The sequence below is a fragment of the Triticum aestivum genome, chromosome 4B (genome assembly GCF_018294505.1).
Source record: "Triticum aestivum cultivar Chinese Spring chromosome 4B, IWGSC CS RefSeq v2.1, whole genome shotgun sequence".
Lineage (NCBI taxonomy): Eukaryota > Viridiplantae > Streptophyta > Magnoliopsida > Poales > Poaceae > Triticum > Triticum aestivum.
In genome coordinates, this window is record NC_057804.1 from 103869932 (window position 1) to 103942020 (window position 72089).

At 45.7% G+C, this 72089-nt stretch overlaps 1 protein-coding gene and 2 long non-coding RNA genes across 3 annotated transcripts; 2 read left to right on the forward strand and 1 right to left on the reverse strand.

The window, feature by feature from the left end:
* Window positions 1-15400: 15400 nt before the first annotated feature.
* On the forward strand, window positions 15401-16385 carry LOC123094562 (uncharacterized). Its single transcript, XR_006445875.1, has 3 exons — window positions 15401-15542; window positions 15923-15952; window positions 16048-16385. It is a non-coding gene; the product is annotated as an uncharacterized lncRNA (long non-coding RNA).
* Window positions 16386-20944: 4559 nt separating this feature from the next.
* Window positions 20945-42078, forward strand: LOC123091297 (protein ZINC INDUCED FACILITATOR-LIKE 1). Its single transcript, XM_044512773.1, has 17 exons — window positions 20945-21263; window positions 35344-35384; window positions 35570-35630; window positions 35748-35850; window positions 35941-36043; window positions 36110-36163; window positions 36294-36356; window positions 36437-36486; window positions 36564-36639; window positions 39092-39292; window positions 39581-39668; window positions 40671-40756; window positions 40844-40951; window positions 41198-41242; window positions 41326-41414; window positions 41570-41613; window positions 41798-42078. Exons 1-17 carry the CDS (start codon window positions 21065-21067, stop codon window positions 41899-41901), a joined length of 1515 nt encoding a protein of 504 aa, XP_044368708.1. The 5' UTR covers window positions 20945-21064; the 3' UTR covers window positions 41902-42078.
* Window positions 31003-33638, reverse strand: LOC123091298 (uncharacterized). Its single transcript, XR_006443029.1, has 2 exons — window positions 32670-33638; window positions 31003-32563 (listed from the first exon to the last, which is right to left on the reverse strand). It is a non-coding gene; the product is annotated as an uncharacterized lncRNA (long non-coding RNA).
* Window positions 42079-72089: the final 30011 nt, after the last annotated feature.

The window sequence follows — 72089 nt, forward strand, 5'->3', positions numbered from 1 at the left end:
TCAATAGGTTAGTCCCAAAAAATGATATAAAGTTGCCATACAATTTCAAAAAAATCCTATGCTCACGCAAGATCTATCTAGGAGATGCATAACAATTAGAGGGGGAGAGTGTGTCCACGTACCCTCGTAGACCAAAAGCAGAAGTGTTCACTTAACGCAGTTGATGTAGTTGAAGGTCTTCTCAAATCAACCGATCAAGTACCGAACATACGTCACCTCCGAGTTCTGCACATGTTCAGCTCGATGACGTCCCTCGAACTATTGATCCAGTAGAGGCACAAAGGAGTCGATGAGTTCTGATACGTCTCCAACGTATCTATAATTTATAAAGTATTCATGCTATTATTTTATCATTCTTGGATGTTTTACAATCATTTTATAGCAACTTTTTATCATTTTTTGGATCTAACCTATTGACCTAGTGCCCAGTGCCAGTTGCTGTTTTTTGCTTGTTTTTTACAACACAGGAAATCAATATCAAACGGAGTCCAAACACCGTGAAACTCCTTGGAGAATTTTTATGGACTAGAACACCCAGGATGGGCCAAAGCAGTACCTGGGGGGTGCCCCGAGGGGGGCACAACCCACCAGGGCGCGCCTAGGCCCCCAGGCGCGCCCAGGTGGGTTGTTCCCACCTCGGTGGCCTCCCGCACCCTTTCTTCGCCCTATAAAATCCAAAATATTCCAAAACCCTTCGGGTTTGCCCTAGATCGGAAGTTCCGCCGCTGCAAGCCTCTATAGCCACCGAACACCAATCGGGACCCCGTTTCGGCTCCCTGTCGGAGGGGGGGAATCATCACCGGTGGCCATCTTCATCATCTCGGCGGCCACCACGATGAGGAGGGAGTAGTCCACCCTCGGGGCTGATGGTTTGTACCAGTAGCTATGTGTTTAATCTCTCTCTCTTGCGATCTTGAGATGTCACGATCTTGATGTATCACGGGCTTTGTTAACATAGATGGATCATATGATGTTTCTCCCCTCTCTACACTTGTTGTGATGAATTGAGTCTTTACCCTTTGAAGTTTTGTCTTGTCGGATTGAATGTTCAGATCTGAGAACACATGATATATGTCTTGCATATGAATACCTGTGGTGACAATGGGGTATTATTTTGATTCACTTGATATATGTTATGGCACTCAACTTGCAGATTCCCGAGGTGATATTGGGGTAGTCTATGCATATGGGTTGATGCGCGTTTTTATTATCTTTTCTCCGATAGAAACTTTGAGGTCTCCTTGTAGCTCTTTGTGTGGATTGAGTATTATGAATCTGAAATTGTTTGATACATATCTTATAATTAACTCATGGGTACTCGCGATGACATTGATGTATCTAGGTGACATTAGAGTTGGTTTATATGCATCACATGGTGTTATTTTAGTACGAACTCTTGATTAGATCGATCGAAAAGAATAGCTTGCTGTTATTTTAGTACGAACTCTAGGATAGATTGATCGGAAAGAATAGCTTTGAGGTGGTTTCGTACCCTACAAACAATTTCTATCTTTTGTTCTCCGCTAATAGGAACTCGGGAGTGATTCTTTATTACACTTTGAGGGATAATCGTATGATCCAACTATGTTAGCATTGTTGAGAGATTGCACTAGTGAAAGTATGCACCCTAGGCCTCATTTTCCATCATTGCAATATCGTTTGTGCTCTGTTTACTATTTACTACCTTGATGTTTTTTATTGTTCGCACTACAAAAAATCATATCTACTATCCATACTGCACTTTTATCACCATCTCTTCGCCGAACTAGTGCACCTATACAATTGGCCATTTTATTGGGTGTGTTGGGGACACAAGAGATTTCTTGTATTTGATTGCAGAGTTGCTTGAGAGAGACTGTCTTCATCCTACGCCTCCCACGGATTGATAAACCTTAGGTAATCCACTTGAGGGAAAATTGCTATTGTCCTACAAAACTCTGCGCTTGGAGGACCAACACATGTCTACAAGAATAAAGTTGCATAGTAGACATCAAGCTCTTTTCTGGCGCCATTGCCGGGGAGGTGAGTGCTTGAAGGTATATCTTTAGATCTTGCAATCAAATCTTTTAGTTTCTTGTTTATCACTAGTTTTGTTTATAAAAGAAAACTACATAAAATATGGAATTGAGGTTGCATCATATTATTGATCATCTTTATAATATCTTTCTTGAAAATGATGGTTCGAAAAACTGTGCTCAATTGATAGAAGAAGAATTTAATAAAATGATTGGCATGAATGATGAGCATGATGGCAATGTTGTTAGTATGAATTCTTTGAATATCCATGATGTTAATGATATGCAAAGCTACAAGCTTGGGAATGCTATGTTTGATGAAGATAATATTTTCACTCCCCCAAGTTTTGGTGAGCAAGTTTATTATGATGAAAGCATGCTTCCCATCTTTGATGATTATGGTGATGACATGTATGCTATAAAGAATATTGATAACCATGAAACTTGTCATCATGATTTTAATTTTCAATCCCATGATAGTTATTTTGTTGAGTTTGCTCCAAATACTATTCATGAGAATAAATTTTCTTATGTGGAGAGTAATAAAATTTCTATGCTTGTGGATCATGAAAAGAATGCTTTTATGTGATAGTTATATTGTTGAATTCATTCATGATGCTAATGAAAATTATTACGAGGGAGGAACATATGCTTGTAGGAATTGCAATAATATCAAGTTTCCTCTCTATGTGTTGAAAGTTTGCTAAGCATTAGCTATAGCGCCTTATCAGTAGCGCTCCTGCCCGTGCTACTGATAGGCCTAAAACCCGCGCTGCTGCTAGGCTTTTCCCTAGTAGTGTGTAGTGGTCCGCATCTGAGTCCTTTTCTCCTGGCTGCTTCTCTACTTCCTTCATTCTCTCTCCTTCTTTTCTCTTACTTTTCCCATCAAGCAGCTACCTCCTCTGCAAGAGACCGCTTCTTGTATAGAGCACCATACGAACCTGGTTTGCCCCACTCCGAGCCGAGCTGGACCTGCGGGGCAGCACCATGGGGCAGCCAGTTGGCCATGCCCTTACATGGTTTTAGTGATGCAGTTCGGTGCAGCATTGCTTGTGGCTCCTTTTTATTTTGCAGCGAGGTTCTCTAGTGCGTTGGTTGTTGTTCGGTGCACGAGGATTGCAATCTTGACTGGAGAAGTTGAAAAATAGATTGCAGTTAATTATGAAAATAGTTTTGCTCTCATGCAGTGCGGAGCGCATTTGCTTGCAGTGCCGCCGGACGCCCGTGTAGTCCGCCTCCCGCCCCGCGCATGCAGTATACTTTTTCATGGAAAAATTGGGTGATGCAGTTCACTCCATCCATCTTTTGCATTTTTTGGAGGATGTTTTTTGAAGTGTACTCAGTTTGTGTAAAAAGATATACTTTTCATTACCCCTATGTTTGAAGTGCTATTTGTTTCGGGAGTCTCAAAATTCTGTCGACTCCGTCAACACTTGCAGTGAGTTTGGTCCTCGGATGTGGTTTACTTTTAAGAGTGATGCTGTTCACTTGCGCCCAACATGAAAGTGCGATTTTTTATAAACGAAACAACAAGATAGCAATGAGGTTCACTTCGACATATGTCGCGGTTCATTTGCCCTCGTCTCTGCGGTCCACTCTTGTTCATAAAATTTGCTGAAGAAACAACAACAAAAACTCACAAAAAACTCGGGTGAGAAAGTTTACGTTTGATAAAAGAATTCATGAAGTTCACTTGACTGTCTGATGAAGTGTGGTTTTCAATCTGAAGCAGTGTGGTTTTATGTCTGATGCAGTATACACGATGATTTTGTTGTCGCGAAAAAACAGAGTGTCCGCATTTCGTTAAAATTAAAATTGTTCTTAAACCGTAAGGAATCGAAGAGAGTGCTCTACATGAAAAAGCTGCGCCTCATCGATATCTTCCCAACGCCGTATAATTTGAATCATTCCGATTAGCGGTTTGTGAAAATTTCATGAAAAACGGCCGCTGCCTCACGTCGTCAACCGCACAATTTTCAAAATTAACTAAAAACCGTAAGGAATCTCAAAAACATTTCAGCATATGAAAGTTGTGCCTCGTCCGTAGCTTTCCAACGGCGTATCATATGCCTCGTTTCGATAAACGATTAAAAACTGGAGCGAAAACAGTACAAAAAATGCAAAAATTTCAAAAAAAACTGAATTCCGCGATTTAGTAAATTTAAAACTATTCTTAAACCGTAACGGATTAGAGAAAATAATAGATATGAAAAAGATACACCCTGACTATATCTTTCCAACGATGTATCATTTGCTTCATTCCGACGAGCGGTTTAGAAAAAAAACGCAAAAAAAGCTCGCTGCCATTCATCGTGAGCTGCACCATTTTAGAAACTACTCTTAAACTATGATGAATCTCGAAAAGTGTTTAACATGGCGAAGTTACGCCTAATCCATAGCTTCTCAATGGTATATTACACGCGTCGTTCCGATAAAGGTTACAAAATTAGAGCGAAAAAGTGTCGAAAAAACACCGTGTGCGATTTTTTTCGACACGAAGTTCACTAGTCTGTGTATTGCAGTACCTTTGCTACTGAAAATGCAGTGCCCTCGCGTTGAGCATGCAGTACGAAAATGTTATCAGAATAGTTATTCTGCTAATATTAGTAGAATAGACTGGCTATATATATATATATATATATATAGAGAGAGAGAGAGAGTGAGAGAGAGAGAGAGAGAGAAACACAAGAGTACCACATGCTGACATCTTTGTCTTTTAATTCACATATTCACAAGAGTATCACATGATGACCATACAATGTATATACAAGAGTACCATTTTAGTTCACAAATTCACATAGTTAGAAATAACTTTAGCACAAACCACTTGATGAGCCCTTACTCTCCTTATGACGGGCACAAAAGCACACCTACATGACAAAATCAAGAATTAGAACCTATAAAACTATTGGAAAATAGTACAATAGTGATTATGTGAAATGTTTAAAACACCTTTATGATGCTAAATAACCTCCATGCATCTCGCAACATCTAATTCTCCTAATCGATTTTGATGTTTCTTGACACTTGTGATCTTTCTTGAAATTTTGATTCTATTATAAATGCACATCTGCAATTCGTCCCTACTCCTCCTCGAGCATCTCAACTCTGCGCGGTGATGTTGAGCAATGAAAAAAATAGCGCGCTACAAAAAATAGCGTGGCCCTTGAAAATATGTTATTAGCGTGCTATTAGCGAGGCATTGTACATCGATTTATTTAGCTAGACAATTCTCTATATGCTATAGCGTGCTATTAGCGGCGCTATACCGCGCTATTTTTTCAATGTGTTGAAGCCATGGTTGTTTGTGCCGGCAGGCGGAGGGAGTGGCAACTCGTCTTCAGGCGGATCATGGCGTCGCTGCCGTTGCTCTCCGGGCCCCTCGGCATCCACAGTAGTCGGCTACTTCGGCAAGGGAGATATCATCATCTCATCTGATGATGACGAGGATGAGGAGCCACATCAACAGCCCCGCCTCCTCGTGGAGACCGTTGCAGCAGCGGCATCGTCCAGATCAGATGCCGCGTCAAGGAGGAGCCCACGCCCTCCTCCCCGCGCAAGCATAGTGTCAGTGTCCAGATCGGACGCTGCGTCAAGGAGGAGCCCGCCTTGCCACTGCACAACTGGTACACCTGTATCGACAGACCTACACCGCCACCTCGCCGCGTCAAGGACGAGCTACCGCCCTCGATAACCAAGGCGCACGGACACATCCTTCACTACCTCAGAGGCGGCGATGGCGGAGGTACCTCAGGCTTGAGGGACATCATGTCGAAGGAGGAGCATGCGACGAGGCAACAAGCCCGGTATGACCGATGCCGTGTTTGCCAAGTCCGACATGGTGTCAGACTGGGTTCGCAAGGACCCATGCCTCTCTGCAGCGTGTGCCCTTGACCACTCTATCACCACCGCGGAGACGGCCGCCAGGCTTTGGTGCAGCCCTGACGACGAGGAGTGGTCGCTTAGCGACTCCTCCGCCAACGCCGGGAGGGGCAAGGCCGTCGTCAGAGCTCCGCGAGCGCCATCTGCATTGGCCACGGCGGCCCTCCGCATCGCGCAAGAGGAGACGGAGCAGCACCTCCGCGAGCGGCAGGCAACGGTTGGACAAGGCTGCCATGGCCCTCTGGAGCCCTTCCGCCGCTGGAGGGACGACGACGGGGCAAACCGCGACGGTGGTGCGGAAGGGCAGGGTGGCCAGGCGTACGAGGTGGTCGTCTGATACAAATTGTAGGATTTTTTCTTCTAGTTTTTAGTTACTGTCGAAATATTGACCTTTTTTTAATGTATATTATGTTCAAACTTTAATGAAATCGGTTGTCTTTGATGAAATTTCTCCGGTTTGTTCAAATGCGTTTTGAATTGTATGCGGATAACATTGGATAACCGGCTCTCGCATCTGTGTCCGTAGATTGATCCCCTTGTCCGCAGATGGATGCGGTGTTCGGTTTGCGGGTCAGCATTGGCCCTTATTGCGGAGTAAACCTTTTTTTTCATACATCGCAATGCCAAGTGAGCCAACTTTTTTTTAGAACATAGACATCAGGGACGTTCGGCTTTAAATTAATAAAGCCCACAACTTAGGCAGAGTATCACAACCACATGACCAACACACGGCGCCAGACATGAGGCAATTAAGTTAAGGGAACGGACGCGAGACGAGCGAATAAGTGTGGTACAAGGTGTTATCAGCCAAAACAAACGAGCACGCAGGCTCGGGAGGTGCTAGGACCAAAAGGGGCTGCCCATCCCTATGCGGCAGCCAACGGAGCGGACGACGGGGCTCGGGACTCGGAGTAGACGGAGCGCAGACGACAAATAGCTTGGCGGTGAAGATCAGAGTCTTGTTGTCTTCCCAGCGGAGCCCATTGCTACAAGAACACGATGCATTTGAAGATAACGTCAGCGGGATGCGAGGGAAACACACCCTCAATAGTAAACTTGTTACGGATATTCCAAATAGCCCATAGCATAGCCGCCGCACAAGTCCACATGATCCTACGAGACGTGCCTTGAACCAGAGACAAGAAAGACACGAGCTCAGGTCGGGAGCGTGGATCCCAATCCACTCCCGCGGCCTCACGGACCGTGCTCCAGGCAAAACGAGCCAAAGAGCACCGGAAGAAAGCGCGGTCAGCATCTTTCGGGGCCCCGCACAGTGCACAAGGGCCGGAGGCGGGGCCATTGCGTTTAGCAAGGTTAATAGAGGTAGGAAGGCGATCTTGGCAAAGTTGCCAGAGAAAGACCTTGATCTTGAGGGGAATTTTAGCCTTCCAAAGCCCCGTGGCCGCCGACGGGATCTGGCCGCGGGAAAGCTCTCTGTATAGGGAGTTGACAGAGAATTTGCCAGAGCCTGAAAGCCTCCAAGAGATCGTGTCCGCGGAATCCGACAGGCGGACGTCCGCGATCAAAGCCCGAAGGCGATCCCAATCCGCCAACTCCGGCCCCGTTAGTTCGCGTCTGAAATTAATGCAGGGAGGGGAGGCGCTAAGAGTCGAAGCAACCCGTTGGTTGGGCTCGACTGCTATGGAGTAGAGTTGGCGAAACTCCGACCATAAAGGCCGCTGGCCAATCCAAAGATCAAGCCAGAAACGCGTGGAGCGCCCATTGTTAACCCCAAACTTCGCACCCCTGGCAAAGAAGGGTTTGAGGGATTGAATGGAGTTCCAAAAAGGTGACCCTCGAGAAGCCGCGTCAAAGAAATTCCCATGCGGGAAATATTTCGCACGGAGGAGGTCGATCCAAAGGCCAGTCTCTCCCTGAGACATTTTCCAGATCCATTTGCACATTAGTGCGATGTTCATCAGCTTGGAGTTGATGATCCCAAGGCCCCCCTGGGCTTTAGGACGGCAAACGGCCTGCCATTTAACCATATGGTATTTCCGTTTCGGTCCCGCTCCTTCCCAAAAGAAACGGGACCGCGGGGTATCCAACTTAGAGTGCACCCCATCCGCCAGCAAGAACAAGCCCATGGCAAACATGGGAAGGGAAGAGAGGCTGGAGTTGGTTAGGATTAGTCTAGCCCCTGAAGACATAAAACGACCCCTCCACGAACAAACCATGTCCGCAACCTTGAAGGAGAGAGGTTCCCAATCGGCGATAGAACACTTCTTCGCCGCGATGGGGAGACCGAGGTAAGTGAACGGGAACTGGCCAAGTTTGCAGTTAAGCAAGTTGGCGACCCGCTGACTTTCGGTCGCGTCCATCCCTATGGATACCACTTCACTTTTGTGGAAGTTGATTTTAAGTCCCGACATGAGTTCAAAGCACAGAAGTATTGCCTTGACCGAAGCGATACTATGTGTATCGGGCTCAAATAGGAGAAGTGTGTCGTCTGCATATTGCAAGTGTGACACTCCCCCCGGGATCAGATTTTCCACCACTCCCCTGATGTGGCCGGCCAAACGAGCTCTGTCGAGCATGGCGCCTAAGGCGTCCGCCACAAAGTTAAACAACAACGGCGAGGCTGGGTCCCCTTGACGCAGCCCGCGCTTGTTGCGGAAGAAGTTCCCTACTTCTCCGTTCACCGCAATCGCCGTTTGGCCTCCCGAGACCAACTGCATCATGCGATGAACCCAAATCGACGAGAATCCTCGATCCAGGAGGACTTGTCGGAGAAACTCCCAGTTCACACGATCGTACGCCTTCTCAAAATTAAGTTTCAGGAGAATCGCGGGCTGCCGAGCGCGTTTTAGGGAGTGAACTATTTCTTGGAGGACCAACGGCCCCTCCAAGATGTTACGACCACGAATGAAAGCCGACTGGTTCCTACTAATAATGCGATGAGATATCGGAGACAAGCGAGTCAAACAAGCCTTAGCACAAATTTTAAACGGAACATTAATCAAAGCGATGGGGCGGAAAAGCTTAATATGATCCGCGTCCGGGACCTTGGGGATCAGAGAGAGAACCCCAAAGTTCAGGCGAGAGATATCTACCGTACCCCGCATAAAACCATTGCAAACGTCAAAAATAGGACCTTTAAGCACTTGCCAAAACCGCTTAAACATTGCCACCGGCCACCCATCCGGCCAGGGAGCAGTATCGGATTTCATACCCAGCGTCGCCTTGTCAATATCCTCTGGGAAGAAGGCCAATCCCAGGCCCTCATTTTCTTCGTCCGTGACCCGCAACGCAGGGTCCCACACATCTGCCCTAAGCCGGGCCCGAGATCCCTCCCTGGAACCCATAAGTTGGATGTAAAACTCATAAATGTGGCGGACGATATCCTGTTGCCGCAAAAGGAGCCCCTGCTCAGATTGCAATCTCAGGATGGCGCACTTACGACGTCGGCCATTAGCGTAGGCGTGGAAATACTTAGTATTTGCATCGCCCTTGAGCGTCCACTTAATACCACCACGCCTGCGCCAGTACTCCTCCTCGGCTCTAAGGAGGGACTCGACTTGGGCTTCAAGCGTGTAGCGCTGAGCCCAGTCATGCTCCGAGAAGACCTGCACGTCCGCCGCAACGTCCAACTGGCGAGCTCCTCGGTCAGGCGCGATCGTAACAACTTATCCTCACGGCCCTGGTTAGCTCCCCACCCTTTGAGAGCCGCACGCAAACCCGCCCCTGCGGCAATCCAGAACTCCATCGGCCCGCGCGCACGCCCGACCCGGGCGACACAATTCTCCCATTTCGAAAGGAAGATTTGCTCAAAGTCCGGAGACTCAAGCCACGCGGTTTCAAAGAAAAAGCGCGGGCTGTGTTTTAACCTTTCCTCCCCCGGGGAAAGAATGAGGGGGACGTGGTCCGACCCAATCCTTGTTTCAGCATGCAGAGAGCACAAGGGAAACAACACCTCCCACTCCGAGGACATGAAAACCCTGTCCAAGACTGATCGCATCGGCGTTAGCTGTTTGTTGGTCCAGGTGTAGCGTGCCCCCACGCGAGCCACTTCCCTTAGGGCCATGGACGCGATTGCATTATTAAACATGGACACCCTTGTCCAGTTAATAATACCATTATTTTTGTCCGCGTCCGAACGGATCAAGTTGAAGTCCCCGCCCATGAGCAGGGGAAAGTTGCGCGCGCTCAAAGACACCACCTTCGTCTGGAGTTCTCCCAAGAACTCGAGCAAAAGCGAGTGGTCGGCCGGGCCATACACGATGATCACCTCCCATTCTTGGAGGGTGGCACGGTGGCGCACGTGGGCCGATAGGAAGAAACGACCGGCGTCCCATGCCACCACCTCAAAGAAAACTAGGTTGACGCCTAGCAGCAAGCCCCCCGAGTGTCCTACCACAGACACCCAATGCCAAACAAAACGCTCCAACGGGTCAACGGCTAGAAGGTCCCGATGATTGAAATCGGCCTTGATAGTCTCCTGCAAGCCAACCATGTCGATTTCTTCGTTCCTAATGAACTCTTTTAACTGGGTCCGCCTCCCAGCGTGGCCGAAGCCTCGGATGTTCCAGAAAATGAAACACATTAGATGATGCGATTGCGGAGGCGAATACCGCGAGCGGTAACCGCTTTGGCCACGCGCCGTGTCTTAGCAGGACGACGGTTGGAGGAGGACGGCGCAGCCCCTGCTACTACGTCCTCCTGATCGGGCCGCGCGACAGGCATCAGCGAAGTCCCTGCTTCGTCTGCTGCTGGCGCAACGCGGGACAGCACTGCCTGAGCAAGCGCGGCCTGCGCGATCTCCTTAGCACGAATAAGAGACAGCACTTCGTGCGCTTCCCCCTCGTCAGTCATCGCAACTCCACTATCCGCTAAGATACCACCCAAGCACTCATCTGAATATTCTTCAAAGATTGTAAAGCGGGGCATCGGGTTACCTTCGATTTCGAGATTCTTCTAAGCCTGCAGTAGCTGGGCCCGCTGGAGGGTTGGTAGGTTGCCCTTGGCACCCTTCGGACGAGAGCTCACCCTCTCCTGCGTCGCCGGGGACGCCACCACCGCCTTGGACCGCCTGGCCGTGGGGATGGGCACCACCTTGGACACCTCCGCACGAAGAGCATCAGAGGCGGGAGGGGAGATGACCGACGAGGTGCCCCCAGCCGGACCCCCAGGGGAGGCCAGCGCCATCACCATCGGTCGCTACAGGGTAGGCGTGCCCGCACGGACCGAGGGGGGCTCGCCGGCGCCACCGCGGGAGTCTTGCGGCCCGCCGTCTTCTTCTGGAGCTTCGTCCCGCCATCGCCGAGGCCGGGTGCCACCTTGGGAGAGCGCGCCGCGACCCGAGGCTCGCCCACCACCGCAACCACCGGGGAGACCAGCATCGAGCGTCCCTCCGAGTCGCAGGACGCCGAGACCCCCTTGTCGATGTCGAGGCCCATGGTCATGTTGGATCCATATTGGTTGAAGCCCATCTCGTTGCTGCCCACCACCACTTGGCGCTCCTCCTGGTCCTGTGCAGCGCCCGCCGCCGGAGGCGCAGCCTGCACGTCCTTGTCCTTGAGACCAAGCTTGTCCCAAGTCGCCGTGTCTATGGAGTCATCCCCCATACTCATGTCGTGGTCCTTATCTTTGTCTTCCGGGCCCTTGTCAGCATTGGCTGGTGGAGGAGGAGGGGGAGGGGAAGCCGCACCCTACAGAACGCCCGACTCGGCCTCCAGGCGGAAGGTGAAGCCCTCACTGTTGAACCAAACTTGCACACAGCCCTTGAGCTTGGTCGGGGATCGACACGCGAAGCGCATCCGCACCGGCCCGAGGCCCGACAGCGACGCCTGATCCACCTCCATTGGACGCCCGATCATCACCGTGGCGGCCATGAGGCGGTCCACGCGGCGGTGCTTGGGCGGCACACCCCACAGCTTGACCCAAATGTCCGGCATGATCTCGGCCTTGGGCTCCTCCGGGCGCGATTCCTTGATGTCCGCCATGATGTCGTGGAGGGAGAAGTAGAGCTTGCCGCTGCGGGTCGCCATCCGCAGCATGGCCTTGTCGGGGAAGACGACCGAGAACTGATCGACGTCGATGGATGACACCTGCCAATCCCACTCCCCTTCGAAGAGATGAGGGAGATCCGCCTCCAAGATGGGGATTGACAGCTTGCCGGGCTCGGCCGAGATGATTGCCGCGTCCGCCACGAGAGGGGCACGAACCTCCTCACCCTCCGTTTCCACGAAGGGGAGGCAGAAGAAACTCTCGCCAGGGATGGCATTGCCCATGATCTGCAGCGCCAGAGGCCTCCCCCGCGTGGGGCAGTAAGCCGACGCGTGGCCTTCCTCGTGGCAGACGACGCACAGGGGCTTGAAGAGGCACATGTTTTGGTAGTGCCCCACCCTGCCGCACTTGAAGCACTCCGGCCCGTCTGCCTCCTCCATGGGGATCGGAGCGTCAGCCGACCCCTTTGAAGCCGCGGGACCGGCCGCCAGTAGCAACGGCGCCGAGCCTCCCCCTTGTGCTTCGGCTTCTTGGCCAGCGGGTCCCCGCTCCGCTCACCGCCCGGAGGGAGCAGAGACTCCTTCCGCTTGAGCTCTTTCTTCTGTTCGAGCCCGCGACGCCGGTACTCCTCCTTCTTCTTTTTCTTGCGCTCGCGCTCCTCCTGCTGCTTCCGTTCCTGCTCCGCAAGCCACCATGGAGGCGGCGGCCCCCATCCCCCGTACGAGCAAGAGAGGGGAGGGGGAGAGGCAGAGCGGTGCAGACGACGAGCAAGGTGCCCGAAGCGCCGCACCTGAGAAGGGGATGCGGGAAACCCTAGCGACAGATCTAGGGTTCCCTTTGGCACCCACAGCCACCTATAAATAGGAGCTGGCGGCCGCGACTTCTCCTCCGCGCTGGCCCGGGCCGAAACGCAAGCGCACAGCAGGCCACCGGGCCTGTCTGAGCAGGCCCAAACAGAGCGGTGTGCCCCTGCACCCCCTCTCGCACGGGAATGGGCGGGCGCGTCGCTGGGCCCCCCAGCCCCGCTGGCACGGTAACGGGCAGGCCCAACACTGGGCCCCCCAGCCCACCCCCTGGTAGGCTGGGCCAGTCAATCTGGCCCAACAACGCACCAGGCCCGTCCGCCGGCTCCCCGGAAACCCTAGCCAGGTTCCGCGAGTCCCCGTCTCGACAGGCCCCGCCGCCGCCGTCGCCAACCCCTGTCAGCTCCGGCGAGCACACAGGGATCGGAGAGAGCTCCGCCAACACCAGATCACGGCGACCTGCCTCCGGCATGACGCACGAGCGGCCCTCTGGGCCCGCATCCACCCCCTTCGGCGGGCGCCAGATCCGCGACACCAGGCAGCGACTGCCATGCCCGCCTGGAGCAAAAGCACGCCGCCGGCCGGCCACGAAGGAGCCCCCGAGCTCCTCCGCACGGGCGATAAAATCACCCACCGAGCACCCAACACTGGGCCTCGGCGAACCACCATCACCACCATCACTTACCTGACTGCAAACCTCGTCGACGTCGATGTCGAAGTCGGGCCCCTCCAGCGCCCAGAACCTGCTGCCGGAGAAGGACGGGGCGAGGGGCCGCCCCTCGGGCAGCGCGCCCCACCGCGAGCGCCCCGCGGTAGGCCGCACCGCCGTCCAGCCGTCCGCCTCCGCCGCGGCGCCCGCAACATCGCCCTCCGAGTCGCCAGACCGAAACGCCATCGCTTGGAACTGTAGACTACTTGTTTTGAGGCAACGATTTGTTCCAAGTGAGCCAGCTCAATCATGTGCCGATGTGCGTCCAGTCCAGAACTCCAGATCGAACTCCAGATCGAACGTCCCACGTTGTCTGGGACTAGGGGAGCATCTCATGTACCATATCACCTCTTCCCCGTGAACTCTGGCTGCCGTTGGCTTGGCATGTCTTTTTGTTTTTTCCGGTGGTGGCTGTCTATGCCGTTTTTGTTTTACTCTCCGCGTCTCTTCTTTAGTCATTTTCTTTTGTTCTCTAGTCGCCTATGTTGTTCTTGCTGTCTTGAAGGTTTATTTTTCTTTTTCTGCAAAGCTTCAATAAACAACTCGAGAAAAATCGAACTTACTTTAGCGAGTCAGCTTTCACTAAAAGAAACAATTCCACTAGATTTGTTCAGTTTGTGGATGTTGGCATCACGTTGTTTCTTTATCTGACTAGTAGTGGTCTAGTGGAAAGTTGAATCTCTACTACCTAAAAGAACTGTAAGGTTCCGTTTCCCCTCTTACGTCCCTTCCTCAGCCGGTTTCGTCCGCCTTTAACCATCGTCGGTTCAAGTTTTTTTTTCACGCGCAATCGTCCCTGCCGAAAACATCGGGATGCAATCCCATCTATAGCACCGATCCACCCCACCTCACCTCCGTCCTGGGCGGCTCGGCACTGCCTCCTCCCCTCCCAAGCACGATCCCCCAAGCACAGCCGCCGCCACACCCCCGTCAGAGTACACCTCCCATACTCCTCTCTCTCTCTCTCTCTCTCTCTCTCTCTCTCTCTCTCTCTCTCTCTTTCTCTTGGAGCCGTCGTCGCTCCCCATCCACCCGGCCCGGCGTGCATCGGATCGACCTTGTCCCCTCTCCTTGCAACGTGGAAGATGGAAGGGGCGGCCAGTTGGCCACAAATCTGATGGCGGCGTGGTCATCTACCTCCTCCCCTCTCCCCACGTTGGTCCAGCCTGTCTTCTCTACCAGATCTGGCGGCCGCGTCGGCGAAACTGCTGGCAGTGACACGATTCTCGGGTGTGGCGATAGGAAACATCGATCGGTCGTCTTCGAGGCCACCTACCACGGCGATCCCGCAGTCCAGCCTCCCCGCCTCCAAGATGTGGCCTGCACGAGGCCATCTTCTTCTTTCCTCGGTGGCGTCCGTCCAATGAAGAGCTACACCGCCATGGCACCACATGACTTGTGTTGTACCCTCGCCCCGTGGCCCTTCTATGCTGGGAGGAGGCAGCGTTTGTCCGTAGCACCCCATGTCCCACATCATCATTCCTTTCTTACTTAGTGTCATACAAGTGATGCAATCATGATTTGCTGGCCTTTTAACATATCCCTGATGGAGTGAAGTGGAGGGGACAGACGGATTGGAAATACAATGAGGTAATATTTCTGTACAAGATAATTGCTTGAGTTTTTTTCCTCTTCTCTGATCAAGTCGATTGCTGTGTTAGAAGGTATGTAGATGGTTACAGGTGCAACTACATCTGAAGATTTCATTCTTAAACGTCAAATAAAGCAACCAAATATTTTATTTGTTCCCTAATGATCATATTTGGTGTTATTTCTTTAGGATGGTGCATGGAGAACATGCTCTGTTGCCATCTTCATCCGCGAGTTGGCTCCCAAATCTAAAAGGCGCGTCTGACGAAACAGGAGTGTAACAGGGCACGGCTGCTGAACCAGGACAACCACATATGAGTTTTTGATTTCTTATTTGTTCGTCAGTGAGTCTATAGCATAGGATTACACCATACATCATTCTTCCCATCATTTATGTTCTGCAAATGAGATATGCAATTTTTTCTTGGTATCTTCGATAATCACAGTCTGGTTCTTGAAGTGCGAAAATTAAACTGATCTAAGTTATTTTCTTTTTCAGGACGTGGTCACAAATAATGAGTTTGAGACAAACCTTGTGTCATGTGTTATCGCACTCAGATATTGGAGCCTTGGAGAATGTAAAAGAAATGTTAAACGGTTAGATGTGGCCCCTCTAAACTTACTTGAATTGCTCAGCAAAGGTCCGCGATTAATGGTACCCATGTACATTCAGTAGGCCGAGTTGCCGAGTTGGTCTTGCTATATTGTATTCAGGCATAGTCTTGAAATTTCATCAAAAATAAGTTCAAGCATGATATTTAATATCAATTCTGGAAGAATGACCTGACACACCTGAACATAAGAAAATATAAGGTGGCTAAAAAATATATTGAACCAAATGTGCCTGACTGAATTTTATTTGGAAAAAGTACTGAATTTTATTTGGGAGTACAATAAGCAGTTATGTATAATCTTCTGTCTTGCAAACTGGAAATGAAAACTAATTATCATTTTTTGCTTTCTGACTTGCAATGCAGAATGTGAGAGCTTATACCCGCATAAAACAAGTAAGTGTTACAAAGTCTTTCAATGATGGTCTTGTATACCCTCATAATTACTGTCGTTGTAGTCGTCATGTATAAATAGCAAGATTCTTTTTCAGTTTTTTCTTGGGCGTCGATGAGCACAGGAGCTCGGAGGAGGCCACCATGGAGCTGACGTGACCTCGGCAAACAAAACATGTAAAGAATGAGAACGACGAGGCGAGCCAATACTACAGAGGAGCTGGACCATAGGGAGGTCTTAATTTTAAGTAGCAATCTTGGTTGCTAGCATATGTAAGATTTGAAGTATCTATCCACCTTTAAAATAGTAGTGTCTAAATACTAAATAATGATTATAGTGATTTATGACAATCAGGTACCGTTTGGTTTAGCATATAAGTGTCTAGATACTAAATATAAGTATCTATCCACACTTTGGTTTAGCAATCAGGTACCGTTTGTTGCAAAGGAACTATATTTATGAGGGACTTCCTGATGATTTAGTGATTTATGATTCCTACAAGTATATAGGAATATTTCAGCTCCATCATAGGAAAAATAATCTGAAATAGAGTTTCGGTTTGACTATCATGGTGTTTACAGTCCATTATTCATGCTTGCTTTGACACTTGTGTGTTAAATCAATGCTTATGTATCTTATTAATGTTGCTCAAAATATCATGTTTGTAAGATCTCCCGTAGCAACGCACGGGCAATTACCTAGTACAAAAAGTAAGGCAGCTATAGCGACCTCAGATTTTTTTTTTGCAGGAAGACTTCAGAAAATCTCGATGCAACCTTCAATTTTATTATGGATCTTTGTTGTTTTATATATTTGCCCAGTTTTTTAACAAAGATATTTTGTTTAATTAATAAATGAAGTCACGACATTTATAGAAAAAGTCAATTTGCCTTCACTTCTTCAGCATACACACGTGTATTTAACAATCAATTTGCTATTCTTTAGCTGACTAAAATATTTTTGACCCTTAACCGACCCTTGGATCAAGGAGGTAGACTGCGATTACACAAAGCAATGACAGGTTTATGTGGCTACACTAGGGAATTGGGGCACTAGCATGTGGAAAATTACCGGCTGCTGCCTCTGCTAGGGGCCATCGGGGAATTGGGGACTGGCATGTGGACCCTGATTAAGAGGGATAACTCTAGAGGGTGGGCTCACACTACCAAGTACAATGGTTAGGATGAAGTTCGGGGACTATGGTGGCTAAGGCGGTAGGGCTAGCCATAGTTGTGCAGATAAGGCATCCGACTGATGCTTGAAGAGGATGAGTCGACAAGATGATGGAGGCAGTGACACTTAAAAGAAGGAAAAAGGAAAATAGATGAACATTATAAGGTGTGAAATCAATATCATGCGGAAAAAAGAGTGAAACGTTGTTGTAAGCTACATGATACCATTTGACTAACGTCGAAGTTTTTAAAGATCTTACATGCACAAACTTGGATAAGCAAAAGAAAAATCCCAAAGAAAGCATGTTGATCATTATTCTTTTGGTATTTTACTGTAACCACAACCCTCATTATACATTTGTTGTTTTGTTTCTTCTTCCTGGTTGATCAGGTGGGAGGCGATACTTGATTACCCCAAACCTAAATCGATCAATCGTTGTGCAGTGAGTGTTGAAGTGTGACTGCTCATATCGAGTTTTCTTTTATTGCTCCAACTAGCAACTCTCTTTTCCATTTAGAAAATGATACATATAAGAAATGCCTATTCTTGTTAGACATCAATGATACTTTCAACTATTACAATTCCTAGTCCTACCTTGGGTACAATGTTACCATAGATGTGGTACCATAGATGCTACTCCGACACCATTACCGACAATACCTCAAACCCTTCCTTTCCTATGTCAACAAGAATGCAATAAGGTCCCAATCAATGCGTGACGGCCTTGGAGGGGCATGGTGGAGTGACCAGTGGCGGAGACAGGGGGACCAGCAGGGGCCCTGGCCCCTCCTAACAACCAGGATTTCAACCTAATTTTCATATAAACAATACATAATTACTGGTTATTTGCTGCCAAAAACTCATTTTTCTAGGATTTGGCCCTCCCCGACCAGTTTTAGCATCACTTGGCCTCCCTGATAATTTTTTCCTGCCTCCGCCACTGGGAGTGACATCAGTCCATACTTGAACGATGCTACATTGAGGTAATTCCTTTTGCTTGGTGATCTGCTAGCTGGCGTGCACCTCACAAATGGGGTGGACGACCGATTGGTCTGGACTTGTGAGAACGATCACTAATTCACGATGAGCTCAGAATATTACGCGTTCTTTGCTGGCCGCACCACTTGGCCTCTTGCGTGCACTATTTGGCGTTCTTGAGCGCCCATGAACTGCAAAGTGTTTGGCTGGCTAGAGTGGTGTGGGATGCCGCATCCGGCCTCTTGTCCGTTGTGTGGGTGTGAGCCGGGGAGCTTGCGGTATATTCCCCTCGGCTGTGTGGTTGCTCGAGAGGTGTGGTCTGTCATTCTCCGTCATTGGGGTAAGTAGGAGTGGATCCCAATGGTGAATATTGTCTTGGTTGATTAGTGGGCGACCAAAGAGGACGTTGGCTTACTTAAGACACTCGGGTCGCAATCCTTCTGGTTGCATGGTGTGGGTCGATGCACAAAAATGATGTGGTGTTCAATGCAAGGGCCCATCGGGCGATGGACATGTTACACAAGGTCGAGAGTGAAGGAGCTAGTTGGAAGGCGTTTAGGCTTATGTACGTGCCAGGTCTTGTAGATGGGTGGGCATGAAGCGACTAGTTAGTTGTAGTTTTCTTTTCTCATTTTCCTTTCCAGTCAGAAGGCGTTGTAGCTGCTGCGTGGCATTGTATCTGGCGTCCTACCCCTTATTCTATGCTACTAGTGTGTCCAGCTTTGGGTGCATCCTCGAAAAAAAGAATCAACTAGTCATCCTATAGTAAATTTCCTTCGTCTTCACCAATAATGGCCTCTCCGGCCTTTTTCTTGAATGACACCTGCATCCTTTTGGAACCCCTTGCCTCAGCCTTCCCACACCTACACTCCCACTCAACCAACCTTATCATACTGGTCTTGCCAATCATGCATGACAATCTGCTATCTAGCATACGGAATCACGTTACAGTGGTTGCCTCCACCGAATTGGATGTTGTTGTGTCTATGTTGCGGGATTTCCAACATGTTGATGTTGCTATTGATAGGTATCTTACCCATGGGATGCCTTTCTCTTCACGAAACACATACCGCCTACTCTTCGCCAAACCAGGCCTCAACGGCAACACCCATCACATATGGACTTCAAGGGTGGCTATCAAGGTGCAAATGTTTGGTTGGCTTATCTTCAGGGATCGCAACAACACAAAAGGCAAACTTGTTCTATAGGACCATTGTCCTAACACCTTTTGTCCCACCTGTGATGCCCACTTTGAAGATGCGACACATATTTTTTGGGTCCCGATAACTGCCACACGTGTAGTGTATCGGGTAGTTGTGCTACACGCCTCGTGTGGCATGGACAGCAACCAGCCCACACATCTACGTGTGGGTAAAACAACTAATGCCCACACATCTCTTTTTTTTCCTCCTGAACCCTCTCACACGCGTGCGTGTGGGCGAAGTTGATAACGCCCACACGCCCGTATGTCAGGCCTCGTACCCTCCTGGTCCCGCACGCCACGCGTGACACCCACCGCGCGCCCGCAGTTGCCATGGTCCAAACCCTCGTCCATGTTCGTTTAACTGCAGTTGCCATGTCGCTGAACTACGGTTGCCATGTCGGACAACTGCAGTTGCCATGGTTGCTCAACTGCAGTTGCCATGTATGGTCTGATCTAATGTAGTTGCCATGATTTCATAACTTTAGGAGTTGCCACATACTAACACTAGGCAGTTGAGAGAGTTGCCATGTGTTCACAAGCATGCTAGGGCAGTTGCCATGTAAAAAGGAAGAGTTGCCATCTGCTTACGTACACGTTAGGGCAGTTGCCATGTACGTGCACGTTGGGGCAGTTGCCATGTACCATGCAAAAACACATGGCAACTCGGTAAAAGAGAGTTGCCATCTGCTTACGTGCACACTAGGCAGTGGCCGTGTACCCTGCAAAAACACATGGCACTCGGGTAAAAAAAGAGAGTTGCCACCTGCTTATAAAGCACACTAGGGGCAGTTGCCATGTGCGCTGCGAAAACACATGGCAACTAGCAGCTTGGGTGTGGGAGAGAAAACGGGCGTGTGGGCGAGATGGCAAATGCCCACATACTGGCCCTTGTGTGTGCGTGCAAAGTGGCGTGTGGCGCGAACTGCTGAACGCCCACACACCGGCCCCTCCGTGTGGTAAAACGAATGTGTGGGCGACCTCTCTCACACACCACACACGCGAGTTGTCCTACGTGGCATACAAAATCAGCTAATTCGTGCCAAGATTCGTGCAGAAGTTACTGGACGGTGATGAAAACGTGTGGGTGAGTTGACTAATGCCCACACGTGTGGGCGTTAACATTTTCTTATTTTTTCTATGCCTGATTGTTGCGCATGTTTGGACCACTCACGGCCTACACGTGCCCATCGCCATCGACCACATATGGGACATTCCACCTCCTCATGGCCTCCTCAACGACATTTAGCCTCAGTCACACTTACCGTTCTTTGAATACTTTGGACACTCGGAACGCCCCGCATTTTTAGGAACCCGTTCTACACACCCATTGTAATTATGAGGAACATCATTTTTGACTTCATTCTCTAAACTGATCACCTTAGGTTACAACACCAGAAGGTCGATGCTATGTCACGGTGGTAATGCCTCTCTCCAAGCACTACGCAACCTTGTAATCTCGCTATTTGTGGTCCTTTTGAGTAATGCATCAAGTGAGGATTCTCCCCCGTGATTGTTCAAAGATTTTTGAAAATGATGTTGCCCTAGTTATGGAAACATCAATCAACCTTCTTTTCCCAAAGAAAGAAATCCCCTGAAAAACAAACATCATTCAACCTCTTTCCCACCCCATCCACCCCGAGCACGTGCAGTTTATATATACGACGAGAGAACTACTCCCCCGCCGGCCCCTAGCAGAGGCAGCAGCTGGTAATCTTTGCATCTCTACACGGCGCCAGCTCCATCCAAGATCATCGTGAATATGGATGAGCAAGATCACGACGGGCTGCGACATCATGAGGCGGCGGCAGAGTCGTCGGTGCCGTTGCTGGAGAAGAAGGCCCGCGGCGTGTTGTGCGTGGAGGGGTGCCCCGGGTGCGCGATTGACCGGAGGAAGGCGGAGAACCCGGGCATCCCCTACAGCAGCTTCCTGTACGTATGGGTCATCACCCTAAGCACCGGTGAGTGCTACTACTACGACTCCATCGATCAACACCGCTAGTTTAGATCCCTGTCTGCATCTTCATTCATTGATGCAAAGTACCTCTTCTGATTATTTGCTTGATTTGATTCTGAAATATATCTAGCATTCATCCATTAATCTATCGCCGCGCGCCATTAATCTATGGTGCACGCTGCATATACATGAACTGGTAGCACATACTCCTTCTATTCATAAATAATATATCCTTCCTAAATTGTAAGACGTTTTTTATTGGCTATAGAGGAAATATAAGATATTTTAGATATTTCATTAATATGGACTACCTAACAGACTAGAATGAATGAACAAACAACACTAAAATGGGTGGAGGCGTTTTGGCTTCCGGGAGCACACACATGAACAGTAAGACGAAAAAATAATAAATGTTTTCAAAAAATTCCGAGTTTTTGTGTGGATGTTTGTGTTAGGGTTGCAAGCATGCTTGACAATTTTCATTCGGAACAGAGCAGCAGTGTTTCGTCGGTGAAATAAACAAATTTGGGGTGATATTTGCGATAACATTTGGTATTCAATGTTTGTTTGCACAAGCCAAAATACTGAACTTTTTTGCCTTAAAATTTGCAGGTAGCATTTGGATGTGACTAAGAATACATAAAAAATTTGTCTTAATATTTTTGACATTTTAAAAATTATTTTAGCCCGGGAGCACGTGCTTCCCGTAGCCGAATTGAATTTTCGTGTTCTGATGGCTATATATATCTTAGAGCATATCCAACAGGTGTGCAATCGTACGGGGCGCTAAATAAGTTTACAGCGCCGGAAATAGCAAATTTTCGCGCACGAGCGCTGAATCCAGCGGCCGCTGTAAAAAATTACGCATGCGCGTCGCTCCAGCAGAAGCACTAAAATATGGTGTGTGATACACATACGTGCGCAAAAACAAGATAGTTCAATATTGATAGTTGCATAGTTCAGCTACTCGTCGTCGTCGTCCTCCTCCTCCTCCTTCTCCTTCGACGTCGTAATGAAGGCGTCAATATACCAGTCATCGTTGGAGTTCCAGTTCGACGCTTCTCCAAGCTCAATGTTGAAGAGCGCGGCCGCCTTCCGCGTACGCCTGTCCTTGCGATAGGCGGCTCACTCCGCCCTCCTCTTCGCCCTCCTTTGCGCGTAGAATTCGCGCTTGTTGACAACGTCCTCCAGGAAGCGTTGGCGCCACACCATCATGGCCTCCTTGTCCATCTCAGCGATGCCGAGGCAGCGCTCCCGCCTCCGGTTGTTGCAACGGTCCTCGTCGGTGACAAACCGCGGGGGATGCGCGAGCTCCTGCGTCCACTCTCGCGTCGCCACCTCGGGGAAATTCATCTCCCTACGAGTCTGTCGGAGAGGCCACGCCGCCGCGTCGTACGCGCGGGCGAGGCACATCTCGCCGGACCGGATCTCTGCGGAGAAGGCGTCGGAGGGACGCACGCGGACACCGCGCTAGCCCGAACTTCCCCGGCGGCATGGTGGCACGGCGGCGGCGAGGCGAGAAAAGATGCGAGAAATAGCGGGGAGAGAGCGGCAGAGGGTGCGTGGTGAGGCATAGAGCAGTGGGAGGGCGCTGGATTTATAAAGCAGGCCGGACGCCGCGCACCAAACTAGCGCACGCCCGGCTTTTTTTTCACACGCGCTCGATCTTTTTCCGCGTGCCTGAATATCCCGCGCCCGCTAGAGCAGGGGAAACCACTCCGCGCGCGCTAAAACCCACGTTTACCGCGTGCGTGTTTTTTACAGCCATCATTGAAGATGTTCTTACGTATACACAGACCGGGTGTGTACTCATTTTGATTGTATTGCACCATGAGTTGGTAAAAAAAATGACCCTTTGTTGTAAAAGATGCATGCAATAATTGCAGCTAGGTATTCGCTGGAAAATAATTCTATGAGACCAGGTCTCATATAATTCGGGTGAGACCCACCCTGATGGGTGACACATGGTATTCATAAATCACAAAGCATCTACACCACCCCCCATCTGAAATCAGGGAGAGAGAGATTAGATGTTTTGTGATTTGTGAATGCCACATGGCGTCCAACAAAATGGGTCTCACCCGATTTATATGAGACCTGGTCTCATATAATTTTTTTCCGTATTCGCTCGCTAGTCTGTCCAATGGTAAACAAGTAACTAGTCGGTATCATACCATATCACGTACTATGATTTGTTTGTCCTGTGCGAAGAAATGAATCTATCTATACTCTATATCTATATCTATACCAATATAAAAAGATCTGAAGAGGCAGATTTAATTAATCTCGGCCATCAAATCATGTCAATCCAACGACCTAAACCGCTACAATGTCGAGTGCTCAACATGTTTAGCATGCAGTTAATTTCATATCAAATATAGTTTTAATCATAATAACACGGAAATAAATATCCTACTATTTAATGTCCGCATGCACTTAATATACTTCCAAATTAACGTGCATTGCACGTACACGGAAATGACAAAACACGTGTAACGTCACATTCTCGTAATCCCATTGAGTTGTACTTGGTGGTCAACACTTAGCCGTGGTGGCATGTGCATGTGCATGTGCATCAGTCATACCACAAAATTTTAAATATAAATTTGATGTATATGTCGAGGAATAAAAAAAAAATAAGCTTCACTATGTATGAGCTAATTCAGATTTTCGCTGTGAACAGTATTCTTAGGTACTATTAACGACATGATTCATCTCTTTTTCTATCTCTTATAAGATGAACATGCATGGTGTTTCACCTCCCTCAAAGTAGGCACTGTCAGTCACTTAGGACTTTCCTGCTGTCAATATGTCGAATTTTTATTTTAGCCTTTTTTGATCATCATCCTAAATTTGCAGAGACTAAGGTATTGCTTATCATGATTGCACCTGTGTGATGCTACATTCTAAGCTAATAAAATCGCCATTTATAAAAAAAATCAGTGTCAATAAAGTTCTTTACTTTTCTTTTAATCTTTTGGTTACCCAATGGCAGTACAGAATAGCATCTAAACGTGTCATTGGCATCATAAGATATCTTTATTAAGTCTATCGAGAACATATTCTATCACGATGGTGCTTTCATGTCACGGGAGCACTTGAAGAAATCATCCCAACTTCATTATATTTTTGGTAGATGAGCACTACAACGACACAATCACACAACAATCAAATAGAAATTCCCTGGGACCAAAAAGATCGCCGGGCAAAACCCACCTTAACATTTCTTCGCATAGCTGCAAAAGCAGCAGTTTTACAATTTTCCAAACGCACGTGATCAAGCTTCCTGGCGTCCCTGTACCTCATGCTGAACCTTGCCACAAGTTCTTTCACAAGCTCACAAAATACCGGGAAAGAGTTTCGCAATTGGAATCGTGGCTTCTCCTGTGATGTAAAGTTTCTTTTGCGAGTTTCTCTGAGGGAAAATTGCAACTGCATATGGCCCTTTCAGTCATCCTCCAGCTCGGCAAAACCCAAGATATTTGTCCTCTCTCCCATGAGGAGGCTGACATCCACCGTAGACTTAAGCGGCGGGACATCAATCTGGCTGTGTTGGAAAGATCACGAAAGAAGCAATGTGTGAGAATTACCAACCTTAAGGAGGGCGACGCAAACCCTAAGTACTTCCATCTGAGAGTCAATGCTAGGAGACGAAAAAACTTCATTCGCCGTTTGTGTGCTAGCCACGAATGGGCTACCCAACATGAAGACAAGGTGCAAGTTATCCAATAGCACTTCGCCTCCTCTTTTGCGAAGGGGCCAACTATGAAGGGCGATTTTAATTGGGTAGCTTTGCCACTGCCCTCTGTGGACCTTTCTTCCCTTGATGAGCCGTTCAACGAGTTTGAGGCCTCGAAGGGCGACAAGGCCATGCCCAACGACAAGGCCACCGGTTCAGGTGGTTTCTTCGGGGCGTTCTTCAAGTCTTATTGGGTTGTTATAAAAGATGGCATCATGGAATTAATTCATGCTTTCTCCAATTTGCACTTTGCTCTTGCACTGGATCAACTCAGCCAATACTACCCTCTTGCTAAAGAAAGATGGCGCCCAGGCTATCACAGGTTTCCGCCCCATTAAACACATCCATGCTGTTACAAAAAGTCATGGCTAAGATGTTGGCCTCTCGGCTTGCTCCTTTCATGAACGAGCTTACCTCCCAAGCCCAGAGTGCTTTTATTAAGATGAGGAGCATCCATGACATTTTTTTTGTTCACAACTATGCTAGAAGGCTCTAACGCACCAAAACCCCAACCCTATTGTGTAAGCTTGACATCAAGAAAGTCTTCGACTTTGTCAGCTGGGAGTACATGTTTGACCTGCTACAGCAACTCGGTTTGCCTTCACATTTTAGAGATTGGTTGGATGCGCTTTGGTCTTCTGCATCGTCCAAAGTCATCCATAATGAGGTTCAGGTCGCCCAATCGCTTACGGTCGTGGGTGGCGTCAGAGCCTTTTCCGCATCTCCTCTTTGTGCTCGCCATCAACCCCCTGCAACATATCCTAGAGACTACCACCCACAATGGAGACTTGCATCGGCTACACGGGCGTGGTCCATTTTTGCGCACCTCGCTCTATGTCGATGATGTCACCATCTTCTTGGCGCCCATCAAGGAGGATGTTGACATCCTAGAACACATCCTCAAAGAGTTTGGACATGTCACTGGCCTACTCGCAAATGTTCAGAAGACCTTGATTGCCACTATTGGATGCTCCCAGATTGACCTTGATGTTGTGTTGGCTAACTTTCTGATAGGCCGATCATATTTCCCGATGAAATATTTGGGATTGGCTCTCTTCATCCAATGCCTTAGAGCCATGCATTTTCAGACGTTGCTTACCAAAATGCGTGCCAAGCTTATTGTTGGAAGGGGGCCAACATCACTCTAGCCGGTCGGAATACTTACATCAAGTCGGTACTCACCTGCCAAGCTATCCATCACCTCATCCCTCTGCATATAAAGAAAGGAGTTATTATTGGTATCACTATCAGTACGATCATGAGGGCGTTCCTCGGGGTTGGGACTGACAAGGTTAATGGTGGAAATCTGCAAAATCAAGTGGGAAATCGTGTGCTGGCCAACATCCCTGGGTGGGATGGGCATCCTGGACTTGGACAAGTTCTCTCGTGCCCTTAGGTTGTATTGACCATGGTGGGAGTGGAAGGACCCAGGTAGAGCCTGGGTTGGGTTGGGCTCACCTTATGACAACAAAGACATGAACCTGTTTTACAAGGTCCCTTCAATAACCCTTGGTGACGGGAAGACGAACAAGTTCTAGCACTCGCCATTGCTCGGTGGATCAAGCCTAAGGATATTGCGCCCACCATCTTCAACATCTTCCGGTTCACCAAAGGTTGCATCCAAAAAGTTTTGCAAAATGATGATTGGGTTTGCCTCATTTATACAACAAAAGTCACCCTCGTGAAACACACTCTTGATTTTGTGGTTCTTTGGGAGAGGTTGGCCACCATCACCTGCAGAATCACACACCGGACGAGATTGTCTGCATGCTCAATGCCTCCAGGGTCTATGACGCCACCTCGGTCTACCGAGCCAGTTTGATGATCTATCTCATACTACTATGAATCCGTTGGTGTGGAAACATTGGGACCCTCCTAAATGCAAGATGTTTGCATGGCTTGTGCTTCAATATAAAATCTGGAGGACCGATAGATTGCAACGTCGAGGTTGGCCAAATTGTTGAGATTGTCAACTTTCCAAAGTTGAGGGGGAGTTGGCTGCGCACCTCCTCTTCAAATGTCAGTACTCTGTGCGCATTTGGAGGATGATCCAGTCCCCTCTCGGCTTGCAAGGTTTGGACCTCACATCCTGGAGCGTTTTCACTACGATAAAGAAGTGGTACACCTCTTTGTGCCTCTCGAGAGGCAAACAGAACCGAGATATGTCCTCCCTTCTCTTTATCGCGGCGTGAGAAATCTGGAATGAGTGCAATGCTCGTGTATTTCATGGTGTCTCCTCCATGCCTTCCACGGTCTTCGCAAAAATCAAGCATGATGATTCCCTTTGGATTTTGGTCGATGCTAAGCACTTGAGAACTTTGACTCCATGAGAGTAGTCCTGTTTTTTGGCACGTGTGCCCTTGTTTTCTTTGCTATAAAACTCCTTAATTAATATGATGAGGCAAAGTTTTTTACCCTATTTAAAAAAACACATGTGCGATCATGCCAAGATGCGACAGGATGCAACACCAAAACGAGTAATATGAAGAGAAGTAATTCTATTGTGAATAGTCATATATATAAGTTCATAACTTTTGGCAATTAGAGCATCTCCAGTTGTAGTGGCGACTTTGGCCCTCGATATGTTAACGGACATGTCCAGACGGGTTGTTCAGTCGAGTAATAATGTTCCCCCATTTTCCCCCTCCCTTTTGTCCGCCTAGATAACGAACCTACGGGTGGGTGCAATATGGGGAGGGCACTGCGTCAACGCACAAGAAAGGAAGAGGATAGGCCGAGGGCGAGGTAGTGGGGGATGATTTGAGATGATTGGGGTGCTTTTGGTGTGTCGTGCCCGATGTGGCAGACGATTCTGGATGGAGTCAACTCCGCCCCACGTATAGACTAGCTTTGGGGGGCGCTGGACAGTCTAAACAAATGGACTAGGTATGGGAAGCATCGTTGGTGTTTTTTCTGGGTGTCGTCCGACTATCTGCTCGGGGACACGAGGATGGTTGTGGTGTTTGGTTGAAGATGATGTCGTGCTTTCGTGACTTGAGCCCTAAATAGTCTCTTCTTATATACTCCATTTCTTTTCCCTTTCTCAGTCGCCAATAACTTGCATATAAAAGAAGCATGAATTGTACGACACAGACGTGAATAAAGATATCTTTAGTGCATAATGTGGCTCCGCCTGTCTGATCATAATGTGGTTGCGGGGCCGTGTGCAGATCTCATGTTCATGACTGGTTCGATGATGGCATCAGGGATTACCAAAGAAAGAGAATCTAGCGATGGGAAACGAGGGAATAAGATTGTTAGGTACCAACTCGAACTATTCACTCACAATTACACTTTCTCTAGTTCATACAAATCATAGGATTTGGTAAGTAATTCTTGACGAATAAAGGGAAATAAAAGATAAAAGTCGTCACAGTTCAAGTCTGACTCACTGGATGCCTTTTCCCTTTGATCCTCTTCTCCTTAAGTAGTAGCAGATGACATGTTAGCTCGAGTCTTGTAGCTGACCCAGTTGAACCCAATGTATTTCTTATTGGGTCGCACCAGCCAAGCTGGTCCTGTGATGATGCACCCCCTCACGGTGTCTCCCGGTGGCTTCCATAGTAGCGGTTTTGGCTACCATGGGAGCGTGTCTCACTCCGCTGTCATCCGCGTGGCTGCTATGGCAATAGTTTGAGCTGGCGCTGCATTTGGGGTCCTAACATCCCTGGTCCTTGAGAGATGACTTGTCCCCGAGTCAGGAGTTTCGGGTGGTGTTTGAATAGGTTGGTGGTGTCTTCCCAAGTTGCGTCAAAGACTGATGGATCAGACCCGTTGATCAGGATTTGCTTCTGTCGGCCTATTGGGTGCGGCGCCATCTCTTATGAAGGATCTCGACCGACTTCATTGGTTTTGATGTAGGAGTTGAGAGATCCATGCTAGCTGACTGCGGCAGACCATCGATGAATTCCACGGTGACAGCTTTCAAGGCGCTGCCATGGATTGGAATTAGTTCTAGAAGGCCAGCATATTTCACCCGTTCTGGCTTTGCTTGCTGGAAAACCTGACAAGAATGAACTTACTGGCATACTCGTGCTTTCATTTTTAGGCTATGAAAAGAATCACGGATGCGGCGATATGTGACTGGAAAGCCTGAATGACCCCCTATCGTGTTGTCATGGAAAGCACTGAGTATGCACCTCTGAAGAATAGCTGCCCCCGAGCTAGAGGCAGCCGTGAAAATAAAGAAGCCCATCGGAATGGTGAAGCACTTCTTAGGATCAGGGCGAATTGCTAGTTGAGTAATGATTTTGGTCGCCTATGGGTTTGTTGTGTAACTGGTGGATACGTCTTTTAGCCAGACTGGTTGGCAGCCAGATACAACGACCAAATTGGCTTCAGCTGGGGCACGACGCGAGAGAGCATCAGAGGCATTGTTGGAACAACCCTAGCGTAGCAGATTTTGTAGCGCTAGCCAAGTAGTTTGGTAAATGCTTTTAGTTGCCATGGTTTTACACTTACTGATCATCAAGGTGGAGCATGCGTTCTATCACAAACTCCTCTGCATGAAGGTATGGCTGCAACAGTTCAACAACCATGTGGATGGCCATGCACTCTTTTTCGTATGTAGATAGACATCTGTTTTGTGGCCCCAATGGCTAGCAATGGGGTGCCCACCTTGTTGCAGAACAACACCAACTTCATAATCACACGCATGGGAAAATGCTGAGGAGCTTGGATAATTCACACCCATCAGCTTTGTGCACTCTGTGGCAAAGCTCATCTCCAAAGTTCTGTCCTTGCCTCTCGCAGAAAAGATGCATGGGTTGATCTCCAGTGCCCAAAGTGCTTTCCTCCGCTCAAGATGCATCCACAATAGATGCCTTCACATCTGCAACATGGTCAGGGCCATGACTCCAAGAAGAAGCCTCTACTGCTTTTCAAAATGGACATTGCCATCGCTTTTGACTCTATTTCATGGGAGTATCTGCTGGACCTGCTTCAGGCATATGGCTTTAGTCTGAGATGATGAAATTCGATTGGCAATCTGCTTGGCTCAGCATCGTCAATGATTAGTCTGAACGGCATCGACGGCACCAACATTTCTCACCATAGGGGGCTCCATCATGGAGAACCATTGCCGCCCTTACTATTCATTTTGGTAATTGATCCACTGCAGCACATCTTACGCCTCGCCACTGAGCGTGGCCAGCTCAGGCCCCTCTCGGGAAGGGAATCCCAGCTGCATGTCAGCCTCTATGCCGATGATTATTCTCAAACCCTCTGAGGACTGATGTGGACTCTTTGCTGCAGATCATGGCAGATTTTGGGTAGGCCACGGGCTTGTGCATAAACCCCCGCGAAATCCTCGGTCGTGCCCATCCACTACACTACACTGATCTAAACCTCGACGACATCCTGCTGAATTTTGGTGATCAGCACATTGGATTCCTGATCACGTACCTTAGCTTGCCAGTCACTCTGGCCTAGATCTGTAGGGTGCATCTGCAGTTTTTTTTTTGACATAATCAAGGCCAAGCTTGCGGTCTGGAAGGGGAAGCTATTGACACTGGTAGGAAGGAGGGCTCTAGTGAGGTCGGTCCTCTTGGCAATCCCGATTTCTGCTACGACAGCCATCCAGGTGGCAAAAAGTTTCCTTGCTGAAATTGACAAGATCTGCACATGGAGTTTGTGGTGCCAAGACGACCAGCTCACCGGTGGGAAGTGTAAATTCAAGTGGAGTAACATGTGCAAGCCAATGGACAAAGGCGGGCTGGACATCCTAGACACTACCAAGTTCGCCAAAGCGCTGAGACTGCAGTGGCTATGGCAGACGTGGAAATCTCCAGATCAGCCATGGGTGGGCACTGAGCTGCCATGCGATCAGAAGGACATTGATCTCTTCACCACGGCGAAATTAGTAACAATTGGCAATGTGGAAACAACAAAATTCTGGGGAGCGCCATGGCTCTACTCATTCCCCCTACGCATGGTTGCTCCCACCTATTCCAGTAGATTTTGCCGGAAGAGAAGATCAGTCAAGGACGCCCTTGCTAACAACACATGTGTAAAGGACACTTGTCACCGCAACCTTTTTTTAGAGAAAAGACACAACCCGAGCCTAAGAAGGGCTCAAGCATAGCCCGGCTTTGAATTAACAAAGCCATCAACCGGCTAGCATTACAACGGAAACAGACCAAGCAACAAGGAAAGAAAATAAAGCAGGAATGCAACCCTGCAGAGGCCGATACAAGGAGCTAAAGGAAAGCACAAGTGCAACGATAAAATAAAAGGCTACAACTTGAAGATTTAAGTTCTTGAGGGAATCGCGCCACCAGAAGAGATCGCCCTGCACCCAAAGCCAACAAGATTGAAAGCCATCACCAACAGACGGGGGCCAACTCTTCATGCACAGGCTTGAGTGATGCTATGTCGTCGACAAGGAGAAACTGCTCCCCGAGAGCAAGCTCTCCATAGATGTCAGGCCGTCGGAAGGCAAAGGGCGCGACCACTCCAGCAAGCACATCGAACACAAGCAGCAGCCCACAATTGAAGCATGTCGTTGATGCAAGGCAAGGACCAGAGGTGTCCCAAGAAGACACGACACTGATTTGAGCAACACAGCCATCACGACCAGAGGAACCAGAGCTCGCCACGGCCACCAACTCAGCCACCGTCGCGTCCATGTTGCCGAAGAGGGGACCACTATCCCCTCTTGTCCAGGCCGTGGGCGTCGATCCGCCGGGCAGACAGAACCACATGGGGGAGAGCACGATGGCCATAGGAGGGAACCGGTCATCCATGGCGAAGGGTCACCACCGGAAGGAGAAGCCGCCGCCACCGGGAGCTCCCGAAGCTCGCAACAGCCTGCCCGCCTCCCCACAGACCCAAAATGGTGCCTTCAAGAAGGTAACGACGCCGCCATGCCGCCACCACCGCCCAAACCAAAGTTGTGGGCTCACCCGGATGCAGGGGAAGGGGGAGGAGGGAGAGGTGAACCTCAACGCCGCCTTCAGGAAGGAGAGCAGCGCTCGAAGCGCCGCCGAGGAGGTGGCCGTCGCCGCCGCCGGAGGCCAAGGGGTTACCCTGATCCAGAGCACCCACTCCACATCCACGCAGCCAACAACCAGATCGGGTCGAACCTGACATAGAGGAGGCTGTAGCAAGCGACGGGACACCGTCTTCAGATCTGGCGAAGAGGGACGCGGGGGACCCAACACCCGACGCCCCAGACCACTGCCGCCTCGCCACCAACGCAGCCGAGGGGAGGCGGCCCCAACTCCGGCACCGGATGCCCGCCGCTGGGACGGCGCCGCCCACGCCACCAAGGCCGCCGCCTGGAACCCTAGGTCCGTTCCCAGGGAGGAAACGCGACCGAAGACCTTGCCGCCACCCTCATCGGCGTCCGCCCGTGGTTGCCGACGGCTGCCTCCGGCGGCGGCAAGGGGAGAAGCGGAGGAAGGGGGTGGCGGCGAACGGGATCTAGATTGCCCCCGAGTCGCCCCTACGGGGCGACGCGAGGAAGGAGGGGGGGTTGACTTCATGGATGTCACCGCAACCTGTCGCAACCATTCGTTGAAGAATTCCTTGCGCTTTGGAACTTGATTAGAGCATCGCCCCTCACCCTAGCGCCAACAACCAACGACAAGATCACTTGGAAAGTATCGACATTAGGCAACTATATCACGACTTCGGCGTATAGGATGCAATTCATCGGACATACCGACTCACCTTTCCCGGCTATGATTTGGAAGGCGTGGGCGCCACCACGATGCAAATCCTTCGTCTAGCTAATGCTCCACGACAGAATACGGTGTGCTGATCGGCTTCAGCGTGTCGGCTGGGATAATTGCTACTTCTACCCTCTATGCATCCGTAATTTGGAAAGGTCTTTCCACCTATTCTGGGGGTGCATCGTCGCCAAGGAGATTTGGTGCTCTGTCTCAACCTGGAGACGTTGTCAGTCGCTGGCTCCTACCAGTTGGGAAGGCGAAGACAATAGCATGGCGATCTAGAGCAAGATTGGTAGCCAAGGACCAGCTCCAGAAAGAAAGGGCATCTAATCCATGCTCCAGCTCATCGTTTGGGAGTTGTGGACTGAGAGAAACGACATGATCTTCAAGAACAAATACCTTACGGTACACCTGATAGTCAACTCCATCAGGATGACCATGAAGGCATGGAGGACCGTCGGAAAGGCATCCTGCAGCCCATTGGGGACCCCCCCCCCCCCCCCCCCTCCCGTTGAAATATCTCCATTAGCTCTTAGGCCTCCTTTTTCTGCTTCTTTTTCATTTCTTCCCTTGTGGTTCTTGACCACTTCTCTGTACATACAACTCAATTGTCTGAATTTTAATAGGATCGTAGCATGCGTTGGTTCGTCATTGGCCACCTCCGCCTAAAGTAGGGCCAACGAGCATGTAGTGTTGACCAAGATCACCGCCCGAATATCCGATCAGAGACCCTCCACAAAGTGAGTGAGGAAAAAGTATGGGTGAGTACATTCTGAATAAGATATCAGGTGGTTCATTATAGTTTCAAAACGCTCGATGAAATCGGCAATAATAGTGTGTTGTTTAATGGCATAAAATTGGTGAATCAGCATCTAGTGATTATCCCTCCTGAATCTGGTGCAGAGTTAAGATGTGAAGGATTCCCAACCCATGGCCACTATGCGTTTCTGCACAAACGGAAGCCAAATACCAGGAGGGCCAAAAAACACAAAACAGCCATAGGTACCCAGTAGGATTCGTGCAGTGTGAACCTTTGGAAATATTGTTTGTGTAGCGTTCTAGAGCTATGGATCACCACCGGTGAAGACACATTTGGAAATATTGTTCACATACTGTTTTCCAGAGATGTGGATTATTGACCGGTGAAGACGGGGAAGCTCATGGAAGGTGTGGGTTGGCCTATGGTGGGGAGAATAGAGGAAGAGATGGGTAGTGGATGCGTACCTGTGACTAGGAGTGCCATCGGTGACGCTGGGGTCACCAACGGAAGCCTCCGGTAAGATGCGCGTCGCCATGACCCATTTGCCTGTGGAATGCCTCCCACCCGATGAGCGGTAGTGACAGAGTTGTCGTTTCACTCAACGAGGACGGGAGCTCCTGGAGTCGTCGCCTAAAGCGACGTGACCAATGACTCGAGCTTGGTGAAGGGAGTTTCCAGATCTGCCTTTGAGTGGTGCAGATCGACTAGGTGCAAAGTTGGGATACTTGCGCGTCGAGCTGCTTCATGACGTTGGCGGTGTCCGCCTTGGAATCCTAGTGAACCTTGTCGAGGTAGTCCTTCAGAGCCATATCCATGGTGTTGATGAAGATATGGCGGGCATGGACACGTCGTTGGATGTCCAAGATAAATCTGGTGAGGAAAAGAAGGATGGTAGGTGAGCTCTGATACCATGATGCTAAGTACCAACTTGATCTATTCACTCATAGATACACGTTCTTGGGTTCATACAGATCACATGATTTGGTAGGTAGTTATTGAGGAAGAAGAAAGAAAAATAAAAGAGAAAAGTTGCCGCCGTCCGAGCCTGATCCACTGGATGCCTTTTCCCTTCGCTCCTCTTCTCCTTAAGTAGATGATGTGTTAGCCCGAGTTGGACCCAATGTATTTCCTATTGGGTTACACCAGCCGAGCTGGCCTTGTGATGGCATGCCTCCCCTCACGGTTTGTCCCATGACAGAGTTTCTCGCTTCGCTGTCATCCGCGTTGGCTGCCATGACAGCGGTTTGAGCGGGCACTACATTTGGGGCGCTAACAAAGATGCAGTGACACCCGAAAGGTTTCTGCTTGGCGCGGCGTGGTCGATCACCGATGCTCACTAATTCGTCTTGGATTCCTTCCTCCTCCTTGTCCTCTTTCTGGGCAATGTCTGCGCGCGCGGGCGGAAATGCCACGAGTCCAGGTGGTTAACTGAGTGAAGCCCATTTCGTTTTGGCGTTTGCCCATTCAGTTCGATTGGGTTCAGTTCCGGAGGCAACAATTTGGGCAGATAAAGGTGGCACTGGGCGGCCACTGATCTCGGTCCCGGTGTGGTTAGTGAGAGTGGTGAGGATGAATCGGTTGGTTGGGTACTTGTGTGCCCGCAATGGCGGGGGAGGAAGAGGGGAGTTTGCCGTTACTGAAGAAGGGGCGCCAGTAGCACGTGTTGTCAAAATATGTAATAATGAAAAACTGTATAAGCTGTCTTTTACACTACTGAATGGTTCAGTTTCGCTTAACTGTTGTTACACGAATTTTATTGATATCAAGTAGTAGTTCTAAATCAGCATGAACTAAGTCAGTTAATGTTACCGTCTATAGTATCTTCCACCGCAAAAAAAGTTACCATTCACGTGATTGTACTGTTCTTTCTGGACATAATTTCTGGTTCTAATATTTCCTCTGGATTTTCCAGCTTTACCAATATCTTCACTGTTCCCCTACTTGTACTTCATGGTATGTATTATTATCCAACTTTTTTGAGTTAGATATACTTACATGGCCACTATTTAGGAAGAAATAGCACTCTTGATTTTTTTCAATTTGTTCACTTATCTTTTCTTATCGATGCATACGCCCATCTCTGATGTATCTGTTGCTAAATGCTAGTAGTCTTCATTCTATCTCCTACTTCTTTACAGATAAGAGACTTGCATGTTGCAAAAAGAACAGAAGATATTGGGTTCTATGCTGGGTTTGTAGGTGAGTTCTCTTACCAAATTCTTATTATATGATTAATTACTTGAGCGTCATGATTCAACGACTAAAACTGCATGATTACTAGATGTGATATTTTCTGTTTTCATTGGAAAATTTCAGGTGCTTCTTTTATGTTCGGAAGATTTTTGACTGCGACTATTTGGGGAATAGCAGCAGACCGTATTGGGAGGAAGCCAGTTATTCTGTTCAGCGTTTTCTCCGTGTTTGTAACATTTAGCCACTTGTTTATTCCTCGATTTCAACTCCTATTTTATTAGCTGGGTCTCTAACATGATTCTTGTTAACATCTCAGGGTAGTATTTAATACTTTGTTTGGGCTTAGTGTCACCTATTGGATGGCGATAGCTACAAGGTTTCTCATGGGTGCTTTGAATGGCTTACTCGGACCAATAAAGGTATGTCGAATTTCAAACCCTTTTTATGTCAGATTCGTGTTATGAATTTGTGCCTGATTTTTGCAGGCTTATTCTATTGAAGTTTGCCGACCCGAACATGAAGCTCTAGCACTATCACTTGTAAGATAGTCATGTGTACCCATGCACTTATAAGATACTCCCTCTATAACTTAATATAAGACGTTTTTTGACACAATGGAGTATCTACTTTCACTACTTTTGGTTTTGACATCACTTTATTTTAATTTAGGTTAGCACATCATGGGCAATAGGTCTCATCATTGGTCCTGCTCTTGGAGGCTACCTTGCACTGGTATGGAAGAGAAAAATTAACTTCATGGTGTACTTAACTGTCATCCTGTTAGTATACTAACCTAGTTGTTTTTATGGCAGCCTGCAGAAAAGTATCCAAATATCTTTTCGCCTGACTCATTCTTTGGAAGGTATCCTTTTGTGTTGCTAAATTAGATTATCCTAGATAATTGTTCTGCAGATACTTACTTTTGGTGAAACTTGTCAGGTTCCCGTACTTCTTACCATGCTTATGCACATCAGTCTTTGCTGCCGTTGTTCTGATAGGCTGCCTATGGATGCCGGTATGTGATATTTCAATGGTGTTAGCTTCCTTGGTTACGCAGTCAATCTAATTGCCCCTTTGTAATTACATTTTCTATGTTTTCGCCTCTTCATGAGGGATGAGGCCCGTAGGAAACCTTATATTGTCGGCCTGAACACATATGTTCTATATTTATAAATATGTCCTGATGTACCTTCGCATACTTTTCTGGGCAATCTTAGAACCAAATATTTTCAAATGTCTTGTTCAGAGGCCATATATAATATAATTGACCTCCGACATTTTCTGAATGTGGTTCTACAACCAAGTCCGCGACTCTTTTATGTTCTTTCCTTCAGTAACTAGTGTCAGGAGTAAAGAGTACATTGAATCTGACATGATACTGTAGGAAAGATGATGCTCTTTGTAGTTAATGTTGATTATTCCCCTGTTTGTTGTACTCCCTTGGTTCACTTTTATAAGACATTTTAGATAGCTGAAACTGAACTATTTTGGGTGTTGCCTTAAATGTCTAAACGGTCTTACAAAAGTGAACGGAGGGTGTTAGAGTACGTAATGGGCCTAATAGGCCCATTAGTCTTAGGGTTAATTAGAAATAAGGGTCGCTTGCTTAGGGGTCAAGTAAGCCTTGCTTGGGAGTCAAGTAAACCTCTCTATATAAAGAGAGGAGATGTATTAATCTAATCAAGCAAGAATTAAGAAGGAAATCCCTTCCCTCTTGCCCGGCCGTGGGCAGAAAGGCCCCTGGCCGGCCCTCTCGCGCCCTCCTTCTAGCAGCCACATAACAATTTGGTATCAGGTAGCTCAGTTCCGATCATGTCTTCGCCGCCACCCACCCCGTCGCTTTCGCTGCCGATCATCACCACCGCGTCGTGGGCCATCTACACCGCGCCGCTGGTCGCATCCTTCGGCGCCGCCACCGCCCAGATGCCGACACCCTCCACCGCACCACTGGCCGCCGCCTACACCCCGGAGGAGATCACCGGGGTCCTCAACGACCTCTTCACAGCCGTTCAGGGGATCCGGCTGTACCTGGCCAGCCCCTACGGGCCGCCGCCGCCCCTGCCGCCGACCGCCGCCACCAGGCCGCCGACCCTGCCGTGGTACTCGCCGCATCCAGGGGCCTCCGCAGCGTTCGCTGGGACGCTGCAGCCCCAGCTGCAGCTGCCGCCGCCGCCGCCCCGCAGTGGCCGCAGTGGCCGGCGCCGGCTCCCGTCGCGCCTCCAGCGCCCATCGCTACCCCCGCGCCGCCGTGGCTACCGTGGCAGCCGCCGCACCAGGCGGCCTTCGCCGCGCTCGCGGGGCCACTGCAGCAGCCGCTGCAGCTGTCATCCATCGCCACCACCGCCCAGCCCTGGTTGCAGTGGCAGCCGCCGCTCCTGGCGGCCTCCGCCGCTGCAGCCGCTGCAGCTGCAGCAGCCATCGTCTGTTAGCTCCGGCCCCGCATGGACCGCGCCGGCGGGAGTCCCGCTTCACCAAGTCCAGTCCCCACCGTCGCCGTCACCGCTTTCGTCTTGGATCGCTACCCGCCACGTGTCGGCAGTGGTGAGGCTGCAGGCTGCTGCGCGCGGCCTCCTAGCGCGTCGGCGCATGCGGGAGATGCGTGGTCTGCAGCTGCCGCTCCTCCAAGTTGCCCTTCGCTGCACAAAGGACCTCGATCTCATCCGCTGCATCAGGGATCTTGGGCATGCGGTTTCCCCCACGGGCGGCAGACATGTTGTTTTCCCCGCAGGCAGCGACCTCAAAGTCTGCAACATCGACGGTTGGGGGGCGCACCCCTCCTCGTCATTCTCCATCACAAGCCCTCCACTCTTCCCTGTGTGATGCCAACCAACAGCCGTCCGTCAGGGAGAAGGCATGGTGTCACTGACAGCAGCGAACCGCGTAGCACCACTGCATCCCGCCACCGGCCGCCGCGAGGGCGCCTCTGCTGGTCACTCTTGCGACCACTTCCAGGTGGTCATACACATGCACTCTTTTTGTCCAGGTGGTGTCCATGGGATCCAGGTGGTTGTACACATGCACATCCGACGTGCGGATGGTGTCCACTTTTTGTTAAGAGGTCCAAAATAAAGCGTCCCAGTCCATTTCAGGTTGAGAATAATAAAACAAGCCGATATGTAAAAGCCTTGTTTTTAGGTGTTAGGTTTGTGTTGCGTCAAGTCATGGTTATAAGTTGGTTAGGCTGCAGCTCGAGGACAAGCTGCATGTTCAGGTGGGGTGTAGTGTTAGAGTACGTAATGGGCCTAATGGGGTCGCTTGCTTAGGGGTCAAGTAAGCCTTGCTTGGGAGTCAAGTAAACCTCTCTATATAAGGAGAGGAGATGTATCAATCTAATCAAGCAAGAATTAAGAAGGAAATCCCTTCCCTCTTGCCCGGCCGTGGGCAGAAAGGCCCCCGGCCGGTCCTCTCGCGCCCTCCTTCTAGCAGCCACATAACAGAGGAGTAATATATCTTGAAACATATTCCAGGAAACATTACACAAGCATAAAGCCAGTGTAAATGGCAAACAAAGTGTTGAAGCTGTGGAGGCCCATCTGATTGATCCGCAAGAAAAGGTCGAAGAAAGTGCTAGTGTAGATACCAAGAAGAGCTTATTCAAGAATTGGCCATTGATGTCTTCCATAATTGTTTATTGTATCTTCTCCTATCATGACATGGCCTATACAGAGGTATTATTTTCTATTTTTTAGTTCATGGAATTGAAGCATTCCAAGAGAAAAACTTATAGCTTTTTGTGCTTTAATTAAACTTGTGGTGAATGGTAAAAAATGAGAATAATTAGTAGGAGCAGAATCAATGTGCTCTCTGTATAGTATATCTGTGTATGTATATATGGTAGGTATATATTTGTTTGCTAACACGGGTTTTTCTAGTTTTCTGATAGCAATCACACAACCTATTTTTAAATAAACTTCAGCTCGTTTTTGAGAAACCATGGTATTTGAAATCAACTTTAGGTGTTCTCTCTATGGGCTGAAAGTGACAAGAAGTATGGTGGACTGGGTTTATCGTCCGTAGATGTAGGCCAAACGCTCGGAATAACAGGTATATGTTTGTTTGTGCTTTGACAACTATCTAATTTTTTATCGGAACAGTAGGGAAGAACTCCACTGGGGTGTATATTAATATTCAATAATTAAAGTACAAAATAATCTCGTATCTTTATTTTGCTTTTCAGTTTTCAACACTAAAGTGTTTAGAAATCCAGTTAGACATGGTCTCAACTCTTTATTTAAGGATTCTTCCTTCAAGTCTGCTAAGAGCATGGGTAATAGTATAGCCAACTGATGGCTATATGATGTTGCCATGTCACATATATCCACCCTTATAGCCTTCAAGTATAATAGTTAGATATAAGGATGTGCTACTTTATTCATGCATGGCCCACCCCCACTCTCACATAGTGCCTAGGAGCATGTGCTGCAGCTGGCTCTTATTCTGCAGCTGGCTCCTCTTCTCTCCCCTCCATATCAACAGAAAAATAATATTTTAACTCTTATAACCCGCTTACATAAGCTTATTATACTTGCTATGGTAGTCATTTCCATCTGTGTTAATGATGGAATCTTCTCGTTGCCTGTTCAAATATTGTTGCAGCCAAGAGTAATCAACTCAACTAAAAGTAATGATTTGGGCCGAGTATGAGCTTTAACTGTTAGACAAAATGGGAAATGGCCAACAATCTTGGTGTTTGGCAACTTTAATACTAACTGTGCGCAAGAGCCGTCGAAGGCATACAATCTCACATTAAGTATGTGCCAACGATCTTAGTGTTTGCATTAGTTTGCCCCACCTTAAATTTGTTTCGTCCTTCGCCCTGCCCAAGAGCCGTCGAAGGCATACAATCTCTGATGTGGCAGTTGCAAGGGGCTCGAAGTTCATTAAAATTCGGTACATTATCAATCTTATTTCACTAACATAGTGCACACTTAGTAGCATATATCTTTAAGTTCTTTTCTCAAGCATATTCCTTGGTATTAATTTTCCGTTTCAGTAGAGCCAGCCTTCTGTGATAACAACACTGTCAGTGTCGTACGTCCATTTCAGGTGGCAGTTTGCTTGTGTATCAAATGTTCATATACCCACGCATCAATAAAGTTCTTGGACCGATCAAATGTTGTCAAATCGCAGCCGTGAGTAAAAAAAAATGCTATTGTTTATTTTCTGAAGTTCTTCTATCCTCTGATTGCATATCTTAACTAGTGTGATTGACCATGCAGGCTTTGTGCATACCTATTCTATTCACCTACCCCTATATGACATACCTGTCAGGACCTGCATTATCAATCATTCTGACTATTGCATCAGTTTTAAAAAATGATATTGCTGTGAGTATTCCTGTTATCTTACTTCAGAATCCTTATTACCTTAAGTTTCGGAATTGACTCACTATTTGGCAATTATATACAATGTGAAAATTCTACATTAGTGCTTGGCAGCCTCTTACGAGTTGTACATGTTTGTGGCTTGTAACATTTTTTTAAGATGAAAAAACTAGATAATGTGTATTATTTGTCCAGTGGTCACTAAAAGTTATCTCATGTTAGTAATGTTCCTCATGATTACTATATCAGGCTACCATCATTACAGGCATCTTCATCCTTCAAAACAACGCTGTGGTAAGGAAACCATAAATTAATCTCGACTAAATGCATTTTATATTAGATATCTGTCGCACTAATGACCATGCAATTACTAACAGTCTCAGGACCAAAGAGGAGCAGCAAATGGATTAGCCATGACTGCAATGTCCCTTTTCAAGGCAGTTGCTCCTGCAGGCGCCGGCATTGTGTGAGTATTCTTTGTTCCTCATTGCTTCTGCAAAATATTTTATATGTTACAAGGAAAAATAAACTTTAATACTAGCTCACACTGCTACTTTGGCAACTACATGCAAGCTGAATGTATTTGAAGCTCAGAAGTTCACATGTCTTCTATGTATGCAGGTTCTCATGGGCGCAGACACGCCAACATACTTTCTTCCTTCCAGGTAAACATTGTTGTCCTTTTTTGAGGAAATTTCACATAACATACATTTTATTGCCAAATGCAGCTATCCTTCAATCCTTGGTCTGCTTTAGATATTATTTTTAACAATTTAACTAGTTGAGACTTGATAGATCTTGTGATGTTTTTACTGCTGTATAATTTTTCTCCACATTCGTCTCATGCAGGTGATCATATGGTGTTCTTTCTGCTGAACATGATAGAGCTCCTTGGACTTGTCCTCACGTTCAAACCCTTCCTCGCCGTGCCAGAGCACAACGATAGAAACTAGCTTTTCAGTTATTATTCTAGAAGTTTCGGATTATAACTCAGATGTTGATTACTCATGGGTCCCGCACCCGCAAGGCTTAAGGCGCCCTTGCACCAGGATAGAGGTGATTAAGTACCACCTTTATTTTGTATGTAACATATGTGTCGGCAAGCCGGATGAAAATCCTTGTCCTGGCCATCTCCGATCAGAAGTGCCACAACGACGCAAGGGCGTTTATCCATTCTTAAGGTGTTGTTGTGGAATAAATCGACGTAATTGTTGGTCTTAATTTCACAGCTTGTAATGGGTCCACCGTAGTTGTTCATATTTTGTACTCTACTTGTTGATGTATTTGGCATTACTGTGTTACATCAGCTTTAGCACAAATAGATGTATGCATCACAATAATACAGAGGCTCGGGGTTTCAACCTACTTAAAAAAATATAACATATGCGTTGTAGCAACTTTGGATAGAGGTAATCCATAAACTTGGCCAAACTTTATAAGATTTAACTATAGTGAAAGCTAATATGGGGAGTAGTTCTTTTAGGGCATCTTCAACGGTAACTCGCAAAAAACCTCCCGCATCCGTCCGTGAACATGGGAGGCACCAATCCATGGACAGGGATGCGGGAGGACGCCATTCAGCCGTAGCCACATATACTTTCACAACAACTCAAACTAATTGGATGAAAATCAATCAAACCGGACAAATTTTGACATAAACACGGCAGATTTCATTGAAATTAGGATATTTGTACATAAAAATGGACGATATTTCGTCCTGTCAACTAAAACCCCTAAAATAAAACCCTAAACTATCCCATACTTGACGGTAACCTCATAGGCCATGTTGTCGGGCTGGCCGGCGGCTCCTCCTCTTTCATCGGCGCCCGATCCGGCGTCATCATCGTCGTGCTTGGGGCGCGGAAGGTGGAGACATCATGGCAGGGCTTCACGGCGGCCGCCTAACGCTCACGGATGATCCTCTCCGCTTCGTCATGCGTCGTGCACAGTGCGACCACGACCACCGAGGACGTGGGATGGGTGATGATGATATAGACCTGGGGTAGGGTCATAGGCCTGACCTATACGCCCTACCCAAGGTCACTATCCTACAAACAAAGAAGCTCAAGAGACAACAAGGAGTGCCCAATGAAGGCGTCGAGTGCAATCCACTCGACCAATCAATCACTCGGGTACCCCTCCTTCCTGATGTCACACGACCAGTCGATCATTCGGCCATACAAGAAACCACTCGACCTACTGAAGACCAGGAGTCACTCAGAACGACAATGGTCAGACGTTCACTCCGTATTCTTTAAGATCATTAAAAGCACTTTATGGCTGGCGTTATCAATAATGCCCCATCTTTATGTACATTGAACTCTTGATAACGGTGGATGGCCGGGGTCATGGCGCACTCTATATAAGCCACCTCCCTCCTCTGGCACAAGGGTTCGGACCCCCTGTAACACACACACACTCATAATCCAGTTGACCGCCTCAGGGCACCGAGACATAGGGCTTTTACCACCTCCGAGAGGGGCTTGAACTCGTAAACACTTGCGTACAATCTCATCGTAGCTAGGACCTTGCCTCCTCATTCGTACCCCCTATACTTACTGTCAGACTTAGAACCACGACAGTTGGCGCCCACCGTGGGGCAAAGCGTCTTAGCGACTTCCGGCGAGGTTGCATTTTCTTCAATCTTCATCAGCATGGTTTCTGGCGGCGGTTTGGTCATGGGCCGCGAGTTCCGACTCGGCGCGCTCACTTTCATCGCCGACAACTCCGCCTGGCTCCAGGAGGCCCCCCTCGATGTCGAGGCCCTCCCGGCTCGTGGCTCGTCGCACTTCCGCGTGAGTTCCTACGGCATCCTTCTTCGGCAGCCGTCTTCCCCATACCAGTCGGTCATCGCGTCGTCATCTCACTCTACTGGATGTCGCCGCAAGCGGTCTGGGTGTTCGCGGCTCCAGCGGTGGGTGAGACACGCGGTGGCTCATCAGGCGTTCACCCCCCAAGTCGCGGCGATCGAGCCCGACGTATTTCCCTGCGGATCGGTCGACCTGTTGACTGATTTCGCAGAAACCTTATCCGAGAGCGGGAGTTGTGACCCCGCGGCGGAAGTCCTCATGGTCGACTCCCATCGCAGTCTGATAACCCATAAGTGTAGGGGATCGCAACAACTTTTGAGGGTAGAGTATTCAACCCAAATTTATTGATTTGACACAAGGGAGCCAAAGAATATTATTGAGTATTAGCAGTTGAGTTGTCAATTCAACCACACCTGGATAACTTAGTATCTGCAGCAAAGTATTTAGTAGCAAAGTAGTATGATAATAAAGGTAACAGTGGCAAAAGTAATATTTTTGGATTTTGTAGTAATTGTAACAATAGCAACGGAAAAGTAAATAAGCGAAGCACAAGATGTGAAAAGCTCATAGGCATTGGATCAGTGATGGATAATTATGTCGGATGCGATTCCTCATGTAATAGCTATAACATAGGGTGACACAGAACTAGCTCCAATTCATCAATATAATGTAGGCATGTATTCCGAATATAGTCATACGTGCTTATGGAAAAGAACTTGCATGACATCTTTTGTCCTACGCTCCCGTGGCAGCGGGGTCCTAGTGGAAACTAAGGGATATTAAGGCCTCCTACATGAACTCCTCAAACTACGGTCATCACCGAGAAGTATCCCGATTATTGTCACTTCGGGGTTGTCGGATCATAACACATAATAGGTGACTATAGACTTGCAAGATAGGATCAAGAACACACATATATTCATGAAAACATAATAGGTTCAGATCTGAAATCATGGCACTCGGGCCCTAGTGACAAGCATTAAGCATAGCAAAGTCATAGCAACATCAATCTCAGAACATAGTGGATACTAGGGATCAAACCCTAAAAAAACTAACTTAATTACGTGGTAAATCTCATCCAACCCATCACCGTCCAGCAAGCCTACGATGGAATTACTCATGCACGGCAGTGAGCATCATTAAATTGCTCATGGAGGATGGTTGATGATGATGACGGCGACGAATCCCCCTCTCCGGAGCCTCGAACGGACTCTAGATCAGCCCTCCCGAGAGAGATTAGGGCTTGGCGGCGGCTCCATATCGTAAAACGCAATGAAACTTCCTCTCTGATTTTTTTCTCCGCGAGACAGAATATATGGAGTTGGAGTTGAGGTCGGCGGAGCCTCAAGGGGCCCACGAGACAGGGGGCGCGCCTAGGGGATGGGCGCGCCCCCACCCTTGTGGACAGGGTGTGGGCCCCCTGGTCTTGATTCTTTCGCCAGTATTTTTTATATTTTCCGAAACTTGCCTCCGAGGATTTTCAGGACATTCCGAGAACTTTTGTTTTCTACACATAAAACAACATCATGGCAGTTCTGCTGAAAACAGCGTCAGTCCGGGTTAGTTTTATTCAAATCATGCAAGTTAGAGTCCAAAACAAGGGCAAAAGTGTTTGGAAAAGTAGATACGTTGGAGACGTATCAACTCCCCAAGCTTAAACCTTTACTTGTCCTCAAACAATTCAGTTGATAAACTGAAAGTGATAAAGAAATTTTTTTACAAACTCTATTTGCTCTTGTTGTTGTAAACATGCAAAGTCAGCATTCAGGTTTCAGCAAATATTATGAACTAACCATACTCACAATAACACTTAGGTCTCACAACTACTCATATAAATGGCATAATCAGCTAGCGAGCCATAATAATAAAACTCGGATGACAACACTTCCTCAAAACAATCATAACATGATATAACAAGATGGTATCTCGCTAGCCTTTTCTGAGACCGCAAAACATAAATGCAGAGCACCTTTAAAGATCAAGGACTGACTAAACATTGTAATTCATGGTAAAAGAGATCTAGTCAATTCATACCCAATATAAACCAATAGTAATGAATGCAAATGACAGTGTGCTCTCCAGCGGGTGCTTTTTAATAAGAAGGTGATGACTCGACATAAAAGTAAATAGATAGGCCCTTCACAGAGGGAAGCAGGGATTTGTAGAGGTGCCAGAGCTCGATTTTAAAATAGAGATTGAATAACATTTTGAGCGGCATACTTTCACCATCAACGCAACAACTATGAGATGGCTGTATCTTCCATACTACATGCATTATAGGCAGTTCCCAAACAGAATGGTAAAAGTTTATACCCCCCCACCAACAAGCATCAATCCATGGCTTGCTCGAAACAACGAGTGCCTCCAACTAACAACAACCCTGGGGGAGTTTTTTTAATTATATTGATTTGCTTTGATCTTTTTGGATCATGGGACTGGGCATCTCGGTTACCGCTCCTTTCTCGTGAATGAGGAGCGGAGTCTACTCCTCTTGAGAATAACCCACCTAGCATAGAAGATATAGGCAGCCCTAGTCGAAACATGAGCTACTCGAGCATACAAAACAGAATTTCATTTGAAGGTTTGGAGTTTGGCACATACAAATTTACTTGGAACGGCAGGTAAATACCGCATATAGGAAGGTATGGTGGACTCATATGGAATAACTTTGGGGTTTAAGGAGTTTGGATGCACAAGCAGTATTCCCGCTTAGTACAGGTGAAGGCTAGCAAAAGTCTGGGAAGCAACCAACTAAGAGAGCGACAACAGTCATAAACATGCATTAAAATTAATTCACACTGAATACAAACATGAGTAGGATATAATCCACCATGAACATAAATATCATGAAGGCTATGTTGATTTGTTTCAATTACATGCGTGAAGATGTGCCAAGTCGAGTCACTCAATTTATTCAAAGGAGGATATACCATCCCATCATACCACATCATAATTATTCTAATAGCATGTTGGCACGCAAGGTAAAACCATTATAACTCATAGCTAATCAAGCATGGCACAAGCAACTGTAATCTTTAAATGTCATGCAAATATGTTTACTTCATAATAAGCTGAATCAGGAATGATGAACTCATCATATTTACAAAAACAAGAGAGGTCGAGTTCATACCAGCTTCTCTCATCTCAATCAGTCCATCATATATCGTCATTATTGCCTTTCATTTGCACGACCGAACGATGTGTATAATAATAATAGTGCACGTGCATTGGACTAAGCTGAAATCTGCAAGCATTCAACTCAAGAGAGAAGACAAATTAATATGGGCTCTAAATTAAATAAACAATCATGCATATGAGAGCCACTAAACATTCTCAATATGGTCTTCTACTCTCGACCCCCAAAGGAAAGAAAAGAAAATAAAACTATTTACATGGGAAAGCTCCCAACAAGTAAGAAGAAGGGGAAATCTTTTTGGGTTTTCATTTTAATTCTACTACAAGCATGGAAAATAAACTAACTAATTTTTTGGTTTTTTTCTTAAGGTTTATCAAACACACAAGAAGAAAACTAGAAAAATAAAATTAAACTAACATGGATAATACAATGAAAGAGTATGAGCACCGACGACCAGAATAGTGTGTGAACATGAATGTAAAGTCGGTGAGAATTACGTACTCCCCCAAGCTTAGGCTTTTGGCCTAAATTGGTCTAATGCCAAAGGTAGTCTGGCTGATATCCGTAGTTGTAACTGGGGTCATACTGAGATGCAGCAGCAAATGCCTCCTGAGCTGTGGCATGTTGGCGAGCCGCCTCCACTCTCCCCTCGTGTTTAGCTGCTTCCTCCCTGGTAACAACATATCTTCCTTTTGCCTGGTAATCAAAAAGTAAAGGAGCAGGAAGAGTAACATGAACAGCGCTACGTCTGTCAAAGATTAGTCGATATTGGAGAAATTGTTCACTCCTCTTAAGAAAATGATGTTGGACCATAGAGTCATAATCTAAATAAGCAGGAGGCAACATCATATCCCCCTCTTGTGGGGCTATACCAAGATAATTTGCCACACGGGTCGCATAAATTCCTCCAAATAAATCTCCAGCTCTGCCATTATTATGCAACCTACGTGCAACTATTGCCCCCAAGTTATAATCTTTATAACCTAACACGGCACTCTTGAGGACACAAAGATCAGGCACACATATATGACATGCTTCATCTTTACCGTTAATGCATCTACCAATGAAGAGAGCAAAATAATGTATAGCAGGAAAATGAATGCTCACTATGGTAGCTTGCGCAATATCCCTAGATTCTCCCACAGTAATACTAGCAAGGAAATCTCTAAATTCAGATTTGTGGGGATCATTAATATTGCCCCATTGTGAAAGTTTGCAAGCAGTTGTAAAATCCTCTGAGTCCATGGTATAAGATGTATCATATATATCAAATAGGACACTAGGAGAATTACGTGTACATTTATATTTAAACCTTCGCACAAATGAATCAGTCAATTGATAGTATTGAGGACACTTATCTTGTAAGAAGTCCTCCAGATCAGTATTACGTACATATGCGTCAAATTCCTCCTTAAAGCCTGCTTCGACCATAAAATCATCGGATGGCCACTCACAAGCTCGTACTTCTGCGTCCCTGGATAGTTCAACGTCTTGCTCATGTATAGCAATCCCGGGTCCTTTCTTTACCGAGGAACCACCTTGGTACATTTTTCTGGACATAATTCTTTTTCTGAAAAATTTGTAAAATTTAGTAACTTCAAAATAAAAGTGAATGAAACTAAACAAGATTGATAGCAACTACTCCTACAAGTGCCTAGAGCCTATATCATGCATTAGAATTACTTGGGACCTCATAATATTGACATGCAAGCTCAAGAATAGGGTCACCTATGCAGCAAAAAATTTCAATGAATAAAATACTAGAACAAAAACTAATTGGACCAATGGAGGAGTCACATACCAAGCAACAATCTCCCAAAGCAGTTTTGTGAATGGAGCTTTGAGCAAGGAGATCGAAAATCGCAGCAAAATGAGCTAGAACTCGTGCTTGAGCTAGATGAGGATTTTTTGGGAAGAAGATGGAGTGTGTGGGTGCTGGCCTAAGTGGAGGGGGGCCACCAGGGGCCCACGAGATAGGGGGGCGCCCAGGGGGGTGGGCGCGCCCTCCACTCTCGTGGCCTGGTGCTTGCCCCTCCTGCAGTTTTTTCAGTGCCTAAAATCCTTAAATATTCCATAAAAATCATACTAAATTTGCAGGGCATTTGGAGCACTTTTATTTTCGGGATATTTTTTATTGCACAGATAATTCAGAAAACAGACGGATAATACTATTTTTGCTTTATTTATTCTAAACAACAGAAAGTAAAAAGAGGGTACAGAAGGTTGTGCCTTCTAGTTTCATCCATCTCATGATCATCAAAATGAATCCACTAACAAGGTTGATCAAGTCTTGTTAACAAACTCATTCCGAATAACACAGAACCGGAGAAATTTCGAATAACACTAACTTACCTCAACGGGGATATGAACATCCCCAACAATAAGAATATCATACTTTTTCTTGACAGTAGGAAGAGGAAATTCAAAATCTCCAATAATAATAGTTGGAACTTTTCTAATAGAATTGATGCTATGAACTTGAGATTGTTTCCTCGGGAAGTGTACCATATGCTCATTACCATTAACATGAAAAGTGACATTGCCTTTGTTGCAATCAATAACAGCCCCTACAGTATTCAAAAAGGATCTACCAAGGATAATCGACATACTATAGTCCTTGGGAATATCAAGAATAACAAAGTCCGTTAAGATAGTAATGTTTGCAACCACAACAGGCACATCCTCACAAATACCGACAGGTATAGCAGTTGATTTATCAAGCATTTACAAAGATGTTTCAGTAGGTGTCAACTTATTCAATTCAAGTCTACGATATAAAGAGAGAGGCATAACACTAACACCGGCTCCAAGATCACATAAAGCAGTTCTAACATAATTTCTTCTAATGGAGCATGGTATAGTTGGTACCCCCGGATCTCCAAGTTTCTTTGGTATTCCACCCTTAAAAGTGTAATTAGCAAGCATGGTGGAAATTTCAGCTTCCGGTATCTTTCTTTTATTTGTAATGATATCCTTCATATACTTAGCATAAGGATTTACTTTAAGCATATCAGTTAAGCGCATACGTAAGAAGTTAGGTCTAATCATTTCAGCAAAGCGCTCAAAATCCTTATCATCCTTTGTCTTGGATGGATTAGGAGGAAAGGGCATGGGTTTCTGAACCCATGGTTCTCTTTCTCTACCGTGCTTCCTAGCAACAAAATCTCTCTTATCATAATGTTGATTCTTTGATTGTGGGTTATCAAGATCAACAACAGGTTCAATTTTTACTTCATTATTTTTGCTAGGTTGAGCATCAACATGGACATTATCATTAACATTATCACTAGGTTCATGTTCATCACCTGATTGTGTTTCAGCATCAGAAATAGAAATATCATTGGGATTCTCAGGTGTGTCTACAACAGGTTCACTAGAAGCATGCAAAGTCCTATCGTTTTTCTTTTTCTTCTCTTTGGAAGAACTAGGTGCCTCTAAATTATTTCTCTGAGAATCCTACTCGATTCTCTTAGGGTGGCCTTCAGGATACAAAGGTTCCTGAGTCATTCTACCAGTTCTAGTAGCCACTCTAATAGCAAAATTAGGTTTATTATTTAATTCATCAAGCAAATCATTTTGAGCTTTAAGTGCTTGCTCAGCTTGAGTAGCAACCATAGAAGCATATTTGCTAACGAGTTTAAGTTCACCTTTAACTCTAGCCATATAATCACTCACGCGTCCTATCTCGAAAGCATTATTCTTCAATTCTCTACCAACATAAGCATTAAAACTTTCTTGTCTAGCCATAAAGTCATCAAATTCATCTAAGCATGGGCTATGTAATTTAGTAGAGGGAATTTCAACTTTATCATAGATATAGAGAGAATTTACCTTTACTACCTGTGTCGGGTTATCAAGACAATGTGGTTCTTCGACAGGTGTTATATTAAGACCATGTATTTCTTCAATAGGTGGTAAATTCTTAACATCTTCAGCTTTTGTACCTTTTTCTTTCATTGATTTCTTTGCCTCTTGCATATTTTCAGGACTGAGAAATAGAACACCTCTCTTCTTAGGAGTGGGTTTAGGAATAGGCTCAGGAGTTGGCTCAATTGGTTCAGGAATTGCCTCATGAATTGGCTTAGGAAGAGTCTAATTATTTCATTAGTCAACATATTATTCAATAACAATTCAGCTTGGTCGACTATTCTTTCCCTGAAAACACAACCAACACAACTATCCAAGTAGTCCTTGGAAGCATCGGTTAGTCCATTATAAAAGATATCAAGTATTTCATTTTTCTTAAGAGGATGATCAGGCAAAGCATTAAGTAATCTGATAAGCCTCCCCCAAGCTTGTGGGAGACTCTCTTCTTTGATTTGCATAAAATTATATATTTCCCGCAGGGCAGCTTGTTTCTTATGAGCAGGGAAATATTTAGCAGAGAAGTAATAAATCATATCCTGGGGACTATGCACACAACCAGGAGCAAGAGAATTAAACCAAGTCTTAGCATCACCCTTTAATGAGAACAAAAATATCTTAAGGATATAGTAATAGTGAGATTTATCATCATTAGTAAAGAGGGTGGCTATATCATTTAACTTGGTAAGATGTGCCACAACAGTTTCAGATTCAAGGCCATAAAAAGGATCAGATTCAACCCAAGTAATAATCTCAGGATCAACAGAGAATTCATAATCCTTATCAGTAACACAGATATGTGAAGTAGCAAAAGCAGGGTCAGGTTTCATTCTAGCATTAAGAGATTGTTGCTTCCATTTAGCTAATATTTTTTAAGATCGTATCTATCTTTACAAGCAAAGATAGCTTTAGCAGCTTCCTCATTCATAACATAACCCCCAGGAACAACAGGTAATTCATAATCAGGTGGAGAACTTTCATCATCACTATCATCAATAATAGCATCTTCAATAATTTCATTCTCTCTAACCCTAGCAAGTTGTTCATCAAGAAATTCACCTAATGGCAAAGTAGTATCACGCACAGAAGTAGTTTCATCATAAGTATCATGCATAGCAGAAGTGGCATCATCAATAACATGCGACATATCAGAATTCATAACAGTAGCAGGTTTAGGTGTCGCAAACTTACTCATAACAGAAGGAGAATCTAGTGCAGAGCTAGATGGCAGTTCCTTACCTCCCCTCGTAGTTGAGGGAAAAATATTGGTTCTTTCGTCTTTCAAGTTCTTCATAGTGATCAGCAGATATAAATCCCAAGTGACTCAAAGAATAGAGCTATACTCCCCGGCAACGACACCAGAAATTAGTCTTGATAACCCACAAGTGTAGGGGATCGCAACAGCTTTCGAGGGTAGAGTATTCAACCCAAATTTATTGATTCGACACAAGGGGAGCCAAAGAATATTATTGAGTATTAGCAGTTGAGTTATCAATTCAACCACACCTGGATAACTTTGCTACTAAATACTTTGCTATAGATACTAAGTTATCCAGGTGTGGTTGAATTGACATCTCAACTGCTAATACTTGAGAATATTCTTTGGCTCCCCCTGTGTCGAATCAATAAATTTGGGTTGAATACTCTACCCTCGAAAGATGTTGCGATCCCCTACACTTGTGGGTTATCAAGACTAATTTATGCCGCCGTTGCCAGGGAGCATAGCTCTATTCTTTGAGTCACTTTGGATTTATATCTGCTGATCACTATGAGGAACTTGAAAGACGACGGAACTAAGATTTTTCCCTCAACTACGAGGGGAGGTAAGGAACTGCCATATAGCTCTGTACTAGATTCTCCTTCTGTTTTGAGTAAGCTTGCGCCACCTAAACCTGCTACTGCTATGAATTCCGATATGTCGCATGTTATTGATGATGCCACTTCTGCTATGCAAGATACTTATGACGAAGCTACCTCTATGCCTTTTTACTACTGTGCCATTAGGTGAATATCTTGATGAATAACTTGCTAGGGTTAGAGAGAATGAAATTATTGAAGATGAAATTATTGATGATAGTGATGATGAAGGTTCTCCCCCTAATTTTGAATTGCCTGTTGTTCCTGAAGGTTATGTTATGGATGAAGAAGCTGCTAGAGCTATTTTTGCTTGCAATGATAGATATGATCTTAAGAAGTTATTAGCTAAGTGGAAGCATCAATCTCTTAATGCTAGAATGAAACCTAACCCTGCTTTTGCTACTTCACCTATCTGTGTTACTGATAAGGATTATGAATTCTCTGTTGATCCTGAGATAATTACTTTGGTTGAATCTGATCCTTTTTATGGCTATGAATCTGAAACTGTTGTGGCACATCTTACTAAGTTAAATGATATAGCCACCCTGTTTACTAATGATGAGAAATCCCGCTATTATTATATCCTTAAGATATTTCCATTCTCATTAAAGGGTGATCCTAAAACTTGGTTTAATTCTCTTGATCCTGGTTGTGTGCGTAGTCCCCAGGATATGATTTATTACTTCTCTGCTAAATATTTCCCTGCTCATAAGAAACAAGCTGCCTTGCGGGAAATATATAATTTTGTGCAAATCGAAGAAGAGAGTCTCCCACAAGCTTGGGAGAGGCTTCTCCGATTACTTAATGCTTTGCCTGATTATCCTCTTAAGAAAAATGAAATACTTGATATCTGTTATAATAGACTAACCGATGCTTCCAAGGACTACTTGGATAGTTGTGCTAGTTGTGTTTTCAGGGAAAGAACAGTCGACCAAGCTGAATTACTATTGAATAATATGTTGACTAATGAAAATAATTGGACTCTTCCTGAGCCAATTCTTGAGGCAATTCCTGAGCCAACTCCTGAGCCTATTCCTAAACCAACTCCGAAGAAGAGGGGTGTTCTATTTCTCAGTGTAACATCCTGATTCTCGAAATGTTTAAAAAAAAGTTTTCCAAAAATCAAGGCGAGAAAATTTCATTTGTTTTATTTGGTAACAAAGCTTAAATTGGACTTTTATAATGTGGAGGATTTAACTTGATCTAATGCGAACTTAAATTTAACTTGAGTTTTGTTCTTCTCTTTTAGTTGAGTTTTTTTTCCTTCAGCATATTAAATTATGCGCATTTGTATTTTGGAACTTCTGTTGAATTTGTTAGCTTCTATTCCTTTTCTATATTTTCCTAAGAAGGAAAACATATTTAATTTATTTTCCCAAACTCTGGGCAATATTCGATGCTCAATCTACCTTCTGTATTTTTCCCTTGTGTTTCTTATTCCTCTCACCCGAATGGACCCAGCCCATCTCTTTTATTTTCTTTCTCCATCTCTCTTGGACTATAGCCCAACAACTCCCTCTCTCTAATATTTCTCCTGCTTCCCTCCTTCCTCATGGGCCTAGCCCATCTCACCCAACAGAGCGACCTCTCTTCTCCTCCCTCTCTGTACGCTCACAATCCTACAGAAAGGAAACGTCAACAACCATGATTCCTCCTCTCCTTTTATTTCCCATAAACCCATCGTTTCCAAAACTGAAAGGCCTTATGTGCGCCTTCACCTTTCTTCCACCTCGATCACTTCATCTCCTCCTTTCACCCACACTTACACGCGCACCCATTACAGAGAAGAGAAAACCTACAGCCACTATGCACCCCTCCTCTAACTTCCTTAATACTTCACCGTTTCCAAATCCGTGAGTACATGGACGAGCGCCCCGATCTCCTCTCTCATTCCTTTCATCCCTCCTGCCTTCTCCCATCTTTGTTTTACCAAGAACCCTCCTCAAACTGCTGCTGCTCCATGCACACGAGAGCTTGTTCCCGGCGACTCACCACACCTCCATCCAAATCCTTGCGCTCGAAGGTCCTGCTCCATGTCATGGTTCCATTCAGGGAAGAAGGAACGCATTCCATCGACCACACGCGAAGAATTTCACTTGTGCGTGTATACTGTTCGTCAAGTTCACCACACCGGTCCGTCCAACTCGGTGAGCCTCTATCCAATTCCTATTGCACACCTTCTAAACATCACTCATGTTATCTCCTAGACATCATAGTTCCACCTATTTTTGTTGTTGGGCGCGTCGATGCTATCCGTCGCATGGACCGTAGTTCATTGGCCTATTTTCATCGTTTTTGTTCACTGTTTGATCATGATCCCAATAGATGAAATGTTTTAAGTGGTTAGAGGAACCCGTTTGTGGTTTTAGATTTTGCGTATATATTCTATTAGACGTCCGTTTAGTCAAATGGGAATTACACTACGTGTATGTTTCTTTCACTTTTTATTTTTCACTTATGTGACCTATACCTAGGAGTCGCTCTTAAATATTTCTTAATCGTAGGAGTTTCATTTGATTTACTACATTACTTGTTTAGTCAATTGAGATTTAATATAGATTTTATCTAGCCGCTCTTGTTGATTAAAACAATAGTTTTAAAATAGTGTTGCATGGTTATGTGTAGGATTCATCGGTGACCTTTTGTGTTAATATATTGTTATATGTTTTTTATATGCCTAGGAGTGCATGGTATTCGCCTCGTAATTTTGGTGTGTCATGTCACTTGCTTGATTTATTTACCGATTATAGTTATTTGTTAATTTTTGAACATGTTGTCCCATGTGACATTTTTCTTTGGTGCGGCACATGGTCATATCATATGTGTGTGTACACGTTTTTGTGAATGATTACCATGTGTAGAACTTGATTGGTGTATCGGATTATCATTGTTCATACATGTGTGGCGAGTGTTATTATCTCAATTAGATTTGGATCATAATTATGATAATATTATTATTATTATTATTATTGTTGTTGTTGTTGTTGTTGTTGTTGTTGTTGTTGTTGTTGTTGTTGTTGTTCTGATAATGGTCGATACTTATTGTTTGCGTGCATACAAACTTTGGTGAATGTTGTCATGTTTATAATTCTTTAGAATTGTTTTAGGAGTTTCTTTTATTTATCTAATCATGGAAGAATTAACGTTTGATTCTTTAGTTTTTGTTTAGCATGACTATACCTTAGGTTTGTTGTACAGATAATTCTATGCCATGTTGCACATGTGCTGATAGACTAGAATCATGCGATGTCTATGATATATGTGTATCTATTTATAATAAATGTTATTGCATAATTTTCTTTATGCTAGGTTCTAGATGTCAAATGAAGTGTTATGTTGCCCTAGAACAAATCCAGTATAGTTCCATGTTGCATAACACATTATGGTGTAGTTGTTCCTCTGGTTTTGTAGATCTCACCATCCATTACCTAGTTGGTTCATATTTAAGATATATATTGCTGCATATGGTTTATTCTTCTAGCATATAACTTTGTATATTATTTGTTAGTCATCCTAGGCATTTTGTTTACCTAGGATGATAGTTGTGCATATTAGTTGATTGATATGCCATGTTAGTACTTACTCAAAGTAGAATGCATATTTTGGTTATATGCCAACCATGTGTTATACTGTTGCTAGTTTTTATCTTATATTCATGCTTTTGGTTATACATTACTTAGTAGATATACATGATAGTACTCTGATGATATCATGCGTAGTTCTGTATCCTATGTCAATGCAAGTGTAAGTGGTACTAGATAGGTAATACAAGTCATCGTTGTTATTCATGCTATGATATTTCATTGCTTGATGTTGTTGATGCCATGTCATAGATGTTCACTAGCTTACATGCTAATTGCTTACTAGGTGTGCTTATGTGTCATAACTAGTATGTAGGCTTGTGTCCTATTGCCATGCTTGATCACCATGATTGTTGATAGCAACTATGTTTTCTCATTGTTGTGAGTTGTATTTTATTAGTAGCATATTTTGGCATCTCGTGTCATGATCATCCATGCTTAGCATCATATCTGGTTTAGCTTACTGTTGCATTTGTGGTATGCCTAAGTCTAGACATCAAGTCATGCTAGTTATCTTTCATGTGTTATTATATTCCATGTGTTATAGTTGTACTTGTGTTGCCCATATATGCTTGACTTGTCTCATGTTAGTGTTATGAGTGTTTGGCACATGTTGTATTAGCTCATCACATGATTAGGATAGTTTACCTTTCAATAGTTGAGTTGTGTCTTTATCATATGCTTAGTGCACATTGTTGCTTTGTTGTTAATCATGTTGTGGTATTTTTTGCCTCATTTAGATATTAGTTGTTTCCTTTATTATAAACAGAATGTCCTAGTTTAGTATCTTCCTATGGTCACTCATATGTTTAATGCTTGTGTTAGTAGATAAGACCTCTTCACGATTCTATGCTCACATGGCTTGTATGATTAGTCTGATTATTTAATTATCCAATTAATTTTGTGATAACATTGGTTTGTATTTTGTTATAGAAATGCTTGCTAATAGTTGTTATGATTGATGTTTAGTCCTTACTTGTTGTAACCATTATAATTATTTGGATTCATCCAAATAATTATTTATGGTTAATATTAATCTTAATCATATCATGTTTAGGATAGATGTTCATCCATTTGTTCCATGTGTTGTATAGTTCTTGTTAATTGTTTGATAAATGAATTGGTTTGATATAATGGAGTTGATCCTAAGTTACTTTAATGTGCTTAGGGCTAGATCTAGATCAAATCAATTCATGTTGTTGAATGATGTTTGATCGCTTAACTTGTTGCCCTTGTCTTGGTGTTATAGTAGTTCCTTAGTCGTGATGTGTGGTGGGCACTATTAGTTAATATTAGAACGTTGGTTTCGATTGACAAGCCTTCCATAGTTGTGTCAACCTAAACCCTGTCACTTCGTTGAATCCTCTCTACTTACCTCCCTATCATGCTATCTCATTTCAGAATCTCCATCTGATCGATATCTCGCTATCCATCCACTCTTAATTTGTTTCGGATGTTATTTGGATTTACTATTGCTTTGGTATTTATTTTTTTGTCTTTTGCTATCGTTACTACGAGTAGGGAGTGACGACGATGTTGGAGATGGACAAAACCAGGTTATCAAAGAAGGAATCAACAATGAAGGCATGCCTCCTTCTTTGATCATATTTATCCTATGTTTACAAAATTGCATTGTGTTTTATGGTTCCTATATGCATGCTATTTTTAATTCTCGTAGCTAGCGTATCGATTGACACATTACCTTGATCCGCTTGTCGCCTATTCATTTGACACCTGAGTAGAATTATAGTATTCCGGTAGAGTAGAAATGCTTAGCCATGCTTATCCTATAGGTGCTTTGTTGAATGACCTCTGAGTCATTGACAGTTGAAACGTATCGCTGAGCTAGGCCGGTTGGCCCTTGTTGATCTCCTCTACTCTCTTCTACTCTGGGTGAAACTTACCATCTGAATACTGGTGCGGGCGACAGCTGAATCAAGGATTGAAGGAGCGATTGGCCGCCCTTCACGTGTTGAAGGGGGCAATCAGTCATCCGTGCCGCATGAGGCCTAATAAGTCTTGGATTTGAAGATTGTGATAATAGTACAGCCACATGCTATATGGGCACTGGCTTGGTTAATTAGTTAGTTCACTCTTATTGTCGTCATCGTCGTACCGCAGATGGGATAGCTGCCTTGCGAGGAGTATCCTCAGCACAAAAGGGGGGCCTGGACTGCGAACTGCGGTTACTTCCGTGTTGAAACCTAGTGGGCTTGGCACAGTAAGTTTGGTCTAATGAAAGACCTCGTCACAATCTTCCTGCCGGTATACCAAATGGTGTACTATGCCAGCGGCCACTGGTGGCAACAAGTCGAGATTGTGTCGTGTGGGTAAAGTGTACAACCTCTGCAGAGTGTAAAACTATTCGAATAGCCATGTCCACGGTCATGGGCAACACATGAATCTTTCTTGACGTACGGGACCTGTCTTGCTTATTCCCTCTTTACCCCTATTCTTGAAACCTATGAAGGACGTGAGTTGATTGAGGATCCTCACTTGAAGAAATATATTATTCTGGAGATAAAACATGTTTTCATCTAAAACTGCTATATTCAACTACTTTATTTGTCAAACAAAATTAGATTTATGCAAATGAGCCATACAACCTTCCTTTGAAGCCACATGTAGCTATTAGGTCCTTCCTCGTGGGAGGCATGTTGAGTACGTAATGTACTCATGGCAATAATTTTGTTGACAATAGAGTTTCATGAAGATGAAGGTGATGACTACGACAACTATGGTGATTCGTAGGAGTGAGGTCACGTGGACTACATCGACTGCCTGTGGCTGAGATGGAGTCACTAAACATTTTACTTTCCACTGTTTTCTGATTGTAAATGTCATTGAGACATCTCACTAGGTATGTCTTGTGACAAATATACTACTTGAAATGCTTTTACGTATTCTGCAATGATATCATTTCACTGTGTTGTCAACAATGATCCTGGGGTTGACAAATATACACAGGAGGGTCTGGAAGTTAATTCCGGGTTCTCACACTCAGCCCTGAAGATATGCAAGAGGCAAAGAAATCAATGAAAGAAAAAGGTATTAAAGCTGAAGATGTTAAGAATTTACCTCCTATTGAAGAAATACATGGTCTCAATATACCGCCTGTTGAAGAAACACATTGTCTTGATAACCCGACACAGGTAGCAAAGGTAAATTCTCTATATAGATATGATAAAGTTGAAATCCCGTCTACTAAATTCCATAGCCCATGCTTAGATGAATTTGATGACTTTATGGCTAGGAAAGAAAGTTTTAATGCTTATGTTGGTAGAGAATTAAATAATAATGCTTTTGAGATAGGACGCTTGAGTGATTATATGGCTAGAGTTAAAGGTGAACTTAAACTCATTAGCAAATATGCTTCTATGGTTACCACTCAAGCTGAGCAAGTACTTAAAGCTCAAAGTGATTTGCTTGATGAATTAAATAATAAACATGATTTTGCTGTTAGAGTGGCTACTAGAACTGGTAGAATGACTCAGGAACCTTTGTATCCTGAAGGCCACCCTAAGAGAATCGAAGCAAGATTCTCAGAGAAATAATTTAGAGGCACCTAGTTCTTCTAAAAAGAAGAAAAAAGAAAAGTGATAGGACTTTGCATGCTTCTAGTGAACCTGTTGTAGACACACATGAGAATCCCAATGATATTTCTATTTCTGATGCTGAAACACAATCAGATGATGAACATGAGCCTAGTGATAATGCTAATGATAATGTTCATGTTGATGCTCAACCTAGCAATAATAATGAAGTAGAGATTGAACCTGCTATTGATCTTGATAACCCACAATCAAAGAATCAACGTTATGATAAAAGAGATTTTGTTGCTAGGAAGCACGGTAGAGAAAGAGAACCATGGGTTCAGAAACCCATGTCCTTTCCTCCTAAACCATCCAAGACAAAGGATGATGAGGATTTTGAGCGCTTTGTTGAAATGATTAGACCTATCTTCTTACATATGCGCTTAACTGATATGCTTAAATTAAATCCTTATTCTAGGTACATGAAGGATATCATTACAAATAAAAGAAAGATACCGGAAGCTGAAATCTCCACCATTCCTGATAATTATACTTTTAAGGGTGGAATACCTAAGAAACTTGGAGATCCAGGAGTACCAACTATACCATGCTCCATTAAAAGAAACTATGTTAAAACTGCTTTATGTGATCTTGGAGCCGGTGTTAGTGTTATGCCTCTCTCTTTATATCGTAGACTTGAATTGAATAAGTTGACACCTACGGAAATATCTTTGCAACTGGCCGATAAATCAACTGCTATACCTGTCAGTATTTGTGAGGATGTTCCTGTTGTGGTTGCAAATGTCACTATCTTAACGGGCTTTGTTATTCTTGATATTCCCGAGGACGATAGTATGTCGATTATCCTTGGTAGACCCTTTTTGAATACTGCAGGGGTTGTTATTGATTGCAACAAAGGCAATGCCACTTTTCATGTTAATGGTAATGAGCATACGATACACTTTCCGAGGAAACCACCTCAAGTTCATAGCATCAATTCTATTGGAAAAGTTCCAACTATTATTATTGGAGGTCTTGAATTTCCTCTTCCTACTGTCAAGAAAAAGTATGATATTCTTATTGTTGGGGATGTTCATATCCCCGTTGAGGTAACCTAGTGTTATTCGAAATTTCTCTCGTTCCATGTTATTCGGAATGAGTTTGTTAACAAGACTTGACCAACCTTGTTAGTGGATTCATTTTGATGATCATGAGATGGATGAAACTAGAAGGCACAACCTTCTGTACCCTCTTTTTACTTTCTGTTATTTAGAATAAATAAAAGCAAAAATAGTATTATCTCTCTGTTTTCTGAATTATCCGTGCAATAAAAAAATATCCCGAAAATAAAAGTGCTCCAAATGCCCTGCAAATTTAGTATGATTTTTATAGAATATTTGAGGATTTTAGGCACTGAGAACACTGCAGGGGGGCAAGCACCTGGCCATGAGGGTGGAGGGTGCGCCCACTCCATTGAATTTTTTTGCTGCATAGGTGACCCTGTTCTTGAGCTTGCATGTCAGATTTATGAGGTCCCAAGTAATTCTAATGCATGATATAGGCTCTAGCCACTTGTGGGAGTAGTTGCTATCAATCCTGTTTAGTTTGATTCACTTTTATTTTGAAGTTACTAAAAATTTCAGAAATTTTCAGAAAATGATAAGGAGATTTTTGAGGGGCTCTTCTAGCCAAGGCTCCCAGGATAAACAAGCTAAAGAAAAGGAAAAGGCCAAGTGTAATCTTCCTCGCGTAGCAGTAGTACGGCCGTGTGAATGGCCTTGTGATAATTTCTTGAGAGAAGCTGGGATTTATGAAGACTTTTATTCTTTGATTGAAAATACGGGCCTCACCGACTTTCTCCCTGACCGGATCGACCAGTATCTCTTACTCACCAATACTTTCGTGCAAAACTTTTATTATCATCCCAAGAATTCACCTCCATCAGTATCATTTCATTTATATGATGAGTTCAAGGAAATGTATTTACGTAATTTTTGCACGGTATGTAGAATACCCTTTGAGGGCAGCTTAGATAAACCACATCGTAAAGATGTGGATGGTTTTGTTAACACCATTACTGTAGGGGATCCGAAGAAGGGTTCCGATGCGAGAATCACTAGCACACACTTTCCTGTTTTATGCTACTTTGCCATATTTGGTAGTCGATGCTTAATTGGTCATGGAAACAGTGGAAACTTCAGTGTTCCTGATATTATTATTCTGTTCCATGCCTTGTTTGGTGATAACAGATTTAGTATGGGTGCCATTATTGCTAAACGGCTGAGCCTGAACCGTACAAAGGGCCCCATCTTTGGAAGTATCTATGCCGCACGCCTTGCTAAACATTTCGAGATACCTATTAGGCGTTATGAGAAAGAGGAGACAATGTTGCCTCATTCCTTTCTAGATTATAGGAGCATGGTAGCGCATGAGTTTATTGTTCACAATGATGATAAGATGCTCCTGTATAACCTAAGATTTAATAAGAAACACAATGAGATTATTATCCTGCCTACGCCTCTGTTGTTTGATTTGACCGCAGATAATTACCTTGTCTTGCCGGAAGCGGTGTACGCTAATCGAGGACAGGCATCCGCTCCAGAGCCTGAGTCGGAACCTCCACTGGACCCTTATCGTCCATCATCTTATCAATGGAATCTGGAGGAGATCGCTAGTTAGTGGTATCCTGATGACACTCCTCAGTACACCGGGGAGAGTAGCCGCAGTCCTTGTCAATAGACCAACTTAGGTCAAAAGCCTAAGCTTGGGGGAGTATGTATTTCTCACCGACTTTACATTCATGTTCACACACTATTATAGTTGTCGGTGCTCATACTCTTTCATTGTATTATCCATGTTAGTTTAATTTCTTTTTCTAGTTTTCTTCTTGTGTGTTTGTTAAACCTTAAGAAAAACAAAAAAAATTAGTTAGTTTAATTTCCATGCTTGTAGTAGGAATTAAAATGAAAACCCAAAAAGATTTCTCGTTCTTCTTCTTGCTTGTTGGGAGTTTTCCCGTGTAAATAGTTTTATTTTCTTTTCTTTCCTTTGGGGGTCGAGAGTAGAAGATCATATTGAAAATGCTTAGTGGCTCTCATATGCATGATTTTTGATTTAACCTAGAGCCCATATTATCTTGTCTTCTCTCTTGAATTGAATGCTTGCAGATTCCAGCTTAGTCCAACGCACGCGCATTTATTATTATTATACACACCGTTCGGTCGTGCAAGTGAAAGGCAATAATGATGATATACCATGGACTGATTGAGATGAGAGAAGCTGGTATGAACTCGACCTTTTTTGTTTTTGTAAATATGATGAGTTCATCGTTCCTGATTCAACCTATTATGAAGTAAACATATTTGCAATGACATTTAGAGATTATAGTGGCTTGTGCCATGCTTAATTAGCTATGGGTTATAATGGTTTACCTTGCGTGCCAACATGCTATTAAAATGATTATGATGTGGTATGATGGGATGGTATCCTCCTTTGAATGAATTGAGTGACTCAACTTGGCACATGTTCACGCATGTAGTTGGAACAAATAAACATAGCCTTCACGATATTTATGTTCATGGTGGATTATATCCTACTCATGCTTGTACTTGGTGTAAATTAGTTTTAATGCATGTTCATGACTGTTGTCACTCTCTCAGTTGGTTGCTTCCCAGTCTTTTGCTAGCCTTCACCTGTACTAAGAGGGAATACTGCTTGTGCATCCAAATTCCATAAACCCCAAAGTTATTCCATATGAGTCCACCATACCTTCCTATATGCGGTATCTACCTGCCGTTCCAAGTAAATTTGTATGTGCCAAACTCCAAACCTTCAAATGAAATTCTTTTTTGTATCCTCGAGAAGGTCATGTATCAACTAGGATTGTCTGTATCTTCCATGCTAGGTGGGTTATTCTCAAGAGGAGTGGACTCCGCTCCTCATTCACGAGAAAATGGCTGGTAACCGGGATGCCCAGTCCCATGATCAAAAAGATCAAAGAAAATCAAAATAACTAAACAAAACTCCCTCAGGGTTGTTGCTAGTTGGAGGCACTCGTTGTTTCGAGCAAGCCATGGATTGATGCTTGTTGGTGGTGGGGGAGTATAAACTTTTACCATTCAGTTTGGGAACCGCCTATAATGTATGTAGCATGGAAGATATCGTCATCTCATAGTTGTTGCGTTGACAATGAAAGTATGCCGCTCAAAATGTTATTCAATCTCTATTTTAAAATCGAGCTCTGGCACCTCTACAAATCCCTGCTTCCCTCTGCGAAGGGCCTATCTATTTACTTTTATGTTGAGTCATCATCCCTCTTATTAAAAAGCACCCACTGGAGAGCACACTGTTATTTGCATGCATTACTATTAGTTTATATTGGGTATGACTTAACTGGATCTCTTTTACCATGAATTATAATGTTTAGTCAGTCCTTGATCTTTAAAGGTGATCTGCATTTATGTTTTGCGGTCTCAGAAAGGGCTAGCAAGATACCATCTTGTTATATCATATTATGATTGTTTTGAGAAAGTGTTGTCATTCAAGTTTTATTATTATTGCTCGGTAGCTGATTATGCCATTGATATGAGTAAACATGAGACCTAAGTGTTATTGTGAGTATGGTTATATCATAATCTTTGCTGAAAACTTGAATGTTGGCTTTACATATTTACAACAACAAGAGCAAATAGAGTTTGTAAAAGTATTTCTTTATCACTTTCAGTTTATCAACTGAATTGCTTGAGGACAAGCAAAGGTTTAAGCTTGGGGGAGTTGATACGTCTCCAACGTATCTACTTTTCCAAACACTTTTGCCCTTGTTTTGGACTCTAACTTGCATGATTTGAATGAAACTAACCCGGACTGACGCTGTTTTCAGCAGAACTGACATGGTGTTGTTTATTGTGCAGAAAACAAAAGTTCTCGGAATGACCTGAAAATCCACGGAGATAGATTTTGGAAAACATAAAAAATACTGGCGAACGAATCAAGGCCAGGGGGCCCACACCCTATCCACGAGGGTGGGGGCGCGCCCCGTCCCCTTGGGCGCGCCCCCTGTCTCGTGGGCCCCTTGATGCTCCACCGACCTCAAATCCAACTCCATATATTCTGTTTCGCGGAGAGAAAAATCAGAGAGAAAGTTTCATCGCGTTTTACGATACGGAGCCGCCGCTAAGCCCTAATCTCTCTCGGGAGGGCTGATCTGGAGTCTGTTCGGGGCTCCGGAGTGGGGGATTCGTCGCCGTCGTCATCATCAACCATCCTGCATCACCAATTTCATGATGCTCACCGCCGTGCGTGAGTAATTCCATCGTAGGCTTGCTGGACGGTGATGGGTTGGATGAGATTTACCATGTAATCAACTTAGTTTTGTTAGGATTTGATCCCTAGTATCCACTATGTTCTGAGATTGATGTTGCTATGACTTTGCTATGCTTAATGCTTGTCACTAGGGCCCAAGTGCCATGATTTCAGATCTGAACCTATTATGTTTTCATGAATATATGTGAGTTCTTGATCCTATCTTGCAAGTCTATAGTCACCTATTATGTATTATGATCTGACAACCCCGAAGTGACAATAATCGGGATACTTCTTGGTGATGACCGTAGTTTGAGGAGTTCATGTATTCACTATGTGTTAGTGCTTTGGTCCGGTACTCTATTAAAAGGAGGCCTTAATATCCCTTAGTTTCCACTAGGACCCCGCTGCCATGGGAGGGTAGGACAAAAGATGTCATGCAAGTTCTTTTCCATAAGCACGTATGACTATATTCAGAATACATGCCTACATTACATTGATGAACTGGAGCTAGTTCTATGTCACCCTATGTTATAGCTATTACATGAGGAATCACATCCGACATAATTATCCATCACTGATCCAATGCCTACGAGCTTTTCACATATTGTGCTTTGCTTATTTACTTTCCCGTTGCTACTGTTACAACTACTACAAAACTGCTATCTTTACTTTTGCCTCTGTTACCTTTATTATCATATTACTTTGCTACTAAATACTTTGCTACAGATACTAAGTTATCCAGGTGTGGTTGAATTGACAACTCAACTGCTAATACTTGAGAATATTCTTTGGCTCCCCTTGTGTCGAATCAATAAATTTGGGTTGAAGACTCTACCCTCGAAAGCTGTTGCGATCCCCTACACTTGTGGGTTATCACCTGCTGGTCTATCGGAGTTGCAGCATTGCATGCAGAAACCGAATGAAAGCCTGAGAGACTATATCCAGAGATGGATCACTCCGCACCACACAGTGGAGAATGTGTCAGATCTCCAAGCAGTCTGTGCCTTCTAGGAAGGCGTTCGCTACAAAGAGCTCAATCTGAAGTTTGGTCGGACTGGAGATATGTCTTTGACTCGGATGATGGATATTGCCACCAAGTACGCTAATGGCGAAGAGGAAGACCGACTCAGGAGCGGCAAGCACAAAACATTCGCCCAGGACACCGGAGGAGGAATTCCAGTCAGAAGCAAAAGCGAAAGGCTGAAGTAGCAGGTCCTGCCGCGGCAGCAGTGCTGAATCAAGGAAAGTTCAAAGGGAAACCCAAAGGGCCTTGGATCCCTAAGAAAGTGAAGGACCAGGAAGGAAACAATGTGATGGATTTGTCGTGTCATATTCACACCAAGAAGGATGAGGAGGGGAACCTGATTCTCCCCAAGCATACCACTCGACAATGTCGACTCCTAATCCAGAACTTCTGAGAGAGTAAACCCAGTGATAAGGACAAAGAGTCTGAGAAGGAAGAAGAAGATAAGGATGATGATGGTGCTTACCCCAATGTCAATGCCACCTTGGTGATTTTTGCTGATATCGAGAGCAAAAGGCGACTGAAGGTCATTAACAGAGAGGTAAATATGGTTGCTCCGGCAACAACAAGGTATTTGAAGTGGTCAGAAAACCCCATTACATTCGACCAGTCCGACCACCCGGCACGCATAGGTACCCCTGGGCGGCAAGCACTGGTGGTCGATGAGGGAGTCCTGGATAAGGGGGTATCCGGACAGCCGGACTATATACTTTAGCCGGACTGTTGGACTATGAAGATACAAGACTCAAGACTTCGTCCCGTGTCCGGATGGGACTATCCTTTGCATGGAAGGCAAGCTTGGCGATTCGGATGTTAGATCTCCTTCTTTGTAACCGACTCTATGTAACCCTAGCCTCCTCCGGTGTCTATATAAACCGGGGGGTTTAGTCCGTAGGACAAGAACAATCATAATCATAGGCTAGCTCCTAGGGTTTAGCCTCTACAATCTCATGGTAGATCAACTCTTGTAATACTCATATCATCAAGATCAATCAAGCAGGAATTAGGGTATTACCTCCATCGAGAGGGCCTGAACCTGGGTAAAACATCGTGTCCCCTGCCTCCTGTTACCATTAGCCTTAGACGCACAGTTCGGGACCCCCTACCCGAGATCCGCCAGTTTTGACACCGACATTGGTGCTTTCATTGAGAGTTCCTCTGTGTTGTTGCAGCAAGGTTTGATGGCTCCTTCAATCATCAACAACAACACGGTCCAGGGTGAGAATTTTCTCCCCGAACAGATCTTCGTGTTTGGCGGCTTCGCACTGCGAGCCAATTCGCTTGGCCATCTAGAGCAGATTGACAGCTACGCCCCTGGCCATCAGGTCAGGTTAGGAAACTTGAACTACACGGCCGATATCCATGGAGACTTGATCTTCGACGGATTCAGGCTTACGCTAGGAGCGCCGAACAGTCAGGACGAGCACAACTTAGATCTGTTGTCAGACAATGTTCGGGATATCGCACCTGCAGTAGCTCCGGACCTAAATCCAGGGCAGATCGCGTCGTTCGAGGACGGGTGGATGGACCCCACTCCAGAGGCTGCATACTCATCGGTGGTAGACCCGAAAACAGACTCGACCTCTAAGGAAGTTTGTGTCACCGGACCCCTAGACTTGTGTCCGGCTGTAGGTTCCAGACCGTACGCACTCGGGCCCATCGAATCCGATTGGGCTCCGGTAATGGAGTTCACCGCTGCGGATATCTTTCAGCACTCGCCCTTCAGCGACATGCTGGATTCATTAAGGTCTCTCTCTCTCCGTTAGGAGACTCTTGGCCGAACTATGTCCAGCTCGAGTGGGAAGCAGACGACGAGGAAATTCATTACCCACCCACCACCCACTTCATTGCCACTGTCGACAATTTGACCGACGTGCTTGACTTTGACTCCGAAGACATCGATGGTGTGGACAACGATGCAGGAGAAGAATAGGAACCACCGCCCATGGGGCGCTGGACAGCCACCTCCTCATATGATATATATATGGTGGACACTCCCAAAGAAACCAATGGCGATGAGGCAATAGAAGATAACCCCTTAGGGAAGAAATCAAAGCATGGGCGTCATCGGCGCCGCTCTAAGCCCCACCACAGCAATACCAGCACAGGAGATGAAAACAATCTGGATGGTGCCAAAGACGAATACAATTCCGATCAGCCTGCCTTCGAGCAGGCCGGACAGGAAGACGGGCAGGTTAGCCCAGATGAACAGGCGACAGATGGATACTTGGAAGAGGACAACTACATGCCCCCCTCTGAAGACAAGGTGAGCCTCGGCGACGATGAATTCGGCGTACCTGAGGATCCCGTAGAGCAGGACCGCTTCAAGCGCTGGCTTATGGCCACTGCAAGAAGCCTGAAAAAGAAGCAGCAGCAACTCCAAGCTGATCAAGATCTGCTCACAGATAGATGGACTGAGGTCCTGGCAGCCGAGGAATACGGACTCGAGCGCCACACCAAAGGTTACCCAAAGCACAAATTGCTACCTCAACTCGAGGAGGAGGTCCTAAAGCCCACACTACCAGCACAGGACGAGGCTGACCGGCCACCTCGTGGCCGGGATAAAACAGCGTTTCATCCCGAATACCAGCCCGCAGCCCCACGCCAATACACTACGGCCCGGGGCAATAGGCAGGATCTGCAAGACATATTGGAAAACAAAGCAGGACAACCCAGATTGATCTACGGATCGCGGGGGTGCACCCCAACACATGACGATGACCGTCATGCTGGATACACTATCAATAAGTACGGCCGGGCCGAACTTAACCGACCAGACTTATTCGAACTGCGTAGTAACATAGCCTGGCATAGAGGCGCCGCACACCCCCTCTGCTTCACCGACGGAGTAATGGATCACGAATTTCCAGAAGGGTTTAAACCCGTAAACATTGAATCATACGATGGCACAACAGACCCTGCAGTATGGATCGAAGATTTCCTTCTCCACATTCATATGCCCGCGGTGATGATCTACATGCCATCAAGTATCTTCCCCTTAAACTCAAAGGACCGGCCCGACACTGGCTGAATAGCCTGCCGGCAAATTCCATCGGCAGTTGGGAGAACCTGGAGGACGCGTTCCTCGACAACTTCCAAGGCACTTACGTGCGACCACCGGATGCTGATGACTTGAGTCACATTACCCAACAGCCCGGAGAATCAGCCAGGAAATTCTGGACTCGGTTCCTAACCAAAAAGAACCAAATTGTCGACTATCTGGACGCTGAAGCCTTGGCGGCCTTTAAGCATAATATCCGCGACAAGTGGCTCGCCCGACACCTCGGCCAAGAAAAACCGAAGTCCATGGCGGCCCTCACGACAGTCATGACCCGCTTTTGCGCGAGCGAGGATAGCTGGTTGGCTCGCAGTAGCACCACGCCAAGAAACGCCGGCACTTCAGATGTCCGCGACAGTAACGGCAAGCCACAGTGCAAAAGACATATGCGTCGGAACAATGGCGACAACACAGAAGACACGACAGTCAACGCCGGATTCAGTGGCTCAAAATCCGGTCAGCGGAAAAAGCCGTTTAAAAGAAACAACCTAGGATCGTCTATTCTGGACCACATACTTGAACGCTCATGCCAAATTCACGGCCCCCCTGATAATCCAGCCAACCACACTAATAGAGATTGCTGGGTGTTCAAATAGCCCGACAAGATAAATGCCGAAAACAAGGACAAGGGGCTACACATCGATGATGACGAGGAGCCCCAGCGTCCGAACACTGGGGGACAGAAGAAATTTCCTCCCTAGGTGAAAACAGTAAACATGATCTATGCCACCCACATTCCCAAGCGGTAACGAAAGCATGCACTAAGGGACGTCTATGCAATGGAGCCAGTCGCCCCAAAGTTCAACCCATCGTCATCATGTCCGATCACTTTTGATCGTAGGGACCACCCTACCAGCATCCGTCACGGCGGTTCAGCCGCATTGGTCCTTGACCCAATCATCAACGGATTCCACCTCACGCGAGTCCTGATGGACGGTGGCAGCAACCTGAACTGCTTTACCAGGACACAGTGCGCAAAATGAGCATCGATCCTTCAAGGATCAAACCCACCAAAACCACCTTCAAAGGTGTAATTCCAGGAGTAGAGGCCCGTTGTACAGGCTCCATAACACTGGAAGTGGTCTTCGGATCCCCGGATAACTTCCAAAGCGAGGAGTTAATCTTTGATATCGTCCCTTTCCGTAGTGGCTATCATGCACTGCTTGGACGAACCGCATTCGCTCAATTCAATGCGGTACCACACTATGCATACCTCAAGATCAAGATGCCAGGACCTCGCAGGGTTATAACAGTCAATGGAAACACAAACCGCTCTCTCCGTACAGAAGAGCACACTGCAGCCCCGCGGCAGAAGTACAAAGCAGCCTTCCCCGGTAGACCATCGATTCGGCGACAACAACCCCGAACACCGTGAAGCGAGTCTGGAGTACTCTGTAACAGGATCGCCACGCACACCAAGAGCGCGATTAGTAGTCCGGCCTCCGCCGTAGCCCCATTCAGGCAGCATTTGTGCTGCGCGTACACAACTACGCACTCAAAATACCATGGGCATAGGCGGAGGCGCAATGGTGATGCGGTCCATAGTGCGGTTCAACCGCCACAAGACCCGCATACTTTAATAACCTTCTTTCTCTTTCAAGACCCTACTTTTGGGCAACCCCTTCAGAGAACCGGATCACCGGACTTATCACAGGAGGGAAAACCAAGGAGGCAAAAGGCTTTGCGCACAAAGGGAATACCCAGGTGGTCTCTGTCAATGATCGTTATACCTGTTTTACATACCCGCATGTGGTCCGCCCTTGGATAGGAGATGTCAAATAGTCCTATTTGTTTCTGCTTAACACATTAATTGTACACATACGCTTGGACGTATCATTTAAATAACAACGGGAAATAATATACAGCGTCAGCTTATTATTACTATCTTCACATTTTCCCTAAAATTGTTTATTTAATATTGCATCTGTACACTTTGGTACGTTCAATTTTCCAGGGGCTTCTTATGGTGCCCCATAATACGGCAAGATAAGTCCGAACACTTTCGACAGTGCGGCACCCCGAACTTATAGCATTATATGCATCAGCTCTGAATCATGTCTTGGGTCAATAGTTGGGTTTGCTCGGCTCCCTTGTTTTGGTACCTTACGTTCCGTTATATCGGCTAAGGTAGCGCAGGGAGAACTACTGCGACTGTGTCTCGGTTCTTCCGGACGAGCACCTCAGTAGAGAAAGCCGAAAACTGACTGTCATGATGCGGCGAGAGCTGGTCGCTGTTCGAGAGGTCTTAAATCCTTAAAGATATTTTCCGCTTCAGGCGAGGAATTGGCCTTGTCCGATTTAGGCGTGTATAGAGCCCCAATTCGGCCTTCTGAATTCTAGGGGCTTCGCCAAAATTTAAAATTGTAGACTTCTATGGCTAAGTGAGAGTTATAAAGCCGCATAGTCCGATTGCCTTATTCGCTGCGCTAAAGACCTCCTTAAAGGACCAAAAATTTGGATAAAGAGTGTTTGGGTTTTCCACGAACACCCCAGTACTAGTTATGTGGGGGCGGAAACCGACAACTGGCTTACTTTCAGAATTTTATAAACAGCCACACAGAAGGTAATATTTTAAATCAACAAAATGCCATATAGCGCAAACAAACTCGTTTTCATATTACAAAGACGACATGAGTACATTCAGTCAAATATTATGTCCTTGGTACATTCATCGGCCACGAGGCGAGCGCCTTTCATAATGCCATCATAATATTTCTCGGGGTAGCGACGCGCCTTGCCCTCCGGTGGTCCATCCTTCACTAGCTTCTCTGCATCCAGCTTGGCCCAATGCATCTTCGCATGGGCAAAGGCCCGACGGGCACCCTCAATACAAACAGATTGCTTGATAATTAACTTCAAGCCGCGGACAGGCATCTACCATCCGCTTTATAAGGCTGAAATAGCTGTCGGGCAAGGTCTCACCAGGCCATATCCGGACTATGAGGTTCTTCATGACAAGTTTGGCCGCCCTGTG

Excerpts from the sequence above, each read along its gene's own strand:
- LOC123091297 (XM_044512773.1), top strand. The coding sequence starts at position 21,065 with ATGGATGAGCAAGATCACGACGGGCTGCGACATCATGAGGCGGCGGCA. Across the intron at positions 36,044-36,109 it reads GCTTACTCGGACCAATAAAG|GCTTATTCTATTGAAGTTTG; the intron begins GTATGTCGAATT and ends TGATTTTTGCAG. Across the intron at positions 39,293-39,580 it reads ATGACATGGCCTATACAGAG|GTGTTCTCTCTATGGGCTGA; the intron begins GTATTATTTTCT and ends AATCAACTTTAG.